The 72,089-nt window shown below is 44.8% G+C and overlaps 1 protein-coding gene across 1 annotated transcript; it reads right to left on the bottom strand.

Moving 5' to 3' along the window:
- Positions 1-49,248: 49,248 nt before the first annotated feature.
- LOC143934524 (uncharacterized) lies at positions 49,249-53,616 on the bottom strand. The gene is made up of 2 exons (XM_077458216.1): positions 52,412-53,616; positions 49,249-51,774 (listed from the first exon to the last, which is right to left on the bottom strand). Exons 1-2 carry the CDS (start codon positions 53,375-53,377, stop codon positions 51,715-51,717), a joined length of 1,026 nt encoding a protein of 341 aa, XP_077314342.1. The 5' UTR covers positions 53,378-53,616; the 3' UTR covers positions 49,249-51,714.
- Positions 53,617-72,089: the final 18,473 nt, after the last annotated feature.

Below are 72,089 nucleotides of genomic sequence, written 5' to 3'. Positions count from 1 at the left end.
TCTGATGTCCCGGCCTTCCAGTTTGATGCCTTCGTCTGATGTCCCGGCTCTCCAGTCTGATGTCCCGGCTCTCCAGTCTGATGTCCCGGCTTTCCAGTCTGATGTCCCGGCTTTCCAGTCTGATGTCCCGGCTTTCCAGTCTGATGTCCCGGCTCTCCAGTCTGATGTCCCGGCTCTCCAGTCTGATGTCCCGGCTCTCCAGTCTGATGTCCCGGCTCTCCAGTCTGATGTCCCGGCTTTCCAGTCTGATGCCTTCCGACCTTCCAGTCTGATGCCTTCCAGTCTGATGTCCCGGCCTTCCAGTCTGATGCCTTCCAGTCTGATGCCTTCCAGTCTGATGTCCCGGCTCTCCAGTCTGATGTCCCGGCTCTCCAGTCTGATGTCCCGGCTTTCCAGTCTGATGTCCCGGCTTTCCAGTCTGATGTCCTGGCCTTCCAGGCTGATGCCTTCCCGTCTGATGTCCCGGCCTTCCAGGCTGATGCCTTCCAGTCTGATGTCTTCCAGTCTGATGTCCCGGCTTTCCAGTCTGATGTCCCGGCCTTCCAGTCTGATGCCTTCATGTCTGATGTCCCGGCCTTCCAGTTTGATGCCTTCGTCTGATGTCCCGGCCTTCCAGTCTGATGTCCCGGCTTTCCAGTCTGATGCCTTCCAGTCTGATGTCCCGCCTCTCCAGTCTGATGTCTCGGCTCTCCAGTCTGATGTCCCGGCTCTCCAGTCTGATGTCCCGGCTTTCCAGTCTGATGCCTTCCAGTCTGATGCCTTCCAGTCTGATTTCCCGGCCTTCCAGTCTGATGCCTTCCAGTCTGATGGCTTTCCAGTCTGATGTCCCGGCTCTCCAGTCTGATGTCCCGGCTCTCCAGTCTGATGTCCCGGCTTTCCAGTCTGATGCCTTCCGACCTTCCAGTCTGATGCTTTCCAGTCTGATGTCCCGGCTTTCCAGTCTGATGCCTTCCAGTCTGATGTCCCGGCCTTCCAGTCTGATGTCCCGGCTTTCTAGTCTGATGCCTTCCAGTCTGATGTCCCGGCCTTCCAGTCTGATGCCTTCCAGTCTGATGTCCCGGCCTTCCAGTCTGATGGCTTTCCAGTCTGATGTCCCGGCCTTCCAGTCTGATGTCCCGGCCTTCCAGTCTGATGCCTTCCAGTCTGATGTCCCGGCCTTTCAGTCTGATGCTTTCCAGTCTGATGTCCCGGCTTTCCAGTCTGATGTCCCAGCCTTCCAGTCTGATGCCTTCCAGTCTGATGTCCCGGCCTTCCAGTTTGATGCCTTCGTCTGATGTCCCGGCCTTCCAGTCTGATGTCCCGGCTCTCCAGTCTGATGTCCCGGCTCTCCAGTCTGATGTCCCGGCTTTCCAGTCTGATGTCCCGGCTTTCCAGTCTGATGTCCCGGCTTTCCAGTCTGATGTCCCGGCTCTCCAGTCTGATGTCCCGGCTCTCCAGTCTGATGTCCCGGCTTTCCAGTCTGATGCCTTCCGACCTTCCAGTCTGATGCTTTCCAGTCTGATGTCCCGGCTTTCCAGTCTGATGCCTTCCAGTCTGATGTCCCGGCCTTCCAGTCTGATGCCTTCCAGTCTGATGCCTTCCAGTCTGATGTCCCGGCCTTCCAGTCTGATGCCTTCCAGTCTGATGCCTTCCAGTCTGATGCCTTCCAGTCTGATGTCCCAGCCTTCCAGTCTGATGCTTTCCAGTCTGATGTCCCGGCTTTCCAGTCTGATGCCTTCATGTCTGATGTCCCGGCCTTCCAGTCTGATGCCTTCATGTCTGATGTCCCGGCCTTCCAGTCTGATGCCTTCCAGTCTGATGTCCCGGCTTTCCAGTCTGATGCCTTCCAGTCTGATGTCCCGGCTCTCCAGTCTGATGTCCCGGCTCTCCAGTCTGATGTCCCGGCTTTCCAGTCTGATGCCTTCCGACCTTCCAGTCTGATGCTTTCCAGTCTGATGTCCCGGCTTTCCAGTCTGATGCCTTCCAGTCTGATGTCCCGGCTTTCCAGTCTGATGCCTTCCAGTCTGATGTCCCGGCTTTCCAGTCTGATGCCTTCCAGTCTGATGTCCCGGCCTTCCAGTCTGATGCCTTCCAGTCTGATGTCCCAGCCTTCCAGTCTGATGTCTTCCAGTCTGATGTCCCGGCTTTCCAGTCTGATGCCTTCCAGTCTGATGCCTTCCAGTCTGATGTCCCGGCTCTCCAGTCTGATGTCCCGGCTCTCCAGTCTGATGTCCCGGCTTTCCAGTCTGATGTCCCGGCTTTCCAGTCTGATGTCCCGGCCTTCCAGGCTGATGCCTTCCCGTCTGATGTCCCGGCCTTCCAGGCTGATGCCTTCCAGTCTGATGTCTTCCAGTCTGATGTCCCGGCTTTCCAGTCTGATGTCCCGGCCTTCCAGTCTGATGCCTTCATGTCTGATGTCCCGGCCTTCCAGTTTAATGCCTTCGTCTGATGTCCCGGCCTTCCAGTCTGATGTCCCGGCTTTCCAGTCTGATGCCTTCCAGTCTGATGTCCCGCCTCTCCAGTCTGATTTCCCGGCTCTCCAGTCTGATGTCCCGGCTCTCCAGTCTGATGTCCCGGCTTTCCAGTCTGATGCCTTCCAGTCTGATGCTTTCCAGTCTGATGTCCCGGCTTTCCAGTCTGATGCCTTCCAGTCTGATGTCCCGGCTTTCCAGTCTGATGCCTTCCAGTCGGATGTCCCGGCTTTCCAGTCTGATGCCTTCCAGTCTGATGTCCCGGCTTTCCAGTCTGATGCCTTCCAGTCTGATGTCCCGGCCTTCCAGTCTGATGCCTTCCAGTCTGATGTCCCGGCCTTCCAGTCTGATGCCTTCCAGTCTGATGCCTTCCAGTCTGATGCCTTCCAGTCTGATGTCCCAGCCTTCCAGTCTGATGCCTTCCAGTCTGATGCCTTCCAGTCTGATGTCCCGGCTTTCCAGTCTGATGCCTTCCAGTCTGATGTCCTGGCTCTCCAGTCTGATGTCCCGGCTCTCCAGTCTGATGTCCCGGCTCTCCAGTCTGATGTCCCGGCTCTCCAGTCTGATGTCCCGGCCTTCCAGTCTGATGTCTTCCAGTCTGATGTCCCGGCTTTCCAGTCTGATGTCCCAGCTTTCCAGTCTGATGTCCCGGCCTTCCAGTCTGATGCCTTCATGTCTGATGTCCCGGCCTTCCAGTCTGATGCCTTCATGTCTGATGTCCCGGCCTTCCAGTTTGATGCCTTCGTCTGATGTCCCGGCCTTCCAGTCTGATGTCCCGGCTTTCCAGTCTGATGCCTTCCAGTCTGATGTCCCGGCTCTCCAGTCTGATGTCCCGGCTCTCCAGTCTGATGTCCCGGCTCTCCAGTCTGATGTCCCGGCTCTCCAGTCTGATGTCCCGGCTTTCCAGTCTGATGCCTTCCAGTCTGATGCTTTCCAGTCTGATGTCCCGGCTTTCCAGTCTGATGCCTTCCAGTCTGATGTCCCGGCTTTCCAGTCTGATGCCTTCCAGTCTGATGTCCCGGCTTTCCAGTCTGATGCCTTCCAGTCTGATGTCCCGGCCTTCCAGTCTGATGCCTTCCAGTCTGATGCCTTCCAGTCTGATGTCCTGGCCTTCCAGTCTGATGCCTTCCAGTCTGATGGCTTTCCAGTCTGATGTCCCGGCCTTCCAGTCTGATGTCCCAGCCTTCCAGTCTGATGCCTTCCAGTCTGATGTCCCAGCCTTCCAGTCTGATGCTTTCCAGTCTGATGTCCCGGCTTTCCAGTCTGATGTTCCGGCCTTCCAGTCTGATGTCTTCCAGTCTGATGTCCCGGCCTTCCAGGCTGATGTCCCGGCCTTCCAGTCTGATGTCCCGGCCTTCCAGTCTGATGCCTTTATGTCTGATGTCCCGGCCTTCCAGTCTGATGCCTTTATGTCTGATGTCCCGGCCTTCCAGTCTGATGCCTTCATGTCTGATGTCCCGGCCTTCCAGTCTGATGCCTTCATGTCTGATGTCCCCGGCCTTCCAGTCTGATGCCTTCCGATCTTCCAGTCTGATGCCTTCCAGTCTGATGTGCCGGCTTTCCAGTCTGATGCCTTCCAGTCTGATGTCCCGGCTCTCCAGTCTGATGTCCCGGCTCTCCAGTCTGATGTCCCGGCTTTCCAGTCTGATGCCTTCCGACCTTCCAGTCTGATGCTTTCCAGTCTGATGCCTTCCAGTCTGATGTCCCGGCTTTCCAGTCTGATGCCTTCCAGTCTGATGTCCCGGCCTTCCAGTCTGATGCCTTCCAGTCTGATGGCTTTCCAGTCTGATGTCCCGGCCTTCCAGTCTGATGGCTTTCCAGTCTGATGTCACGGCCTTCCAGTCTGATGCCTTCCAGTCTGATGTCACGGCCTTCCAGTCTGATGCCTTCCAGTCTAATGTCCCAGCCTTTCAGTCTGATGCTTTCCAGTCTGATGTCTAGGCTTTCCAGTCTGATGTCCCAGCCTTCCAGTCTGATGCCTTCCAGTCTGATGTCCCGGCTTTCCAGTCTGATGTCCCGGCTTTCCAGTCTGATGTCCCGGCCTTCCAGTCTGATGCCTTCCAGTCTGATGTCCCGGCCTTCCAGGTTGATGCCTTCCAGTCTGATGTCCCGGCTTTCCAGTCTGATGTCCCGGCCTTCCAGTCCGATGCCTTACAGTCTGATGTCCCGGCCTTCCAGTCTGATGCCTTCATGTCTGATGTCCCGGCCTTCCAGTCTGATGCCTTTGTCTGATGTTCCGGCTTTCCAGTCCGATGCCTTCCAGTCTGATGTCCCAGCTTTCCAGTCCGATGCCTTCCAGCCTCATGTTCCGGCTTTCCAGTCCGATGCCTTCCAGTCTGATATCCCGGCCTTCCAGTCCGATGCCTTCCAGTCTGATGTGCCTGACGTCCCAGTGCCTGCTTCCCAGCCTGACGTCCCAGTGCCTGCCGTCCAGCCTGCCGTCCAGCTTGAGGTGCCGCTGCCTGTCTTCCAGCCTGACGTGCCGCTGCCTGTCTTCCAGCCTGACGTGCCGCTGCCTGTCTTCCAGCCTGACGTGCCGCTGCCTGTCTTCCAGCCTGACGTGCCGCTGCCTGCCTTCCAGCCTGACGTGCCGCTGCCTGCCTTCCAGCCTGACGTGCCGCTGCCTGCCTTCCAGTCCAATGTGCCAGCTTCACGGTCCGATGTGCTTCTGTCTGCTGTCCAGCCTGAGGTGTTACTGTCCACTGCCCAGCTTGATGTGCCCATGCCTGCTGCCCAGCTGTAAGTGGCTGCTTTCCAACCTGATGTGCCCGTGCCTGCTGCCCAGCTTGATGTGCCCGTGCCTGCTGCCCAGCTTGATGTGCCCGTGCCTGCTGTCCAGCTTGATGTGCCCATGCCTGCTGCCCAGCTTGATGTGCCTGCTTTCCAACCTGATGTGCCCACTGACCAGCTTGATGTGCCCAATGACCAGCTTGATATACCCGTGCCGGCTGCCCAGCTTGATTTGCCTGCTGCCCAGCTTGATTTGCCTGCTGCCCAGCTTGATGTGCCTGCTGCCCCGCTTGATGTGCCCATGCTGGCTGCCCAGCTTAATGTGTCTGTTGCCCAGTTCGATGTGCCTGCTACTCAGCTTGAGGTTCCTGTGCCTGCTATCCAGCTTGACGCAATGGACTTTTCCCAGCAACTGCTAGTTGGAGTGTCTGGAGGTCGCTCCTTCGAGGGGGGGTACTGTCAGGAAAGGTTCCCTCCGCTGGTAATATCTATCATTTGACATGCAGTACTGAGATCCACCAACAGGTGTCTCCTGGCAGTTTGGAGCTGTCAGAAGAGCTTTTCCCTGCTGGAATTATGTAATATTTGGTCCGCAGTACTGGCGTCCACCAGCGGAGGGATCCTGACAGTGTGGAGCAGGTATTACCTTCTGCAGTCAGGCATCACATGATTGATAGCAGCCATTGTATAAATACCCGGCAAGTGCACACACACCTTGCCCTGGTATTGTCCTTGTGCCCTGACCTGATGCCCGTTTACCTGATACCTGATCCTGAACCTTGATTCCTGCATCCTGCCTCCTGAATCTGCTGACCTATTTATGACCCTGGCCTGGCTTGACTACGATTCTGGTACTCCCTTTTGCTACGTATGCTGGTTTGTTTGTTTATCTTCACTGTTTGGTTGTTTGGTTTGTTCACTCATTTGTATTGGTGGTGTATTCACATTTATATACATTTATTTTAATAAACTTACTTTCACCTATTTATGTCTGGTTCACTCCGTCGCAGTCACATAGTTCTGGTCACTTCTAGTTTATGACAAGTTGTTACCAATCCAACAGCGCCTGCAAGAAGAGGCTGGTTTGAAGATGTGTTGGTGACTTCTGATATGAGGTCATTCTTTCAGCCGACCCATCAACAGGTTTCATCCGGATCCAGCATCAGGGAACGCCTAGACCGACAGGTGTCCAACTACATCGGGTTAACGGCCGATGTGGACGCTCTGAGAAGTGATGAACTACTGGGTGGGCAGGCTTGATCTCTGGCCAGAGCTTGCCCAATTTGCAATGGAACTGTTGGCTTGCCCCTCTTCCAGTGTCCTGTCCGAAAGGACGTTCAACACAGCAGGGGGATCGCGATCGATAAGCGCACTCGCCTAGCTCACGACTGTGTTGACTACCTCACATTTATAAAAATGAATGAGGCATGGATCTTGGAGGAATTCAACACATGTGACCAGTAGACCATGTATTTGCATAACTCTATAAACAATTTATTTAATCTAGCACACGGACCTTTTTTTTCTACCTTTGGCTCACTTCCTTGTACAAAAAAAGCACACCGTACTATAAGCCGTACCCTCTCGTTTGAAGAGGTTGAGCGGTGTCATATTTTTGGGTCCCGCAGCGTGTTGCTGGTATCAGTGCTGGTGTCAGTGCTCTCTATCTCGGTGCTGGTGTGGTGTCAGTGCTCTCTATCTCGGTACTGGTGTGGTGTCAGTGCTCTCTATCACAGTGCTGGTGTCAGTGCTCTCTATCACAGTGCTGGTGTCAGTGCTCTCTCTATCTCGGTGCTGGTGTGGTGTCAGTGCTCTCTATCATGGTGCTGGTGTCAGTGCTCTCTATCATGGTGCTGGTGTCAGTGCTCTCTATCTCGGTGCTGGTGTCAGTGCTCAGTCTCTATCTTTTTGATGGTTTCAGTGCTCAGTCTCTATCGCAGTGCTGGTTTCAGACAGTCAGGGAGATAGCAGGGGAGAAGTCAATCAGCAGGTAGTGCCAGCACCATGGCTGAGGATCAGCACTGGACTGGCACCTCCAGACCACCGCAGTGGAGCCCTGCATAGGTGGGGGTAAGAGCCAGGCAGAGGGAGGGGCTCAAGCACAGGTTGGCACACTGGGACACTGGCACAGGACTATGCTGCCCTGACTGTGGAACTGATCATCTCCTGCACCCCCTTCATAGCCTGCCCTGACCTTGCCTCTCCTCCATGGCCTTCATGCGCTCCTGAATTGTCAAAATTTCACAGATAAAAAAAGAATGCTTTGTCGTTGTCGATCCCAGATTCACTTAATACTTTTGTTATGTCAGAGTCTATGTTGTGGGACTATGTGTGCACAGCTAGTAAGTATTTTGTGGCTGAAAATATGATCCGGAGGTTTCTAAGGTTCGCCTGTCATTAAAGTCAATGGGGTCGCCACGAACCTTGCGGTTTGCAAATTTTGGCCGCGTTCGCAAAACGTCCTGTCCGAAGTTTGTCCATCACTAATCTCTAATCCTCAGCCTCATCCGAGTCATCCGCTTACCGCTATCTGCAGCGGGCTGACTAACGAAGCTCCCGGAGTCGTGCCCAGCAAACGGCATGGCACTGGGAAGCCACAGCGGCTCACTGACTTTTACTCCAAGCTCCCAGACAGGGAAGCTCAAGATGGCGCCCGGGCCTACTCACCGCAGAACACCTCACCGCACACGAGGGGCACCAATCCAGGTAAATCACAGCCAAAAAGTGCATCCCACAACAGCCACCGCTCCTATCCCTCCTCCCCATCCACCAGCAGCCCAGCAAAGTCAAAACCCAGGCTGGATGGAGACAGATTGAGCATGGAGGGAAGCCCGGCCACAGATTCTGGGGATGACACAAGGGAGCTGCCAGAACCCATAGATTTCGTTCCCCACTCAGAACCAACCCGTACTAGATACGGTACTGAAAGACATGTTACTGTCATTGCGCAGCACCATCCAGTCTGATTTAGCATCATGTATGCACAGTTTCAACAAGGATCTTAATGCCATAAGCAACAGAGTGGATCACATTGAAACTAAGATGGGGGAATACGCAGAAACTATAAATGATCTTGTCGATGCTAGCGAGGAAAAAGAGGGGAATATGTAGTGGATCAAAGAGTAATTGGCGGACATGGAAGACAGTTCGAGGAGAAACAATAATAAAATAAGGGGGATCCCCGAATCTGTTCAACAATCTGACCTCAATGCATATACGGTAACCCTCTTTAAACAAATACTACCAGATCTGTCCGATCTAGACGTCATGATAGATAGGATCCATCGCCTCCCCAAGCCAGCACATCTATCTGAGCATATCCCAAGAGACGTACTGCTCCGCCTACATTTTTTCCATGTAAAGGATAACCTTATGAACGCCATGCGGAAAAAGGAACAAATACCTCCACAGCATCAGCACCTCCAATTCTTCACCGACTTGTCTCAACACACGCTCCAGAAGAGGAGGACCCTGAACACAATAAACAAAACCCTACGTAACCACAAAATGTTATACAGATGGGGTTACCCTACGAAAATATCTGTTACCAAGGACAATCGTACTTACATCATTACCTCACTGGAAAAGGGCATTGAGTTGCTAAAGGAATGGGACATAATCCCTGAGCAAGAAATGGGGGCGTCTACGGCAAATACTCAGCGGCAAGTTGATCAGGATTGGAAAACAGTCACGGGACGCTAAATCACACACATAATTATAACTGGATGATCAGGTATTGCTATGGGGTCCCTGTATCTCTGCCCTTAGGGATCTTAAGGCCAAACTTATCTCCCAGTTAAATTTAGCAGCTTAAAGCGGGAGTCCGCCGGGACTCCGCATTTTTTTTTATTTTTAAAGTCAGCAGCTACAAATACTGCAGCTGCTGACTTTTAAAATAGTGACACTTACCTGTCCAGTGCGCCCGCGATTTCGGCACCCGAAGCCGATCTCTAGATCGACACTCGAGTGCTGCCGCCGCCATCTTGGGTATGGGAATCAGGAAATGGAGCCTTTCGGCTTCATTTCCCGGTTCCCTACTGCCCATGCGCGAGCCGCGCTGCGCAATGAGGACGGTCCCCGCTGCCTCTGGGATCTGTGTGTTTCCCAGCAGGCAGCGGGGCACTTGCGGAAGGGGGCGGGCACTTGCGGAAAGGGGCGTAATGTACGCCCCTTTCCGCAGAGAGCTAGCCCAGAAGTGGGTGCAGTTACCTGGATTATCCAGGTAACTGCACCCCCCTCCCCCCTGAAAGGTGCCAATTGTGGCGCTGGAGGGGGGAGGAATCCGATGAGCGGAAGGTCCATTTTAGGGTGGACCTCCGCTTTAAGCTGCTTTTAGTTCTCACGAGTTGGCACTCTCTATATAGAGGGTGCGAATGTTCGCACAATTTCTATGTTCTACTGTTTTATTTTCTTTTTCTTTTTCATTCCCTTTATTGTTTGATGCCAAACTGTATTGAAGACGACGAGCCCGAAACACTAGAAGTCTCGCAGTGGAACAGCAATCAAATCGCATTGACTACAAAGAACCACGACAACCTGAGAAGGCTTGGGAACAGATGCAATGGCTGCTTTCTTCTAAGAGTGAGTACCTTGTTACACACACTAGCTGGTGACTCCCCTGTACTCTGTGGTGCCAACCGCAGTTTACAGAGAGATCCCTCATCATATGATAGAATGATATCTGACACCCGCACAATAACTCCTAATTAACAACCCTATGGCTCTGAACATACTATCCATCAATACAAAGGGGCTTAACCACCCCATGAAGCGGACTTCACTATGGAGAGAAGTGACTACCCACAACTAAGATATTATTTGTGCCCAGGAGACCCATTGTTTGGCTTCTAAAACCCCCAAATGCTCTCACAGGAACTTTCTGCACGTATTTACAGCAAGTGCGGATGTTAAAAAGAAAGGGGTATTGATGGTTATCAGAGACTCAGTGGCATTTAAACTACATAAAGCTGTGTGTGACCCGCAGAGCAGATCCCTGATACTATTATGCAATTTGAACTCTACCACCTACAGGATTGTCAGCATGTACTCCCCTAACAACCACCAGGTATAATTCTTCAATAAAATTTTGAGGAAAGTGAAATGCATTCAACAAGGCCTTTTAATAGTATGCAGGGACTTTAACCTCACCCCAGACCCGCCCTTGGACTCCACCACCCAGTCTAATAGATCACACTCAGAGCTACTGCCTTCCATCCTTAAACAGGATCTTTATGATGCGTGGAGATGCTTACACGCCAGTGTAGGGATTTCACCAACTTTTCACCACCACACAGAGTCTACACCAGAATTTTTTTATTTCTAGTGGATCAACAGACCTTACTTTGGACTTCCTCTGTATCAATAAATCCGATAACATGGTCTGACCACGCTGCAGTGGTGCTCTCCATAGGGGACTCGTCATCGGCTGGTGCGAGACCAATATGGAGAATTAACACATATATATTGCAACAAAGAGACTGTAAAAAGTTTTTTCAGGAACGATTGACAGAATTTTTTGCTGAAAATTCAGATTCTGTTAGAGACCCTTTTATACTGTGGAATGCCCATAAGGCATTTATGCAAGGTATATGTTTTCAGATGGGTGCGAGGTTAAAGAGGCAGAGGCAAAGGAGGGTAAATGACTTGGTAACTGCAATCACTGACTTGGAGACTGCCAACAAATTTAACCTGACCGATTCTATCTCCCAGAAACTTACACAACTTAGACATGACCTTCGAATCCGTCTTCTTGAAAACTTTGAAAAACCACAGTTAAAGATTGAAAATGGCATTTTACGCCAATGGGAATAAAGCGGGTAAACTACTGGCCCAATCTATTAAAGGTCATAGATATAAAACTAAAATTCCTTATATCATTCATCCAAACACCAAACAAAAAGAATTCCACGCTAAAAATATTGTGCACACTTTCAGTGCCTATTACAGTTCATTACATCATTTGAAAGATGACCCTACAACCAACCTACCTTGGAAAATATTAATGATTTTCTATCACGACTATCCATACCAAAACTGTCACAGTCGCAACTGATTTCCCTGAACGCCCCATTCACCGAATCTGAAATTCATAAAGTAATTGAATACTTACCATCAAACAAATCTCCAGGACCTGATGGTTTTAGCGGGGAATATTATAAAACATTGAAAATCCATTCTAACACCATATCTAAACAGAATTTTTAATGATGCTGCTGCCTCTGCCTCTTTTCCTCCAGAAATGTTGGAAGCTCTTATCATAACTCCGCCCAAGCCAGGGAAGGAGCCAGATTCCCTGCCAAATTTCAGACAAATATCTCTTTTGAACAATGATCTAAAAATCTATGCAAAATTAATAGCGGCCCGATTGGTGGATATACTCCCCGCGCTAATCCACCCCAATCAAACGGGTTTTACCAAAAATAGACAGACCTTGGATGCCACCCGTAGATTAATAAACATAATTCACTTGGCTGAAGTGCAGAAAAGGCCTTCTCTGCTTCTAACATTGGACGCAGAGAAAGCCTTTGATCGTATCCACTGGCAATATTTGAGAAGAGTGCTTGAGTCCTTTGGATTCGAAGGTAGCATTGTGTCAGCCATTATGGCTTTATACTCCAAACCATCTGCTAGAGTATATACGTCAGGGGTATTGTCATCTCCATTTTCCATATCGAATGGCACAAGGCAGGGGTGTCCATTGTCCCCTTTGATCTTTAATCTATTGATGGAACCTCTAGCCATTCATATTAGATCGCACCCACAAATTACTGGTTACACATTCGGGGATACGAACCACATCGTCAGTCTGTTTGCTGATGATGTGAACTTGATATTTTCAGATGTGGAACCTTCCCTGGCTGCAGCACATAAAGCCCTCTCACTGTTTAACCAAATCTCGTACTATAAAGTAAATGAATGCAAATCTCAAATATTGGGGCTGGGAATTGACGAGCAAACAAAAATTTGATTACAACAACTTTTTCCCTATGTCTGGAGCTCTGAGGGTATTAAATACTTAGGCATAACGCTAACAGAAAAAATTGGACAACTATTTAATGCCAACCATCTACCATTTCTACACAGCCTAGACTTCAAACTGTGTTCTATATCTAAATCAGAACTGACATGGTCAGGTAGACTAGCGGCCTTTAAGATGATGATTCTGCCACAATTTATATACTTATTTAGGACTCTCCCTATAGGAATCCCTGAAAGTTTTTTTTCAAAAGCCCAATCAGTAATCAATAAGTACTTATGGCAAGGGAAAAAAGCCAGATGTGCATTTAAAAAACTAATAAAAACAAAAAGAGCAGGCGGTGTAGGACATATTCTACTGAAAGATTACTACCTAGCTGCTATTTTAACCCAAGCAAAACAATGGTTTCCTATGAACCAAGCATCCAGATGGTTGGAACTAGAGAAAGCCTAATGTACTAATAACAACACATATGACCTGCTAATAATTAGCACATTCAACCCAGTGGAAGTAAATACTTTGTCACCACCTATGAAGGTCACGATTAAAGCTTGGAAAATGCTCCTGGGCTCTCTTGGGTCAAACCAGGATACTAAATCTATTCCACTGACCATAACAAGCTTACAACTTTTAATTCCTGACCTAAACATAAAAAACTGGATAGCAAACAATATATCCACGGTATCTGATATAATGATAGGACCAACCATTAAGACATTTAGAGCAATCCAATTAGAATATGGCCAAGAGACAAGGGACTTATACACTTACAATCAAATCTCCCATCTAATATTATCAATCCCTACAACTCAGGTATCCCTACCAATCAGAATATATCTATATTATACGAATACCAACACCACAATTAAAGGTATATCCCTTTTTTATAATTTCCTGAACCATAAATCTGAATTCCTCAAATCTCCATCTATGAGAACTTGGGAACTCGAATTAGGATCGTCATATTCCATAGAACAATGGCAAGAATCGGTAAAAATAATTACACAGCTACTAAATGTGTAAACCTATGGGAACTTTCTACCAAGATTCTCCTAAGGTGGTATTTAACTCCCATTAGAATAGCTGGTTTTCATTCCCAAACGTCTCCACTATGCTGGAGACAATGTGGAAACAGGGGGTCACTCGGTCATATAGTATGGGCATGTCCAGGACTAAATAATATCTGGCACCAAGTCTTTGACTTAATCAATAAAATTACTAATTCACATATTCACAAAAATCTAGAACTGGCAGTTCTGTCGTTGGGAATAGAAGCAATCCCCAATAAGTATAGAAATATAGTCTTTCATATTTTAGTTAGTACTACACTAGCAATAGTTAAGAGGTGGAAAACTACTGAAACACAGACTTTAACAGAAATAATAAAGAAGGTTGATTTTACATATAAACTATGAGCTGATGTTCGCTGCTTCCCAAGGTAATTATATGTCCAAACGTGAAATTTGGCAACCGTGGTTGGAATGGTACAGCACCATTAAGAATAAATAGAAGAGTTAGATAGAATGTGTGTGTATACATACAATAAAAGGGCCCTGGCCGCTCCGGGCGCTGGGCGCAGTTTGTTCCTAGTGAGGCGCTGGGTGGGCGGAGCAGGACAGGGTTTAGACACTATATGAAACCAATCAGCATGAGGACACAAAATGTATATAATGTGGCTTGGCTTGGGAAATATCCCGGTAATGTAAACTGTAAACTGACATTTGATAGTAACTTTTCATTTTTGAATCCGATTTAGCAAACTGTGTAATATAACAAGACATGTCTCTCTCCAATTTGGCATCTGCTCTATATCCTATACCACAAATATTCTTTATATTTGTATTTTGTATATGTTCACTACACCTTTTTGTATGTTAAACTTAAAAAACTTTTTCTTCAATAAAAATTTATTGAAACTAAAAATTATGACCTCACCACACAGATACAAAATAAAGAAAGCTTGCAGGGAAAATATCATTTTGTTTGGCTTTATAAATTATATTTTTGCTGCAGGAGGTTCTATACATGGTACAGGTGTACTGCTTTACAGGCATACTAAGGGGTCCTCCCTAGGCACTATATTTAAAGTTTTTTTTTTTTGTTACTTCTCATTTATATCAGTAAATCGCTGCTCATTAAAAAATTATGTTTTTTACAAACTTTGTGTTCATTGATACATGCCCTCAAGAGCAGTACCCAGACCCCCATACCCTTTGTATACCCAATTATTTGTATATAAGCCTTCAAAATGGGCACTTTTGAATTTTCCAGTCCGGGTCCCATAGACTTCAATGGGGTTCGTTAATCATTTCCAAACTTGTTCGAATGTTCTGCCGCAAACTGATCCAGGGATCATTCGGCCCATGTCTATATATGGACTTCTATTATGGAGGCTCTCAAAATGTATAGAGTTAGGGCTGCAGATAATACTGAGGTGCCTTGTCCCAGTCTCTGCAGCTTATGCATATTTTAGCAAATATGTGCAAAGTAAACCCTTATTTTTAACCACTTCAGCCCCGGAAAATTCTCCCCCTTTATGACCAGACCATTTTTTTGCGATACGGCACTGCATCAATTTAACTGACAATTTCACAGTCATGCAACGTTGTACCCAAACAAAATGTATGGCCTTTTTTCTCCACAAATAGAGCTTTCTTCTGGTGGTATTTTATCACCTCTGTGTTTTTTATTTTTTGCGCAATAAACAAAAAAGCCCAACGGGGGGTGTGGCTGGAAGAACCTCAATGAATACGGCACCTCATCCCTGTTACTGGATTTATTGTGGAAAGGGGAAGAGAAGGAGGAGGAAAGAGATTATTATGGTGCCAAAAACTACAGGAACACTATATATGTATAAAAAATATTTAACACACCCCCTCATAGAAGCCACTAAATCAGAACAAGCGCCAGCAGCACATACCCCCTCATCGGTGAATGGAAGCAGGTGTAAAATGAATAGAAGATCACTGAGAATAAGGATTGCAACCAACTGAATCTGGCAGAAAGGTTAAGAAAGAAAAGAAAAAATCATACTAATGATCCTTCACAAACAGCAGTGTACTGTCATTAATACAGCACACTAGGGTGCAGCAAAAAACAAGACAAACCTGATTCTATGTTAGCCCCTTCTAATTTTGGGATTTTTCCCTGACAGAACCGGGATCTGTGTTTACACACACAGATCCCAGTTCTCGCTCTGTCATGAGCAATCATGGGTGCCCGGTGGTTATCACACCGGCTCGGGAATCGCATCCCCTCCAGAGACATGCTGCAGGTGTGTGTGGGCACCTCCAGCGGCGTGCACGTGCCTGATACAGCGTCTTAACGAGCCATCGTACAGCTACGATGGCTTGTGCAGGGGAGCCAACCTGAGGTTAATGTGAATCTTTAGGCAGGATCATTTGGTTTGTTGCAGGATGATTGGTAAGTTGAGCTGAGAATTTTTTTTTTATTCCCACAGTAAAGCATGGAGGTATTATCCTATCATGGGGATTTCTCTGCAGCACGGACTGGAGCATCTGTCAGGATAAAAGGAAATATGGATGGGGCAAAATATTGTCAAATTCTTATGGAAAATCTGCTGCCCTCTGTCACAGAGTTGTCAATGGGAAGAAGGTTTACCTTCCAACATGAATATATAAAGAAGAAAATATGTGTGCTACCAAAAAAAGTGATGAAACAAAAGAGTTAAACTGTGTTAATCTGACATCTGCTGCAATCACTGAATGTGTGTTCCTCACATATAGTAACACATATATAAATAAAGAGTGCTGCTCTGATATACCAGTGTGTGCAATGAAAAATACTATATATATATACACACACACACACATCTAAAAAAGGAGAAGAAAAGAACTATTTAAATAAAATCCAGTGATCCTAAATAAATACAATAAATGTCCAGTGCTGAAAAGTCCAAACAACACTATTACGCACTTCACTTGTTAGGAGCATCACCTAATATGGGTTTAAAATACCTGAATGCTCTATATCCAATAAAACATAATTTTTTTAATTTTTATTTTATTATTAATATTTTTATTATAATATTGTATAGCTATATCTATATGTTTGTATTCCTTAGCTGGAGAGAAATCCTTATTTTAAAAAAAAAAATGCATATTTTTAGGGGCAGAATGGATCCATATTTATTTTTTTCGGACAAATCGAGATTGACCCATGTATGGGAGCCATGAGATTAGATTGCTATAGCATGAACCATGGTCCACTGTGTGGGAAATTAACTTGCACCTCCTCACATATCCTCTAGATCAGGGATATGCAATTAGCAGACCTCCAGCTGTTGCAGAACTACAAGTCCCATAAAGCATAGCAAGACTCTGACAGCCACAAGCATGACATCCAGAGGCAGAGGCATGATGGGACTTGTAGTTCTGCAACAGCTGGAGGTCCACTAATTGCATATCCCTGCTCTAAATGGTGTTATTCACCAGCATTCATGACAATACACAACTGTTTCCCCTGAAGTCACGGCCAATATATCCATTTATTTAAGATAGCCACTAAGGATAAGCTCAGGCGTGTTTGCAAGCCGCACATGCAGAGCTCGCCAGGAAGTCGGCACTGCACAGCGATAATCGCAAGCAGTGAGACACTTCCCGATCTCTGCAGCTGCGCATCAGTACAATGTTTCACTGTTTGTGATTAGCACTGTGCAGTGCCGACTTCCTGGCGGGCTCTCCACGTGCGGTTTGTGAACACGCCTGAGCTCATCCTTAGTAGCCGCACATGTCACCTATATACGCCTACGATACGCATGGGATAAATGCCAAACAGTGTCTGAGCAGAGACCATCCTTAAAGGAGTATACATATATCTGATTACCCCTGACATTGGGGCATTTCTAGACCTATAACATACAGTAGGTCTAGGCAGCAGGTACGGGGACACACTTATATTTTCACTAGCTGGTGGAGCACTGGAGAAGGTATAGCAAGTACTTACAGCACTGGGATTTGGGTTATAAACATCAGTAGAATATTGAATGTAGAATATCACAGGTGAAGGCTATACCTAATGGTGGAATTCACACCCATAAAAGAGACACAGCCAGTGGAATATTTAACTCATTGAACATTGTCAAAACACTATTACCTAATAGTGTAGTTTGGGCCTTTCAGCACTGGATATTTATTGTATTTATTTAGGATCACTGAATTTTATTGGACTTGTTTATGAGTATTAGTATTTTATTTAAATAGTAATTTCTTCTCACTTTTAGAATGCATATATGGTATTTTTTAATTGCACACACTGGTATATCACAGCAGTGCAGTACTCTTTATTTATATACCTACCAACATGACAATGACCCAAAGCACAGAAAAAAAAAAGACCGCACAGTGGTTGAAGATAAAAGTGAATGTCCCTAAATGGCCTTGTCAGATACCCATACCTAAATCCCATTGAAAATCTGTGGAATGACTTGAAGACTGCAGTCCACAAACGGTCATCAATAAATTTAACTGAACTTGAGCAGTTCTGCAAAGAAGAGTGGGCAAATACTGTATTAACAACAGACTAAATGCTGTAATTAAAGCAAAAGGTTATTCAACAAAATGCTGACACAAGGGGGTGATCCTTTTTACAATCCTTTTTCCAACTCACTGATTCTGTTTTTTATTTTATTTTTCTGCCATGTTGGTGTTATATCTTTCACTTGGATGTTATACATAGCACTGATTAAATACAGCTGGATAAAACAAAAACTGTCTTGGTCTTCATGTCGGGCTTCAAAGCAGTAAAATGTGATTGTTTCTATTTGAAATTATTTCTATTTCAAATAAAATTTCATTTTCAATTGTAATTTTTCTGTCATAACTTTTTGGAAAATTAAGAAATTTAAAAATAATTGTTTTTTTTTTCACATCTTTTTTCTTTGTTACATACTGTCAACAGTGCAGTACAGCATCATTATATAACTGGTTTGGCGGGGATCAGGAACACTGACTGGTGGCAGTATTTAAAAAAAAATAATAATAACTGTAATAATATGCCTAGACCATTGTGACTCCATTTTGTTATACTTTGCCATTGTAGTTTACAAAATCTTGTCAAGCTTGCCATTTTAGCTTAAATCTGCAACTATGAAAGAATGCTTAGAAAAATGCTTGCACAAGCACTGTACTCCATGTACTGTATATCATTGTGGGTTGGTTTGTCCATTACTGTTCCCTGTTCTGTAGGCCATGGGGCATCCTGCATGACTTATGACTCATAACCAGATGATCTGTTGACTCCTGTAACCTCATTATAAATGTATTTTAGGGGTCACTGACTTGTAACCATATATTTTATACCAATACATAATTTAATAACCACTCCCCCCTCCCATCTTTCTATTGGTAAGTTGAACCTTATACATTATAAGCTGTATATACACCTAATAAAAGTAGACATTTTACAAATGCACAACCTGCTTCTCATTTCATTTGGTGTCTCCAGATATCTGAGGGCCCTGTTGGTGTACCTACAAGAAGGGTGGCCATCCAGAATACCTATTATTTCCTTTAAAATGGAGGCTTGTGTCTAGCTAAGACAATTATGCATGATGGGTAGACCTTTGTCTATTTTGACTAATTCTTCCTTACCCTGGCTCTGATAAAGTCTTAGCCTTTTAAATTAAAAGAGAAAGGAAGGATGGACCATGCCTTAATAGACACTCATGAGAGTGTAACATTGTAGGATCTGTGGGAGACCAGAGTCTTTATTTAAGACTCCATATATTAGAAACTGCAATGCAGTCTCCTTTTGGGAAGGATATTTAGGTAATCAACAGTGCCCACTAAAGCTTTGCTTCTCTTTCTGTTGCATAGAAGTAATAAGATAATTTGTTGCATGGATACACTGACTGAAAGGTAGAACAGTCAAAGTGGTCTACAGTATTTTGCATTATGTGTCAAAGGCAAGGAAAAGATATCCCGCAACCAAATCCATTATCTTGAAATAATAAATGCCTCAGTGTAGGAAGTTTGTGCAAATTATTATTGCTACACTGGTGACATAACTTGTGATTGCTGATTGATATTGGTAGATTACTTGCATATTATTTTGTTGTAGCAGCTTGGGGTTTCTATCATGTTATGTCCAGGTTGGCTTTAAGCATTTTGGGAATGCTGTGGAAAAGTGTACACGCCCATTGGAATCTTGGTACTCGTGGGAATAAAGGTGATCAATTAGATAGGTAGGAATTTTTGTAAGAAATAGGGACAAAGTAAATTAGAAATCTCCCTTGCTTATATCCAAATATCGTGATTGTGGTAAGTATTGTATCCTGGGGGACAGGTAGCAGGTATAAAGCTCCCTGGGATGAGCAGTTTCTCAGGCACAGATACCCAAATCCGATAAGTGACAAACAGTGCTGTGTTTATTTGTGGTATATACAAGTCCATATACAGGTGCTGTACAGTGCTCCAGAAAACAAAATAAAGGGCAAAGTAACAAAACGCAAAACCTAGCCGTGTCACGGCTCTAGCTATACAGTCTGCAGGCCCTCACTACCAGGCTGAACAAGCCTACTGCTTGCCAGTCTCTACAAAGAACTGCGTAACAGGTTTTACCAACCTTATGCCGCGTACACACGGGCGGACTGTATGGCCTACTTAGTCCGCCGAAACACATTTCAGCGGACAGTCCGCTCGTGTGTGGGTTTCAGCTGACTTTTTCAGCGTGCAGTCCGGCGTACTAAGTATTTTGGATTTTTCTAAATACTGTCCGTCGTACTCGCATTTCGGCGGACAATCCGCCCGTGTGTATGCCAGTCCGCCGTACTTTTGAAATGAGCGGACTTTTCCCGCCCGGAGAAAAGTACGCTCATTTCGAGCGGGTATCCAGGTAGGCGGGGCCCACGAAGGAGACGTCGCTGGCCCCGCCGCCTTGTATGGACTTAAAGGGGAACCCCAACGCCGAAAAAAATCGGTGTGGGGGTCCCCCCAAGTCCACAACAGACCCTTGTCCGAGCACGCTACCCGGCCGGCCAGGAAAGGGGGGCGAGCGAGCGCCCCCCCCTCCTGAGCCGTACCAGGCCGCGTGCCCTCAACATGGGGGGGGGTGCCTTGGGGAAGGGGGGCCGCGCGGCCCCACCACCCCAAAGCACCTTGTCCCCATGTTGATGAGGACAAGGGCCTCTTCCTGACAACCCTGGCCGTTGGTTGTCGGGGTCTGCGGGCGGGGGGCTTATCGGAATCCGGGAGCCCATTTAATAAGGGGGCCCCCGGATACCGGCCCCCCACCCTATGTGAATGAGTATGAGGTACAATGTACCCCTACCCATTCATCTGTAAAATAAAAGTACAAAAAAAAACACAACACACGAGATAAAATACTTTATTGCACAGCTCCGGGGGTCTTCCGTCTTCGGGGGTCTTCTCGCCGGACTCCTCCGCTATCTTCTTGTAGCTCTTTTGCTAGCGGAGGAGTCTGGCTTTCTACCTCGCTGCCGGCCTCTTCTCCCGACTTCGGGGGTCTTGTCCCCCTCTTCGGTTCTTCTGCAGGGCCACCGCGCCTTCTTATAGCTCTTTTACAGGTGGTGGTCCGGTCTTCTGTCGCCGCCGCCGCCGCCGCCTTCCGTTCTTCTTCTTCTTCTTCTTCTCCAGGAGATGTTGCCTCGACGATCTCTCCGGCCGGAATGCCAGGGACGCACTGCGCGGCCACTTATATAGGGACAAGGGGCGGTGTCACATGGCTTTATGTCACATGGGTTGGTGTCACATGGTGACCCCGCCCCCTTACGATGTCATAGTCCCCATGTGACATCAACCCATGTGACCAACCCATGTGACATAAAGCCATGTGACACCGCCCCTTGTCCATATATAAGTGGCCGCGCAGTGCGTCCCTGGCATTCCGGGCGGAGAGATCATCGAGGCAACATCTCCTGGAGAAGAAGAAGAAGAAGAAGAAGAAGAAGAACAGAAGGCGGCGGCGGCGGCGGCGACAGAAGACCGGGTCACCGCCTGTAAAAGAGCTATAAGAAGGCGCGGTGGCCCAGCAGAAGAGCCGAAGAGGGGGACAAGACCCCCGAAGTCGGGAGAAGAGGCCGGCGGCGAGGAAGAAAGCCGGACTTCTCCGCTAGCAAAAGAGCTACAAGAAGATAGCGGAGGAGTCCGGCGAGAAGACCCCCGAAGACGGAAGACCCCCAGAGCTGTGCAATAAAGTATTTTATCTCGTGTGTTGTGTTTTTTTTGTACTTTTATTTTACAGGTGAATGGGTAGGGGTACATTGTACCCCATACTCATTCACATAGGGTGGGGGGCTGGTATCCGGGGGCCCCCTTATTAAAGGGGGCTCCCGGATTCCGATAAGCCCCCCGCCTGCAGACCCCGACAACCAACGGCCAGGGTTGTCGGGAAGAGGCCCTTGTCCTCATCAACATGGGGATAAGGTGCTTTGGGGTGGGGGGCCGTGCGGCCCCCCCTTCCCCAAGGCACCCCCCATGTTGAGGGCACGCGGCCTGGTACGGCTCAGGAGGGGGGGCGCTCGCTCGCCCCCCTTTCCTGGCCGGCCGGGTAGCGTGCTCGGACAAGGGTCTGTTGTAGACTTGGGGGGGACCCCCACGCCGATTTTTTTCGGCGTTGGGGTTCCCCTTTGAGTCCATACCAGGCGGCAGGGTCAGCGATGTCTCCTTCGCGGGCCCTGCCTACCTGGAGACGCGCTCAAAATGAGCGGACTTTCCTCCGTGTGTGTGGGCGAGTCCGTTCATTTCAAAAGTAGGGCGGATAGTATGGCGGACTTAGTACGCCATATTAGTCCGCTCAAAAAGTGGTGTGTGTGGTCAAGTCCGTTCATTCGAAAGTATGACGGACTGTCCGTCGGATTGTATGACGGACTAAGTAGGCCATACAGTCCGCCCGTGTGTACGCGGCTTTACTCTCTTCACAAACGAACTTTGTGTGAATGTCCCAGGCAGAGAGCAAAGGCTGTCTGCTCAGGTGAGATTAAATTAGCCTGGGGAGGAGGACCAAGATCCGAACTGGATCATGGATCACAGATTTCTGAACGTGTATGAGAGGAGCCTGGGAGAGGTATAAACCCCGAACAGGACTTTTCCTGGCTCTCTCTGGGACGCTCTGTTACATATCCTCCCACCCTGTTTCAACCCCAGGGTTGGAACACCTGTGGCCCAACAGGAGTGAACACGGGACAGGGCATCTACATTCCCCATCTCAACACCTGGCCTGTGTTTTACTGTGAAGGAGTAATCCTGTAGAGCCAAAAACCACTGGTTCACCAGTCTATTAGTCCCCTTCTTTTGGGCCATCCATTTCAGGGGAGCATGGTCAGTTACCAACTCAAACTGGCGCCCTAACAAATAGTATCTGAGCGCATCCACGGCCCACTTTATGGCTAAACATTCCTTTTCAATGACTGCATACTTTTTCTCATTGTCATTGAGCTTCCTGCTTAGGTATACGACAGGGTGTTCTTCCCCATTGTGTACCTGCGATAGTACTGCCCCGATACCAACATCAGACGCATCCGTCTGAACCAAAAAATCTTTGGAGAAATCGGGGAGTACAGAACTGGCTGTGCACAAAGAGCCTTCTTCAGGACTTGGAAAGACTCTTCTGCTATTGGGGACCACTTCACCATTACAGAGTCTTTACCTTTCGTCAGGTCTGTCAGAGGGGCAGCTATAGTTGCAAAATTTGGAATAAATCTTCTATAATACCCCGCAATGCCAAGAAAGGCCCTGACCTGCTTCTTGTTTGCAGGACGTGGCCACTCCTGGATGGCTTCTATTTTAATCACTTGAGGTTTTATTACACCACGGCCAATAGTGTAACCCAAATACTTGGCTTCCTCTAGACCAATGGCACATTTTTGGGGATTTGCCGTAAAACCGTCTTTGAAGAGGGAATCAAGGACAGCCTGGACACGAGGCAAGTGAGACTCCCAGTCAGCGCTATATACCACTATGTCATCTAAATAGGCTGCTGCATATCGTTGGTGGGGTCTTAGGGTCCTGTCCATGGCCCTCTGAAATGTCGCAGGGGCATTTTGCAACCCAAAAGGCATTTTTTTATATTGAAATGAACCCTCCGGGGTCACAAATGCAGTCTTCTCTTTGGCACTACCAGTCAGGGGTATTTGCCAATACCCTTTTGTCAAGTCCAAAGTGGTAATATAGCGAGCTTTGCCAAGTTGGTCTATAAGTTCGTCTACTTTGGGCATTGGGTATGTGTCAAACTTTGTCACTGCATTAAGCTTCCTGAAGTCATTACAGAACCTCCAAGTGCCATCCGGTTTTGGGACTAACACAATAGGGCTAGACCAGTCACTATTGGATTCCTCAATAACATCCAGTTCCAACATTCTTTTAACTTCATTGCTGATGTCTTTTCTCCTCGCTTCAGAGATTCTGTATGGTTTGAGCTTGACACGTACCCCAGGTTCAGTAACAATATCATGCTGAACTGCTGAAGTCATGCCAGGTAACTCTGAAAATTTCTCTTTATTCCTTATCAGGAACTTTCTAGCTTCCTGTTTTTGGGAACATGACAAGGTATCAGGAATTGTGACCTCAGGGATCAGAGGGGACTCAGTGCCCTTAGGCATTACCGGGAGGGATCTTGCAGTTAATGCCAGTCTATCCTTCCAGGGCTTTAACAGGTTTACATGGTAAACCTGCTCGGGCTTCCTTTTTCCTGATTGAGACACCTTGTAGTTGACTTCCCCAACTCTTTCAATTACTTCAAAGGGACCCTGCCACTTAGCCAGGAACTTGCTCTCAACAGTAGGAACCAATACCAGGACCCTGTCACCAGGTGAGAAAACCCAGGGTTGGGCCCCCTTGTTGTATATTTTCCGTTGGGCTGCCAGGGCCTGTAGTAAGTGTTCTTTTACCATCGGCATGATTGCTGCAATGCTCTCCTGCATTTGAGCGATGTGCTCAATGACACTTTTATGGGGTGTCTGCTCCCCCTCCCAAGTTTCTTTGGCTATGTCTAAAAGTCCCCGAGGGTGTCTCCCATAAAGCAACTCAAATGGAGAGTACCCCGTAGAGGACTGGGGAACCTCCCTGATGGCAAACATCAAGTATGGTATCAGGAAGTCCCAGTTTTTCCCATCCTTGTCAACAACCTTTTTTAACATGCTCTTTAACGTCTTATTGAAGCGTTCCACCAAGCCATCCGTTTGAGGATGGTACACTGAGGTTCGCAACTGTGTCATCTTAAACAACTTGCACAGCTCCCTAGTTACTCGTGACATAAATGGGGTGCCCTGGTCTGTAAGGACTTCTTTAGGGATGCCCACCCGACTGAATACCATAAACAGCTCCTTGGCAATGTTTTTAGCAGAAGCGGTGCGTAAGGGAACCGCTTCAGGGTAACGGGTAGCATAATCCATGATTACTAGGATATGCTGATGACCCCGGGCAGACTTGGGGAGTGGACCCACAAGGTCCATGGCAATCCTCTCAAAGGGCACTTCAATAATAGGTAATGGCACTAAAGGACTTCGGAAGTGGGGTAGTGGGGCTGACATCTGACACACAGGACAGGATTGACAATAATTCTTAATGTCTTTCTGTACCCCGGGCCAGTAAAACCTACGCAACACCCTTTCAGTCATTTTTTCAACCCCTAAATGGCCTCCTAGCAAGTGCCCATGGGCAAGTTCCAACACCACCCGTCTGTATGGCTTAGGGACCACCAACTGTTCAACCACTTCATCATTCATTTTACATATACGATACAGTAAATCCTCACTGCTGCTGAAATAAGGAAAACAGGGCCTGTCCTCTGGTTCGACAGGTACCTCATTAATCACTATTACATTTTCCCAGGCCCTGGCAAGGGTCTGGTCTTTTCTTTGCTCAGTACCAAAATTTTCTTTGTGCACATTAAGGTCAGCAAACTCGAACGTAGGCTCGGATTCAGCAGACGGTTGTCCAGCTCTACTGGTGGTGGGGACTTCCTCAGACCCCTCCAGTTCTCCTGCTATAACCGATAGAGGAAAGCACGGAGAGTCATGAGAGGAATCCCCTGTACCCACTTTGTCAGTAGTGGCCAGGAGTTCTGGCTCTGCAACTGAGTCAGGCACTGCGACCGGGTCGGGACGATACCACAGTTCTCAAAACTTCGGGAAGTCCCTGCCAATGATGGCTCTGTGCACCAAGTTGGGGACAAGTCCAACCTGATGGGTCACCGTACCTAAGCCAGTTTTAAACCGAACAGTGGTTATAGGGTACTCCCTGGTATCCCCATGAATACAGGTCACAGCAATTTTTTTAGCATGACAATTCACAGGTTCAATCATTTCAGCTGTAACCAAAGTCGCTAGACTTCCAGAGTCCAACAAGGCTGTAATAGGCTTATCATTAACAGTCATTTGGCACATTGGTTTTGCCATATTTGGCACTGCAGAGCATGAAACAGCTGCAAACATAGACTGTCTCCTAATGGAAAAATCGCACTGCATCGGTTCATCTGTCAATGGACAATTTGCTGCGACATGTCCCAGTTCTTGGCAACGAAAACACCTGACGTTTCCCCAGTTTGGTTTGCTTCCCTTGTTTGGGACGCCAAACTTCAGTCCTGGCAACAAAATTCCTCCCCCCTATTTCCTTGCCATCTTTACCACCCACTTCCCTTGGAACAGTCTTACCGGTTGCCTGGGGAGACCGTGGCTTTGGGTAGAAAGTCTGCGCAGTTGTAGGGGTGGTGACCAGGTTTTCTGCAGTAAAGTACCTTTCAACGAGTTCCACGAGGTTGTCCGCCGATTTGGGGTCTCCTTGACTCACCCACCTCTGCAGGGGAATTGGTAGTGACCTCAGGAACCGGTCCATGACCACACGCTCCACTATTTGTGGCCCAGACAGGGACTCCGGCTGTAGCCATTTCCTCACCAGGTGAATTAGGTCCAACATCTGCGATCTTGGGGGCTTCTCCCCTTGAAAGAACCAGCTGTGGACCCGCTGTGCTCGAACTGCCAAAGTGACACCAAGTCGTGCCAGGATTTCCCGTTTGACCTTTTCATAGTCTCCCACCTCTGCTGATTCCAAATCATAGTAGGCCTTCTGCGATTCTCCAGAAAGCAGGGGAGCAACCAGTCCTGCCCACTGGGTTTTAGGCCAACCTTCCCTCTCAGCAGTCTGCTCAAACGTTAGCAGAAAGGCCTCTGGATCATCATCTGTAGTCATCTTAGAAAGAAAGCGACCCACATGGATGGCTGAGGGCTTATCTCCAACATCAATTTTAGCAGGTGACCACTGTGCTAGTGTCTCCACAACCTCCGTCAAGGTTTTCCTATCCGCTTTGGCATCAGTGGCTAGCTGTTTAAACAGCCTCTGCGATTGCTCCAGTGCGATAGCATTAGCTTGCTGTAGTGCAGCCTTAATTGCAGCATTTGTTTGCTCCTGTACAGCACTAATCTGTTGGAACAGCACCTTGGTTTGATCCTGTGCGATAGCATTAGCTTGCTGTAGTGCAGCATTTGTTTCCTGCTGTGCAGCGTTTGCTCGCTGTTGTGCAGCGTTGAGTACAGCGTTTGTTTTCTGCTGTGCAGCGTTTGCTTGTTGTTGTGTAGCGTTGGATATCATCAATTGCTTTAGGATTTCCTCCATGTTTTAGTCACTCTAGGTACTGGCCTTTTAAGTAGTAACTTACTACAGCTGCCCGCATTCTCCACCATATGTAACCTGGGGGACAGGTAGCAGGTATAAAGCTCCCTGGGATGAGCAGTTTCTCAGGCACAGATACCCAAATCCGATAAGTGACAAACAATGCTGTGTTTATTTGTGGTATATACAAGTCCATATACAGTTGCTGTACAGTGCTCCAGAAAACAAAATAAAGGGCAAATTAACAAAACACAAAACCTAGCCGTGTCACGGCTCTAGCTATACAGTCTGCAGGCCCTCACTACCAGGCTGAACAAGCCTACTGCTTGTCAGTCTCTACAAAGAACTGCGTAACAGGTTTTACCAACCTTACTCTCTTCACAAACGAACTTTGTGTAAATGTCCCAGGCAGAGAGCAAAGGCTGTCTGCTCAGGTGAGATTAAATTAGCCTGGGGAGGAGGACCAAGATCCGAACTGGATCATGGATCACAGATTTCTGAACATGTATGAGAGGAGCCTGGGAGAGGTATAAACCCCGAACAGGACTTTTCCTGGCTCTCTCTGGGACGCTCTGCTACAGTATGTTTGTTTATATAAATCTGCTAAGTTTTCTTTAAAGAATGAAAGAAGGTATGGAGAAAATTTCAAATGTGATTTTGTCATTGCTTAAGGTGTTAAAAAGACTAAAGAAATTAAGAAATGTTGTTGCTGTGGTGCATATGGGAGAAAGGGGTTTTGGCTATGTGATTTAAATTTATTTAATTGTATTTATATTTTTGCTGAGTGTCAATATCTTAAGAGAACAAAATAGACATACAGTATATAAAGAGAATAAATATCAAACCAGTCAGTACAGTAACACTACAGTAGTATGTGAGGTAGGTTTCCCCTTTACTTTAATTTACTAATATTTGTTTATAGAATTGTAATTGTTTGAAGTACATGTTAAATACATGTTTTGATGACTCTTTGAAGGTAAAAAATAATAGTATTTTGAAGTTTGCAAAAGAATGTGTGCTGGGGGTTTGTGTAAGGAAAAGGAATGTTCTGAGAACCTACTGTGGTAAGGCAAAAAGTAAATGAGTTTAAAGGTGTTTTTAATGAAAACATTCTACATTGTAGAGGGTAAAGCAAGTTAAGTTAAATTAAATTAGGAAAAAAGAGAGGGATTGCAGTGGAAAAGTTAATAGAACGTACCACTCCTAGGACCAGGTAGAGCTCACATCCGTTATTGAAAGGTGAATTAGTATGATACCTATATGTCTGCCAAACAGTTCAGAGACAAGATACAGAGCTTTTAGAGGTTTAAAGGGACATTGGAAAACATAATGGAGAAGCGTACCAATCCTGGCAAAGTGTCCATGTTTGCTGTAGCATTGTGGGAACAATCATTTTCATGTATTTATTGATTATGAAGAATATTTGAACCAAAGGATGGTCAGGAATTACATGAGATTGTCAAGGACTGTCTAGATTGAATAGATGATAGCTGGTTTAATATGAGGAAGCTAATTTTTTTGCAGCCTGTCTCAAATCTACGCAGTATATATTGAGACATTTTGAGATATGTGTAAGCCCATGTATTAATAAAGAGAGAAAATAAAAAAGCGGAACTTGCCATTCAGCATACTATTGTTACTTATTTTAAATGATTAGCCAAATACAGACCAAGTGTTTTAACACATATAACATTGTCATCTTTGTTCTGTTAATTCAATAATAAAGGTTGGAACAGAAAGGTAAGAGTTAAGAGGTTAACCTGAATATAGCAATACAACATTGCAATTAAATGAATGAGTAGTATTGTATAGCAGAGCTTTGGAGTGTGTATGTGTGCAGGGCAAACACAAGTGGTATCACTGGTAGCATTTTTTTAAGCTTGTGAACTACTGGTGAATTACTGGTTATTAGGTACGTGAAGTTTGTTGTTAGTATAGGGAATTCTCTTCCACCTTAATTTTATGTGCATGTGAATTTTTGTCTTGAAATTCCAATTTAGAGTATAGGTTGTTTTTTGTTCTGAATGCAAATAGATTGTTAGGTAGTTGATATATATCCTATGATCTGGCCAAGACGGAGAGTGTTGCTAAAGTGGGCAGGTGAGAGGGACAGTGTAGGGTACTCATCTGTGTGTGGTGCTTTGCGAGGATTGAATCACAGATTTGGTCAAGGACAAGTTACTATTTGAGTGATTCCTCCTATCCAAAGTATTGTTTAGCACAATACACAGCAGTACATATCCGCTTGCATAGATCTGCCATGTTGCTTCAAGTAAAAAAAAAGGGGATCGAACTGCCGACAATTCCTTTGCCACCGCTTTTGCGTATTACATATTCAGCGAGGCCACGAGATTTGTTGAATGTTAAAGAAGGATTTATTTCAGAAAAGTTATCTATTAAAAATACATGTTTATTGTTAAAATGTTGCAACTTCAACTATTGTCAGTCTATTCATGAAATGTGTTGGGCACATATTAAGCCCAATACACAATTAATTGGGAACATTAAAAGGGGAATGTGACTTATCACTGATAAATTACATGTAGGCACTGGTACCAAATGTTTTTTTGGAGGAATCTGATCAGATACAATTTTTTTTTATTCCAGGCGCTACGCCAGAGGAATTGTGGTTAGTAAAGAAAAAGCAAAGTAACTGTGTTGTGTAATCCTATGCACTAGGGAAAATATATACTTCAGGTGAGATAGGGATTTAGAAATATGGAAAAAAGGTGTTCAAGGGGAAAATATGGAGAACAGTTCTAAATGAAGAATGAATGGAATGGCCAAATGAATATGGAATGAGAAAGTGATTGTATTGTGTTTAATAAATGCTCAGAGTATTATCTTAGGTATTTGTTTAAAATGTACACAAAGAGTTGTCTCACATTGTGTTTTCTTGTTTTGGGAGTAGAGGTCATTAGGCCCATGTTCCTGATAATGAAAGAACAGCAGAAGAGAAATCACCTAAGAGTTGGTTCCCAAAAAGACTCCTACCACATCCCAAAGAAAATTGTGGAAAAGAATGCCCCTGGGGGGGATTTTGTGGGTGGGAGTATAAGTAAGGGATAGATAACAGTATATATAAGAGTAAACAATTTTATTCCAAAATAATAATGATAACAAGTACTGTAAATATTCCAAAAATCATTTAATAGAACATTGATGCATATAACGTTGCTAAGTTCTTGGAAGTGATGTCATCACAAAAAATCCCAACATGTTTCGGAAAAGCAGGGGGAATAAGGGTAAACATATTAATTTCCTTTCCCAGGGGTCAGATAGAAGCAAACTGTTATATGTCTAATAAACAAGAGAAAAAGGCGGCATTACATTGTGATATCGTACTACGTACAATATTGTAATTATATATTATATATTGAAATTAATATATTTACCCTTATTCCCCCTGCTTTTCTGAAACATGTTGGGATTTTCACACTAGGACTCCCTCTGTGAAGTTCACTTGTTGATCCAAGAACTTAGCTACGTTATATGCATCAATGTTCTATTAAATGATTTTAGGAATATTTACAGTATTTGTTATCATTATTATTTTGTAATAAAATTGTTTACTTTTATATATACTGTTGTTATCTATCCCTTACTTATACTCCCACCTGCAAAATCTCCCCCAAGGGCATTCTTTGTCCACATGTTCGTGATAATATACATTTCCCTAAAAGTAAAAAAAAAAAAAAAAGTGAAACTATAAATGTTTGAAGAGTTACTGAAATAAAGTAAGCAGGACAAAAACAAATTGATGCATGTATTGAGTCTATGAAATAGTAAAATATGGAGGGTAAAGTTTATTTGAATAACAGTCAGAGTGACTATTCTGGATATATTTACCTTTTGAATTGAGTGTCAATCGTGAAGTTTTAATGATGTAATGTTTATCAATCAATGTTTTGTTTGTTACTGATGATCAGATATATTTGCAAAGTTGGGAGGCTGACTTCTGAGTCAGAATATGTGTTTGGGTAAAATTCTGTTCGGAGATCCTCGGGTCCACTTGGGTCCTGGGGATAGAAGGAACTAAAGGTGTTTAAAGTGGTTGTAAACCCTTACAAACCACTTTGACCTACAGGTAAGCCTAGATTAAGGCTTACCTGTAGGTCCAAGCAATATCTCCTAAACCTATATGGTTTAGGAGATATTTGCTCAAAAACGGGCACCGCTGTCTACGGCGCATGCGCTGTAGACAGCGGCGCACAGGCGCACTGAGCGTGGCATTTCCAAAAATGGAGCTGCCGCACGTGTCGACTCCCGTGCGCATGCGCGGGAGTGACGTCATCGCGGCTTCGCTGAATGACAGCGGCGGAGCTGCGAGACGCCACCAGCAAGATGGATGCGGCGGACTACAGGGGGACAGCGGCGACTTCGCTGGCTCCTGTGTCAGGTAAGTGACAAATAATGGGCTACTATGCGATGCATAGTAGTCCATTATGCTTTGCCTTTGCAGGGAATGAAAGAGGAAGTAAACCCTGATGGGTTTACTTCCTCTTTAAGCTTTGTTGAAATCTTGCTGTAATATTGGATTCGAAGGGAAAAAAATGCATGCTTTACTTATGTTTGAGTCAATGAAGGATATTAATACCTCAAATGGTTAAGGCTTGAATTGATCAGGTAGATTCTGTGATTATTAATATTGGATGAGGAGTATCTGCTCCAGCCAGCCAGCATTCACCCCTAGCCCCATGCACATGAAGAAATGCCCACCCCATTCATACCCTATACCCCATTCACAACCTAGCCTATACCTTATCTGAATGAAGAGATGACTACAGGTTTTACATGGAAATCTTTGTTGTTGATCTTTTTTGTTGAAATGCCATGGGAGGTGCTGAGATGATTAAAAGCGGACTCCTGCTGGAAAATGTTCCTGGGAATGACACCTTGACGGTTAGCCAAATGACGCATACCCAAGGTCTATGAAAATTCCAGTGAGCATCACAAGAGAAAGATCCAGATGTGCCAGCCTGAACATCCAAGTCTAACCCAATGCATCAGTTCCAGTCTGTCTGTGGATATTGAGTTCTATCCTCACAAAGAGGCAGGATTTTTGGGGTAGAGGATCTATGTAAAAAATTAATGAGCACAGAATCGAACCAAACATTTTGGAAAAAGTTTAGGAGAATGAGAATTATAATGTGGACATTTCCTTTTCCTACCTTTTATGAATTTAATGGACATTCAGAAGCCATACAAGAAAAACATACTTTTTTTTGTGCTTTTCTTTGGGAATATTTTTTTTATTTGGCCTAAAGGCTGTATTACCCCTCCTACTTGCTTTTATGGACTGTCATGCCCCTTCCCCATTTGTATTTCATGGACAATTGCTATGCAGCTGAGATTATGTGTTCATTTTTCTCTTATTTTACATGCTTAGGATAATGGTAAATTTGTGGGAAAATAGTCCAGGTGAATGTCGGGGGTATATTGGGGGCAACAGGGTTTGTGATTGTCACATTTGCGACAAAAGAGAGGATTGTAATAATATGCCCAGACGATTGTGACTCCATTTTGTTATGCTTTGCCATTATAGTTTACAAAATCTTGTCAAGCTTGTAATTTTAGCTTAAATCTGCAACTATGAAAGAATGCTTAGAAAAATGCTTGCACAAGCACTGTACTCTATGTATATCATTGTGGGTTGGTTTGTCCTTTCCTGTTCCCTGTTCTGTAGGCCATGGGACAGGAGGCATGACGTATGATTCATGACCAGATGATCTGTTGACTCCTGTAACCTCATGATAAATGTATTTTAGGGATCACTGACTTGTAACCATATATTTTATACCAATACATAATTTACTAACCACTCCCCCGGCCCCCTCTTTCTATTGGTAAGTTGAACCCTATATAAGCTAAATATGCACCTAATAAAGGTAGACATTTTATGAATGCCCAACCTGCTTCTCATATCATTTGGTGTCTCCAGATATCTGAGGGCCCTGTAGGTGTACCTACAAGAATGGTGGTCACCCAGAATACCTACTATTTCCTTTCAATAACAATAATATTTTTCTTTTTTTTCCTTTTTGTTACATTTTTTTTCTTTTCTTTTTATTTTTATTTTTTTTAATACACTGACCAGAGCAATACAGTTTTACCACAGTAACACTGTACTACTCTGGTGCAGTGATCAGGATTCTTTTTTTTTTTTTTTTTTTACACATTATGATTGCTTGATTGCTATGATTGCTTATACCAATGAATTTGAACAATTTATATATATATATATATATATATATATATATATATATATATATATATATTAATAACATGGTACAGACGGGTTGTGATTGACCCTGTCTGTACATGGGATCACTGTTACAATCACAGCTAGCAACACAATAATACATAATGGATGGCATGAAAGGAAGCCATCCATCGTTTACAACTGTCGTTTGATCTGCTATGATTGGTCACAGTGATCACAGGGTACTAGCAGCAGGCCAGTACCTGTACCAGTACCAGGTACCAGTACCTGTACCAGGCCAGATGAGCTGTCATTGGCGGTGCGTTCTTTCATGTTGAAAGTCTATCACAAAATCATGGCCAGGCAGGAAGTGGTTATGGTCTTCACTGTTATTGTATTGGCAAAAGTATTCCTTCTCTAATTTGTAGATATGCTAGCTAGCTATCTTTTCCCTAATAATACCCATTATCAATTGGTAACAATAATACTTATTTTACGCAGACCCAGATGATGTTTGCAAAATCTAAAAAAATTGAGGAGTAAATAAATAAATACATAGACTATTACATTTTCCTTATCTCCCTAACATCAAGTACTTTTTGGTAAAATAAACAGTTTTGTTACTTAAAGAAAAATGTGGTAATATCTGTGTTTGTCAAGTTAATATGGGCTAAAATAGTTATTTTTAAATGTAGGATTGTTTTTGAAGGGCTCTGGGTTATGTCATTCCAAGTATGTTTTCCTTCGGTAAGATTCAAGGTAATACAGCATGTACCATTCTGGTAACCATGGATACATTTGTTTACTCTGTTCACTGAATAGTTGAACAGCTTGCTTTGTCTCTTGCCTTGTATATTTTTATTAAAATAAAAGGCTTGTACTAAAAATGTCAGGGACTTGATTGAAAAAAACAGAAACATGACTGTTTTATTATTATTAGTATTATTATTATTAGTTTGCCAGTGGCCTGCATATTATATAGTGTGTAAATTCTCCAGGGGTAAAAAAGAGAAAATGGACATATGCTACCACAACCAATACTGATAATTAGGCTGTGAAAAAAACGAAGACATAAAAGGCACAGCTGATGAGAATTTTCAGCATCCCTCCATTGAACATATGTCTAAAGCAAAGTGCAGTCATCACAATAGAAGAGAGACCTATTCACATTTGAATAGATTATGGAAGTCCTTGTTCTGAATTACTTACAATTAAATCATCTAAAATTTGCAATGAGAGAGATTTGCACAGTTTCTATTATATTTTGTGGCAAAAAATTTGACCAAAAAGGTAACACCAACATTATGTAATTATTTTTTATTTGTAGGGGTCATGGTGTTAAAGTCTCCATATCTTTTTTCGACATCCATATGCCTATAGAAAATGGTACATATAGAAAACTAAAGGAAAGGCTTGTGCTGCTATTTGGGTATTGCCAAGAAACATATTATTGAGGCAAGTTTAATTTTTTAAAACATTTTGAGAGGAGCACAATATGTTTTTTATCCTTGTATACCACAGTTTAATTACTACTAGCACAACTAAGTTTAGAAGTAATCAAACCATTGTTCCCCCTTCCCCCTTTGGGTGGAAGTTAACTGCCAATAATTTGCCTTGGCCAAAGGGTGTTCAGAGGCTGGTTTGAATACATACATTAGATTAGCAATCATAAATCACTGCAGACTAGTTCATCATTAGGGATAATGAGAGTAAAATCTCAGCAATCTATTGGCTCAATTTTTGTCAATATTTATACTGTATTTTTGTGACACCCGTGTATTCTATAACAATTGCAATGATAGAGCAGTGACCTGTTACAATTACCTCAAAATGCAAGGGGTGGTTATAGAGTAGATTATGTTCAATTTACGCTGACAGGATTTAAATCAGTTCATATCCCACATGAAATGAAGCTAATTTACCATTTTAAACTTTGTACTGGCCTGGAGGGAAAAAAATAAATACATGGAAAAATTTAAAATATATCCTATATACTGCACATTACAATTGCTATATGAGACACTGGTCTCAAAGTTGAATTACAGGCAAACAAGAAAAGTAACAGGTAATAGTCTCAATGTTTTTACAAAAATATAATAATGAATACAAGTTTTTAAATGTTTAACATTTTCTTCCATAATTCCTTTCTGCAACTGCAGCTAGTAGAAATGCATGCTGTAGGAGGTTGTAGAGGGAGAAGCAGTGGATTATAAAGAGGGTATTTTGTTCAGATGCCCAGTGAGTTTTCAACACATGGGATGCTTATGCAAATAAAATTATTCATTTAACTATGCCGGGAGTCTGACATTGCATGGTTTGTTTTATTTAGTATTGAGTTCAACTTTAATATTTAAAGAATAACTCCACTTTTGTTGTGAAAAAAAAAATCCCCTCTGGGTGATTAATACACATTTGAAGGAAATGTAACAAATTAAGGCCTTGTACACACAATACGAAAATCAGAAGGGACCATTCGTAAGATGAGTTGTCTGCGAATTTTTGGATAGTTAGTACAATGCTTTCAACAGCCAATTTGACTTTTTTGTCAGACAAAAGCTGGATGTGCAGGCTATAAAATTTTTGTTGGATGTGAACTCAACATTTGATTTTCAGATGGTCAATACACAGAAATCGTCACACAAAAGTCAAAAGTACAAACATGCATGCTCAAGGAATGATTGGGAAGAGTTTGGTCTTGTAAACTACTGTTCGTAATCTAGAATTAACATTTGTGATGCGGCAACTGATGAAATGTCGAAATGCAGCACACATTCTCATCCTCTTTAATGGGATAATATTGAAGCTGCTTTGCTAGTGATACTGATGTAGTTATGCCAAACATATATTAAAAGGCATTAGTTTTGTACGATCTGAAAATTGTGAATCAACACTCATCAAACTTCTACTAACATGAAATTAGCAGAAGGGGCCCAAAGGGTGGCGCTTGAGAAATTAGCTTCCTCTTTATGCTCTCATAGTACATCACTATGTTTGTGTTTATCAAATGACAATTTGTGGATAGTTAGTATGCTAGACAAAATCCTGCACATGCGATTTAAAAAAAAAATCAGACGATTGATAGTACAATAATCAAACCGTGTATATGAGGCCTTACTTTAAAGCAGAGTCCTGTTTTTGCTCTAAAAAAAACAGTTTGTTCTTTTACATCTTTTAGGCTCGGTTCACACTTTTGCAAATTGAATGCGGGTTTCTCCACACCCAATTTGCATGACAGGAGATTGTGACCAGCTCTCAATGGAGCAGGTTCACACATCTCAGGGGCGTCTGCGGAGAGGACTATACAAGGGTCCTGTGCGTCTTTGGCTCAGTTTCAGGTCTGAATTCAGGCAAAAATATGGGCCTGAAAAGGAGAACCGAACCCCTGCTCTTAGCCACATCCGTAGTAGGTGTGAGCCCAGCCTTAGATTCTGATTCTGAATGGGTGTGATTTGATGCATTTGCAGTAGTCTAATGAAGAAAGCTCCAAGGTCTCCATACTTTTACAAGTGAATAACCCTTTAGAAACCTCTCACCAAAAAATAAATTTTTCTGCAGAGGATGCCTAAAATCTGACTTATATCTTAATGTAGGCTTGTGGGAAAATCATAAGAAGAAAATTATATTTCTAGCGGCGTCTTGTACACCAGCTATGTATAGAATGCCTTCAGATTGCCATATTGCATTGAATTTCACAACAAATTACAGGACTGCAGAATGAACTATATATTATAGTATATTATATTTTTTTTAAAGTTACCCTTTAACTCAGTGCATGGAAGATATAACATATATAACATGTAAATGATGTTATGATCACTTTTAACATACAAAAAAAAGAAAGCCAAACCACTTCAAAATCATTTCAATATTGAAATGGTTTTAAAGGCATTCTATGCATGAAGGTAAAAAACTTTCTATGTGCAGCAGCCCCCCAATACTCACCTGAGCCCCCTCTCGATCCAGAAATGTGCATTAGAGATGAGCTTCTCCCGGGTCTCTTTCCCCTTATTGGCTGAGACAGCAGCAGGAACCATTGGCTCCTGCTACTGTCACTCACACTCAGTGAGCCAATGAGGAGAGAATGGGGATAGGGGTGGGGGTGGGGCCGAGCTGCATCTCTGTGTGTTATAGAGTAAGAATGGACCTTGAGTTCACACAGGTAGTAAATAGAATTTAAATCTAAGTTTGTCATTTTCTTTTTCTGCGAAAACCATCCCAATGCCCTTATCTCTTACATACCTAGTCCATAGCAGCCTTCAATCTCCTCAGAATTTAAAAAAATGTATTCTGAGCCCTGACTTCCTGTAGCAACATGTGACCATTCAGGAAACTTCATATCCCATCACACAGAGTCTTACTGCATCACAGAATAGGGGGTGTTTACCTCTTTGGTCTACACCTCCTTCATTACCATACCACCTCTTTATTATTTCCACCCACTTTCCTACTTTTTCCTTTAAGGTAACCATACACTGTACAATCTGATTGTACAATATCCTTTAGACCTACAATCAATGTGTAGTGCAAGGGCCTGGTTGATTTAATACAAATTAAATGGATTGTTCATTTTGGTCCTGCTATTCAATAATTTTGGTAAAGCTAAAGGAAATTGAACAGAGAATGTACAATTATGTCACGCGCGATCAGACTATCCAGCGGACTTGGACCGGTGGACCAGAGTCCGCCAGACAATCTGCCCGTGTGTGGGTTCCGGCAGACTTTTTCTTTCCAAAAGTCCGCCAGATGTAGAAAGAAGTTTTGACTCAAAATTGTCCGCTGGACTCGGCAGTCCGGCGGACAATCCGGCCATCTGTGTGCTAGTCTGCCAGACTTTTGAAATGAACGGACTTGCCCACACACGGAGGAAAGCCGTTCATTTTGAACGCGGCTCCAGGTAGACGGGACTAGCGAAGGAAGTCAATGTCGCCGCCTTTGGTGGCGAGATTGACACCTCGCTGGCCGCATCACCTGGTATGGACTTAAAGGGGAAGCCCTATGCCAAATGGTGTGCAAAAAAATGGTGTGGGGGTCCCCCCCAAAGTCCATATCAGACCCTTATCCGAGCACACAGAGTGGCCAGTCAGGAAAGGGGATGAGGACGAGCGAGCGCCCCCCTCATGAGCCATACAAGACCACGTGCCCTCAACATGGGGGGTGCTTTGGAGAAGGGGGGCCGCAGACCCAAAGCACCTTGTCCCCATGTTGATGAGGACAAGGGCCTCTTCCCGACAACCCTGGCCGTTGGTTGTCAGGGTCTGTGGGTGGGGGGCTTATCGGAATCCGGGAGCCCCCTTTAATAAGGGGGCTCCCAGATACTGGCCCCCCATCCTATGTGAATGAGTATTACCATGCAACCCTACCCATTCACAGGGGAAAAAAGTGTAAAGAAAAAAACACAACACGTTTTCATGTTTTTAAAATAATTTATTGCACAGCTCCGGGGGTCTTCTTCTGTCTTGGGAGGTCTTCTCACCGGACTCCTCCGCTATCTTCTTCTCTTTTACTAGCAGAGGAGTCCGGCTTTCTTCTTCGTCGCCGCCGCTGTCCGGGGGTCTTCTTTCAACTTGGGGGGTCTTGTCCCCCTCTTCGGTTCTTCTTGCCAGGCCCCCGCTTTCTTCTTCTAGCTCTTTTACTAGCCGTGGCCCAGTCTTCTGTCGCCGCCTTCTCTTCTTCTTCCTTGAGATGTTGACTCGACACTCTCTCTGGCCGCAATGACAGGGAAGAGTTGTGAGGTGGCTTATATAGGGACAATGGGCGGGATCACCGGGTGATGTCACATGATGACCCCGCCCCGTATGATGTAACAGTCCCAGCATCCTCCGCAATTTTGTTGTTTTTTTGTAATTACAATTTTTGATGCAATACTTTGCAGCAGGGCTCATTCCTACTCTCCAACTAGAGTTTCTGTGAGGTGTTGCAGTGTTGTGACACCAGTGCCTAAGGCCCAATTTTTCGTTTCAATAGATTTTTATTGTTATGAAAACAACGGATTATAAAACATAGAGATAAAGAAATACAGCAGGGCAAGTCGCCCCCATGAAGTTGTATACATCAAGCTGGTAAAGGACAAGTGGTGCAATATAAAAGACAAAAGGATACCAAAACCAGACTGAGGCTAATAGCATGTGGTTTAATTTTTTTTCTTAGCTAATCTGGGAGACACCGAAGAGGTCTTCCGGGCTTTTGCCAGGGTGAGCTTGGCACCCAGTAAGATAAAGTAGATGAGGTGTTGTGTAATCCTGGACGCTCCCGTGATTGGGAAGTTGAGGAGCGCCGTGAGGGGAGATGGTAGAATAGGCTGTGAGGCGATTATGCTGATCCAGGAGAAAATTTTACGCCAAAAGTGACGGATCCTGGGACAGGACCACCATACATGAAACATGTCACCCCTAAGGTTGCAGCCCCTAAAACAAAGAGGAGATGCTGTTGGGAAGATGCTAGCCAATTTTTTGGGTACTAAGTACCATCTGGTGAAAACTTTTATGCTCGCTTCTATGAGACCGGTATTCAAGATGCCCTTGTAGGCGCAGGAAAAATTCCTTTGCCAAGTCTCCAGGTTCCAATTTTGAGCTAAATCACCTTCCCAGGCCAGCATGTATGAGGTTTTTGACTGTTTGGATGATAGTGCCCTGTAAATCAGTGAGATCCCACCCCTCTGCTCAATGCCCTGTCCACACCATTGTTCATATGGGGTAATTTGCGGGCCTTCCGGGAGGGATCTGCATTTTTTGTGAAGGAACGCGGAAATCTGCGTGAATCTAAAGAATTCAGACCTGGGCATATCCAGTTTACTCACACAGAATGCTTTCGTTAGAGGGACCAAAGGTCTGAGAAAGTGCCCTATTCTGTAGAACCCTTTGTCCAGCCACCACTGGAATGCTCTGATGTCTAGACCTGGGTAGAATTCTGGATTGCGAAATAAGTGTTTCAAGGGTTCTAAGGGGGAGCTTAGGTGTGTGTTACTTTTTAGGGAGTCCCACAAAGTAAACGATTGAGACAGCGTCGGTGACATAATTGGGGGTCTGGATTTTCTGGGGCTCCATAGGAGGAAGTCCAGAGTATGAAGGGGGACTGCCAGCCTTTCAATGTGTACCCAGTCAGGGTGTTCCCAGCGCGAGTAGATCCTGGAGAGCTGTGAAAGTTGTGCCACTTGGAAGTACCAGAGCAATTTTGGCAGACCCAGTCCCCCCTCTGTCCTGGACCTATATAAGACAGACTTGGCGAATCTATGGCCGCCTTTCCCCCAAGTGAATTTGATAACCCTGGCTTGGAAGTGCTCAAGGTGTAGTTTATTGACTGGGATCGGAAGGGCTCTAAAGTAATAGAGTATACGCGGAAGTAGGGTCATCTTGATCACATTGATCCTTCCTAACCAGGACATGGGAAGCCCTGACCACCTTGAGAGGTCCCCCTCCAGTTTTTTGTATAGTGGTGGGTAATTAGCTTGGTAGAGGAGATCCACCCTTGGAGTCAGTTTTATCCCCAAGTATGTGATGAACGAGTCATTCCAGGAGAACCGGAAATTCTCACAGAGCCTGGAGAGGAGCGAGCCCGGAATATTATTGTTAAGTGCTTGAGACTTGTTATAATTAACCTTGAGCCCAAACACCAAGCCAAAGTCATCTAGGAGGCGACAAATGTTAGGGAGAGATGTGAGGGGAGAGGAGACAAAAAGTAAAATGTCATCTGCAAATAATGCGCATTTGTGGGTTTGTGAGCCGCATGGTATGCCCTGGATATTAGGATCGTTCCTAATGGAAATTGCCAAAGATTCAATTGCTATGGTGAAAATAAGTGGGGATAGGGGACATCCTTGTCTTGTTCCCCTCAATATGGGGAAAGATTCAGAGTAGAATCCCTGCAGACGCACCTGGGCTGAGGGGGTTGAGTAGAGAGCCCGCAGAACATTAAGAAAGGGTTCTCTGAATCCCCAACGCTGTAAAGTTGAAAAAATAAATGGCCAGTGAATGGAATCGAAAGCCTTTTGCAGGTCCAGAGAAAGAAGGCAGCCTTGTCTTGGATCCCCCTTATCCCAGTTAGAATTGAGAATGGAAATCAAGTCGATGGCTCTACGTGTCTGGTCTGGGCCTTGTCTCCCTGGTATAAAGCCCACCTGATCTTTATGGATGTATAGACTAATGAAAGAGGCCAGGCGATCTGCAAGGATTTTAGTCAGAATCTTTAGATCATTATTGATGAGGGAAATCGGTCTGTAGTTGGATACTGAGCTAGGGTCCTTATCTGGTTTTGGGATAACCGTTACATAGGCCATATTAAAAGAGGTGTCTAAGGAACCCCCTCTCCTGAGCTCATTGTAGAATCGAGCCAGGTAGGGGGCTAGAGTGGTGGAGAAGGATTTGTAATAGGGTATAGAGAAGCCACCCGGGCCAGGAGCAGAGCTGGACTTTAATCGTTTGATCACTGCAGACTTCTTCCTGTGAAATGGGGGCGTCCAAAATCTGGCGGTGTGTAGTCTTCAAGACTGGGTTCTGTACCGTGTTTAGGAACTGATCGACCTCCGCTTGCGTCGGGCAGTCCTTATTACTATAGAACGATTGGTAGAAGGAATGGAATTGTTCCATTATGCGTTGGGGGTTTTGGGATAGGGTGCTGCCGTTTATTTTGATTTTGGGAAGTGCAGTGGGTTTGCTTTTTGGGGAAAGTCTGTGTGCTAAAAACGTGCCTATCCTATCGCCTTGGCAGTAAAATCGGGACTGATTCCAGCGGACCCATTTTTCAGCTCTAGTAGTGAGTGCTAAGTTTAGAGCAGTACGGGCTGCATCTAGGGCCGAGATGGGAACCTCAGAGGGGTGAGCCTTTTTCTTTTTGGATAAAGCTGCGAATTCCCGTTCTAATCTGGCAACTTCGGATTTTTGTGCTTTGTTAATTTGGGATGCAATTTGGATAAGGTGCCCTCTGAGTACAGCCTTATGAGCAGCCCAAAGGCATGAGGGTCCAACCTCTGGAGTGTCGTTGACTTGAAACTAAGTTTTAAGTTTGAGGTCAATTTCTGCCTTTCTACTAGGATCACTCAATATAGATTCATTAAGGCGCCATCACCTATTGGGTTTAACAACCCCAGGGTGTTGGAAGGTCAAGACCACCATAGAGTGGTCTGACCAGACCACATCTTTAATGAATGCTCTGTTCGTCAATGGAATGGTCGGGGATGTAACTAAGATGTGATCTATTCTCGAGAAATACTAAGGCCCAATTTTTGAGTCCCTGTTTAACAGGTCAATGCAATTCCAATTTTTTTTTTTTCTTTTTTTTCTTTTTCTTTTTTTTTTTTTTTGCATTGCAATAAATTTTTATTGAGGTTTAACAAGAAGACATGTATATACCTACACATATATAGATGCAACAGGTCGGGTTACAGTATATAATAAGAACATAGGACATCGTACATGTAACATAAAGAAAGATACAGAAAGGATAGTACCGCATGACATTACTCAACCAGTTCAGTAGTCAGGGGGCTATATGTACCGCCAGTGTGTCCAGTAATTTCCCCATTATGAGGAGGAGGCTTCCCCTCTAGCACCCCTAGTGGGTACTCACTGTGCCTAGAGAGGGAAAACCTCCACCTTCCCCTGGTTCGACAAGCACTGTCCCACAATGCCAAGCAGCACCATCAGGCCCATAGGGCTCCAATACAGATGTCACTTATCAATGAATATTGCATGTGTATCCACTATCAAGGTGTTGTATTATAAGAAAAACAATAAATTTGTTGCAGCTTGTTGTTGCTCGTCACGTAAACTGCATCAGCAATTGAGCAATACGCCGTGTAGGCAATTGAGGAAGAGTGATGGATGTTCAACATAAAAGAACATTAACCACTTCAGCCCCGGACCAATAAACACCTTAAGGACCAGAGGTCTTTTTCCAATTTCGCACTGCGCTGCTTTAACTGGTAATTGCGCGGTCATGCAATATTGCACCCAAACGAAATTTGCGTCCTTTTCTTCGCACAAATAGAGCTTTCTTTTGATGGTATTTGATTGCCTCTGCGATTTTTTTTTTTTTGCGATATAAATGGAAAAAGAGCGAAAATTTTGAAAAAAAAAGATATTTTCTTCTTTTTGTTATAAGAAAAATCGAATAAACTAAATTTTAGTCATACATTGAGGGCAAAATTTATTCAGCCACATGTCTTTAGTAAAAAAAATGTCAATAAGCGTATATTTTTTGGTTTGCGCAAAAGTTATAGCGTCTACAAACTAGAGTACATTTTCTGGAATTTACACAGCTTTTAATTTATGACTGCCGATCTCATTTCTTGAGGTGCTAAAATGGCAGGGCAGTACAAATCCCCCCCAAATGACCCCATTTTGGAAAGTAGACACCCCAAGGAAATTGCTGATGGGTATGTTGAGCCCATTGAATATTTATTTTTTTTGTCCTAAGGGATTGAATAATGACAAAAAAAAAAAAAAAAAAAATTTTTACAAAAAGTTGTCACTAAATGATATATTGCTCACACATGCCATAGTTATATGTGGAATTGCACCCCAAAATATATTCCGCTACTTCTCCCGAGTATGGGGATACCACATGTGTGGGACTTTTTGGGAGTCTAGTCGCGCACGGCACCCCGAAAACCAATCACCACCTTCAGGATTTCTAAGGGTGCAAATTTTTGATTTAACTCCTCACTACCTATCACAGTTTCGAAGGCCATAAAATGCCAAAATAGCACAAAACCCCCCAAAATGACCCCATTTTGGAAAGTAGACACCCCAAGCTATTTACTGAGAGGCATGTTGAGTCCATGGAATATTTTATATTTTGCCACAAGTTGCGGGAATATTACAAACTTTTTTTTTTTGCACAAAGTTGTCACTAAATGATATATTGCTCACACATGCTATGGGCATATGTGAAATGACACCCCAAAATACATTCTGCTGCTTCTCCTGAGTACGGGGATACCACATGTGTGGGACTTTTTGGGAGTCTAGTCGCGCACGGCACCCCGAAAACCAATCACCACCTTCAGGATTTCTAAGGGTGCAAATTTTTGATTTAACTCCTCACTACCTATCACAGTTTCGAAGGCCATAAAATGCCAAAATAGCACAAAACCCCCCCAAATGACCCCATTTTGGAAAGTAGACACCCCAAGCTATTTACTGAGAGGCATGTTGAGTCCATGGAATATTTTATATTTTGCCATAAGTTGCGGGAAGATTACAAACTTTTTTTTTTTTTGCACAAAGTTGTCACTAAATGATATATTGCTCACACATGCTATGGGTAGAAGTCAAATTACACCCCAAAATAAATTCTGCTGCTTCTCCCGAGTACGGGGATACCACATGTGGGGGACTTTTTGGGAGCCTAGCCACGTACGGGACCCCGAAAACCAAGCACTGCCTTCCGGATTTAAATATAAAATGCTACCAAAAAACCTGTTAGCGATGGCAGGGATCAGGCCTGACTCTGCGATCGCTGCAGTTATGTGTTTAGTGTTTTGTAAATGACAGTGATCGATCGATACTGCACTTGGGTGGGCTGGGCAGAGGGGCAAAACGCAGGTGCTAGCAGGTATCTGGGCTGATCCCGCTAACAATGCGTTTTTTTGGAACCCTAAACTGCTGGGGACGCTAGTATAGATCTGATCAGATCAGATATTGATCTGTTCAGATTCTATAGCACTATGGGAGGTGTATGCTTTGGGGGTTCAAATTTTTATTAGGTAGTATATGGGGGTCCCTGGCGCTATATAAAAACCTGACGGGGAACCTAAATAACTAACTGGCTAACCAGCGTCACCAGTGACACTTATACTGTGATCGCTGGTGAAAGGGGGTGAAAGGGTTAACTAGCAGCAATCAGGGGGTTAAAACCATTATTGGGTAGTATATCGGGGTACCTAGCGCTATAAAAACCTGGCGGTGAACCTAAAAAAATAACTAGCTACCTAGCGACACATGCAGCGATCAGAAAAATGATCGCTTAGTGACACTGGCAAAAGGGGGTGAAAGGGTTAACTAGCGGCAATCAGGGGGTTAAAACCATTATTGGGTAGTATATCGGGGTACCTAGCGCTATAAAAACCTGGCGGTGAACCTAAAAAAATAACTAGCTACCTAGCGACACTAGCGACACTGATGCAGCGATCAGAAAAATGATCGCTTAGTGACACTGGCAAAAGGGGGTGAAAGGGTTAACTAGCGGCAATCAGGGGGTTAAAACCATGATTGGGTAGTATATCGGGGTACCTAGCGCTATAAAAACCTGGCGGTGAACCTAAAAAAATAACTAGCTACCTAGCGACACATGCAGCGATCAGAAAAATGATTGCTTAGTGACACTGGCAAAAGGGGGTGAAAGGGTTAACTAGCGGCAATCAGGGGGTTAAAAACATTATTGGGTAGTATATCGGGGTACCTAGCGATATGAAAACCTGGCGGTGAACCTAAAAAAATAACTAGCTACCTAGCGACACATGCAGCGATCAGAAAAATGATCGCTTAGTGACACTGGCAAAAGGGGGTGAAAGGGTTAACTCTAGGGGCAATCAGGGGGTTAAATCTTTATTGGGGGGTGATAGGGGGCTACCCTGGACCTAACACTAACTGTCCTGACAGTTTTTACTGTCACAACTGACACTGAATGCATTGATCAGTAAAGAAATGATCAATGCAATCAGTGACACTGTGACTGGGGGGGGAGGGGGGGCGGGGGGGGATCGGGGGGCGATCGGGGGGGGGTCGGGGGGGGGTTTGTGTGCCTGTGTGTACCTACATGTCAGTGTAGTGTTGGTGCACACTTACTATTAGTCTTCTCCTCGTAGTCCGGTCAAAAAGACCGCCCCGAGGAGAATGACATCACTTCCTCCTTCCTGTGTAAACAATACACAGTGGGAGGAAGCTTCTCATTGGCCAGGAGCGATCCAGAGGGGGTGGCCGAAAACCAACGGCCATCCCCTCATCACGGAGCGCTCCTGGAGCGAACCGGACCGTCGTATCCAACGGGAGGGGGTCCGATCGGACCCCCCACCCGCTGGAAGGCAATCACGTACATCTACGTGATTGTGCCTGCCTGTGCCATTGTGCTGACGTACATTGGCAATACGGCGGTCCTGAAGTGGTTAAAGAGTAAAAGTTAAAACTTAGATAAAGTTAACAAAGAAAAGATAGTACAAAGAAAATAATAAAATGATAAAATACAAATAAAAAGAGAATAAAGAGAAGCCAGAAGTTCGGAGTCATAGCACAGGTTGCTTCATATCTTTCCACAGGTCTTGAGCATTATGAAGTACTAATCATATCAGTTTAGCATTTTTAAACCAGTCAGTCCACGGTTTCCAGTTTGCTCTAGCTACGATAAGTTTGCCCTGGGTTGATGCAAACATGGTTTCATACATGGCATGTGTGTCAGTAGTTATGATGATTTCTTTTAACGTTGGTGCGTTATGATCTCTCCAGTGGCGCGTTAGAGCCAGTTTGGTACTCAGCATAATGTGGGATACAATCGTTCTGGTGGGTTTGGGAATCAGATCTATGTTTAGGGATAAAATGGCTAGTTCCGGATCAGCGGGGATGTGGGTCTTCGCTATTTGTGAGCACATGTGAAACACTGTGTTCCAAAGTGTTTGTATTTTGGGACATTCCCAGAGGATATGGTACAGGGTGCCGGGGTGGTTGCACTGCCTCCAACAGAGTGGAGAGACACTGGGGGCAAATTTGGATATCCTATATGGAGTAAGATACCAACGACGCAATATTTTTTGTGTCAATTCCCATAGATTGATACATTTGGTGGAAGCATAAGTTGTTCGCAGTGCTGTTTGCCATTGGTCTTCTGTAAATGTTTTGCCTAAGGCCGCGTACACACGGGCGGACTGTTCGCCCAACTTTGTTCGTCAAACAGTTTCGGCAAACAGTCCGCTCAAAATTAGCATGGACGGACATGGCCACACACGGCACTTTTTGAGCGGACTGTTTCAGCAAACTGTTTGCCAAACAGTTCGCTCAACTTTTGAAATGAACGGACTCGCCCACGTAAGGCGGAGGCAAATCCGCCCATTTCGAGCGCGTGTACAGGTAGGCGGGGCCCGCGAAGGAGACGTCGCGGGCTCCGCCGCCTGGAATGGACTTAAAGGGGAACCCCAACGCCGAAAAAAATCGGCGTGGGGTCCCCCCAAAGTCCACAACAGACCCTTGTCCGAGCACGCTACCCGGCCGGCCAGGAAAGGGGGGCGAGCGAGCGCGCCCCCCCTCCTGAGCCGTACCAGGCCGCGTGCCCTCAACATGGGGGGTGCCTTGGGGAAGGGGGGGCCGCGCGGCCCCCCCACCCCAAAGCACCTTGTCCCCATGTTGATGAGGACAAGGGCCTCTTCCGGACAACCCTGGCCGTTGGTTGTCGGGGTCTGCGGGCGGGGGGCTTATCGGAATCCGGGAGCCCCCTTTAAGAAGGGGGCCCCCGGATACCGGCCCCCCACCCTATGTGAATGAGTATGGGGTACAATGTACCCCTACCCATTCACCTGTAAAATAAAAGTACCCAAAAAAAAAAAACACAACACACGAGAAAAAATATTTTATTGCACAGCTCCGGGGGTCTTCCGTCTTCGGGGGTCTTCTCGCCGGACTCCTCCGCTATCTTCGTGTAGCTCTTTTGCTAGCGGAGGAGTCCGGCTTTCTTCCTCCCCGCCGCCGGCCTCTTCTCCCGACTTCGGGGGTCTTGTCCCCCTCTTCGGTTCTTCTGCCGGGCCACCGCGCCTTCTTGTAGCTCTTTTGCAGGCGGTGGCCCGGTCTTCTGTCGCCGCTGCCTTCCGTTCTGTCGCTCGCCCCCCTTTCCTGGCCGGCCGGGTAGCGTGCTCGGACAATGGTCTGTTGTGGACTTTGGGGGAACCCCCACGCCGATTTTTTTCGGCGTTGGGGTTCCCCTTTAAGCCCATTCCAGGCGGCGGAGCCCGCGACGTCTCCGTCGCGGGCCCCGCCTACCTTCACACGTGCTCGAAATGAGCGGACTTTCCTCCGAGCGGGAACAGTTTGCTCATTTCGAAAGTAGCCTACACACGGGCAGACTGTTCGCTCAAACACAGTTTCAGCGGACAGTTTTTCGGAATTTTCGAAAGACTTTGTCCGTCAAACTGTCCGCTGAAACTGTCCGCTGAAAGCCCACACACGAGCGGACTGTCCGCCCAAACACTGTTCAGCGGACAAGGTTGGGCGAACAGTCCGCCCGTGTGTACGCGGCCTAAGTCTTTTTCCCATGCGTTAATATTAGGTGTCTTGCGGAATGTCAATTTATCATTAAGGGTATTGTAGAATAGGGAGATCCCCCTCAGATTGGTAGAGGGTTTGGTGAGATATGAGATAATCTTCCAGGGGAGTTGTATGTCTGAAAGAGTATTCGATTGGAGAAGGTGTTTGATTTGGATATATCTGTATTTATCAGAGTCTGCTAGTCCATATTCAATTTGTAATGTGCGGAACGTCTTTATTGCTGGCCCTATCCTAAGGTCCTCAATATATGTGATACCCTTTTCCCGCCAATGAGATAGTTGCAAATTGGGGATAAGTCCGGTAAGACTGCTAGTAGGGATTTTTAAGATAGAAGTAGGGGTGCTAAAGGTTTGTGTAAGGAGTAGCTTCCAAGCACGTAGGGAAGCTACGATGGAGGGTGACATAGACGGGATGCGGGAAGTGTTGGCTGTGTGTGTCAGTAAGTAATTATATAGACTGGTATTGGGGATTTGGCTTTCTTCAAGTTCCCGCCATCTTGTTAAGGGCGAATCCGGGAACCACATCCTCAGTTGTGCTAGGATGGAGGCTATATAGTAGTCATGAATCTGAACATTTCCCACCCCCCCCCCCGGCAGTTCTCGATGTTAACGAGCTTTTAAAGGCCCACCTAGCTTTCTTCCCTTTCCATAGAAAGTTGTTTACGATAGCTTGTACCTTGGTAAAGTAATGATTGGGGATAGGGATAGGAAGGGACCTAAATAAATAGAGCAGTTGTGGTAATATTATCATCTTTATTGCTGCTAACCTACCGGACCAGATGAGTTCCGTTTTATCAAGGGCTTGTAACTTAGACGGTAGGGATTTAAGAAAGGGAATGTAGTTGTTAGTGTATAGTTCGCCAGTGGTGGGGGTCAAGGTGATTCCTAAGTATCCTATACCTTTCTCACTCCATTTATAGGGAAACCGTGTACTGAGTCTCGACTGCATGTCCCCGTTGTTAGGTGCTCGTCTTCTCAGTAATATCAGTTACCCCTGGTTGCCTAGGCTAGGATGGAGGAGCGGAGGTCCCGATCACCGGTGGACAGACACCACACATACACGATTGTACGTGAATAATGACTGCGAAATTTATTAACTCACACATAGCCTTTTATGCAGTACAAGAAAAAGACCCTGCCCCGTAGAAGTCATTACACATAAACATACGTCAGCATTATACTTCCTCAAACAATAGTCCTTGTTAAGAAATATAGACCAAAAGTTAGTAAATTTGTCCTAGCTCGTTACGCTTGCACATCAGTGTCTGCTGACTGACCCCAAATATGTCAAGAGTTCAGCAAAACCATTCTCAACCAGCATTACCTCACCATGCGGTTGGTGTCACAAGTTGAAACAGACAATTGATGCTTGTATAGAAACTTGAGACAGACCTTCTGGTCAGACTTGAGTAATATCTTCTTTTTGTCACGCTACTAATTATCACGTTATCAGTAGTTTGTTACGTACACATAGCCCAGGCTTTGTTACTCATAAAATAAAGTAAAGCATAAATAAAAAGGTACCCCATACCTTATAATCCTCCCTTTGGCCATTCTGTACTATACAGAATGGTCAAAACCTAATCAAGGTTCATGTTCCTGATTCTCATACCAAATATTTGAACTATTGGGAATGGCGGTTAACTTTAGGGTCTCCTGATTTGATACAGTCCCCTTAGCAGAACAAAGACATCCTACAATTCTATAGCAAGCGTATAAAAATAAAATAAAAAACAATATGATCACAATAGTCATGGCTGTGTTTTTTAACCAAGAGGTTATATTTCCAAGACTAAAATTGGCTAGAGGGTCCCATGTTATTGCAATATTCCTAGCCTCGTCTTGGAGTTTATTTACTTCTTTTCTGTGTTGTGCAATTATATTATAGTAATCAGGTATTTCAATGCTAGTATTATGAATCCAGGTACAGCACTCATAGTCTTCCGTAATTTCACAAAGCCCTGTGAGTGCTGCACTCATACTTTCTATGGCCAGTTCATGTAGTTCTAGCTGTTTCCTTATTGCCCTAGTTTCTATGTTTAATTTAGTGATATCGTCGGAATTCTTTTCCAAGATCTCATCAATAATTCCAGTATAATTATTCAGTCTCTTCATTAAATCTATTCCCCATCCTGTCCAGGATGGGAACCAGGCCCATGCCATATCTTTTTCTAGGAATATCTTTCTCTTATTACGATGTTTAAGGGGATATCTGGGATGAACACTGGCTTCAAGAAGGTGACTCCCTTCTTTATCCCCCAACACACCCATAATGGGGGCTAGTGCTGCGAGATAACACCATCCCTGGGGTTTTGTGGGGATCCAAGGGTGACAAAGCTTCCCACAACAGATATAAGTATTATTCCCCAAGGCTATGGGGCGCTTGAGGAACACTTTATACAATTTGTCGGAATAGCCAGAAAATGTAAGAGTTGATAAGAGTTGAGCCATAGGGGAAGTGGTGCTGGTATTTAAGAATTGGTATAATGTGGTGTTTAAGGTGGTGTCTTGAGTTCTATAAAAGGTCTCGTTTAATGCTGTCATTGAAATATTAAGCTTTGATTGCTTACAAATTTCGGCTCCCTTGGTAGTATTTCCCAACCTAAAACACCAATCTGGATAATGGCTTCTACCTATGATCTGAAAAGTGAGGGTTTTGTTAGAAGCTTTTCTTGTAACATCGGTAAGAACTATTGGGGGTGTGCCTTTAAGGAGAAGGGTGAAATTTAAAGGTATGGCCATCAAAGGAATCCTAGCAGTACTAGGGTGAAGCTTACTACATATCCAGCATTTATCAAAACCTGATTTTTGGGCATAACTGTATTTAAATTTTAATAACAACATTTTATCAGTGAACTCTTGGGGAGGTTCACTTCTTTTGTGTCTAACAGCGGGTGTGTTATTTGTCTTGGGGGAGGGAGTCCCACAAATCCCTTTTAATGGTCCCAAATCTTCTGGGTGGTATATACAATTAGCTATCAACCAGGTTGGTAAAAACACTACTAGGGCAGTACAGCATAAGAGGCATAAGGCCTTTCCTGATATTAAAGGTAAAAACATTTCTACAAGTAGTTCTTATGCTTGTCCGTCTTCCTCGCTATTTTGTTGAGTTTCAAGGGTTAATTGTCCAATGCCTTCCTGAATCTCTTGGAGTTCCGGTGGCTGTTCGGGTGGGTCGGGTTCTTCTTCAACAAGCGGGGGGTCCGGAGTTGCGGGAAGAGGTGGGCACTTTTTCAGCCTGCTGGCGTGGATCCAGGTGTTTCCTTGGTCAGTCAGGACCGCAGTTCTGGACACCTTTTCAACCTTCCAAGGTCCAGAGTAGATTGGTCCGATCCTCTTCTTGTGTGCCAGTTGCTTGACTAGCACTTGATCTCCTGGGATGAAGGGGTGTGTTGGCTCTGTGGGGACAGGAGAGAAGGTGACAGAAACTTGTTCGTTCATTTCATGAAGCATACTTACCAGGTTTTTCACGTACATTTCCTGTTGGGAATAAATGTCAATATCAGTGTCTTGGTCTAATGGGGGTAATTCTATGTTTGCGGGGATTCCCATGAGGACCTCAAAGGGTGATAATTTTGTTCTTGCATGTGGTGTGGTCCTAATTTGGAACAATACCGCAGGCAGATGGTCAAGCCATCCTTTCAACGTGCCTCCTGTGGCCTTTTTTAGTTTATCTTTGATATTCCTATTCATTCTTTCCACTACTCCTGCACTTTGTGGGTGATAGGGGATGTGCAATTTCCATTGCAACCCCAAAAGTTTGGCTACAGTCTGGGTCACAGAGGAACTGAATGCGGGTCCTCTGTCTGACCAAATGGATGTAGGTATGCCGAACCTACAAATCCAGTGATTGAGCAAACACTTTGCTGCTATGTTGGCCGTCTCACCTGTACAGGGGATCGCCTCAACCCATCCTGACCATTTATCCACGATAACGCAGAGGCATTTCAGATTGCCTTTCTGCTTGGGCATGTGAGTGAAATCTATTTGCAAATCCGTCAGGGGGCCCAAGGGTGGGGGTAGGTGACCATGCAAACCATGTCTCTTCCCCTGGACATTGTTTTGGGCACAGGTTAGACAACTCCTAGTCAGGAGCTTGACCTGTTTGTTCAGATTATTTGTACAAAAGGATTTCATATATATATTGATCAAAGGGGCAGCCCCTATATGTCCTGGACCATGGAGATATGAGAGTATAAGTACACAGTTTGTTTCGGGTATGCCCAGGATCTTCCCCTCTTTTGACCAAAGACCTTCAGGGTCTTTGGTCAATCCTTCCTTTGTCCAAAAATGGACATCATCTTCTGTGGCCATTGATTGCATCTGTGCTATGACAGTTTTAAAGTTAGGTGCTGCGAAGTGTTCCTTGAAAAACATTGTTGTGGGGGCAGGTGGGTTAGGGGAAAAGGCAGCAGCTCTTTTAGCTTCTCTGTCAGCAAGAGCATTCCCTTTTGAAACACGACTGCTGTCAGAGGAGTGTGCCTTTACTTTAATTATGGCTACCTTTTTTGGAAGAAGAATGGCTTGGAGGAGAGCACTAATCTGTGTGGAGTTGGCAATTATTTTGTTGTCTGCTGTTTTAAAACCTCTATTGGCCCATATCACAGCAAAATCATGCACCACTCCAAAAGCATATCTACTGTCTGTGTAGACGTTCCCCTCTTTACCGGTGAATAGAATGCAGGCCCTAGTGAGGGCTTCTAACTCTTCTACCTGGGCTGAAGAAGGAGGTAATGATTTTGCCTCCAGTACGATGTCTGGTAGTTGAACAACTGCATAACCGGTTAAAAAGGTGGAGTCAGAGGGACGTGAGCAGCTACCGTCAACGAAAACATCCTCTGCACCTGAGATAGGGGTGTCAGTGAGATCCGGTCTGGGACTGGTAATAGCAGCAACCTTTTCCGAACAGTCATGTATAATGTCTGGGTCATGTGGTAAACGCAACATGGAATGCAAAAGGCGCACAGCGGGGTTGCTGGCAGGCACATATTTGAGTGTGAGGTTATCAGTGTTCATCAGTGTTATCTCATAACCACTAAGTCTTTGCGAGGTCATATGTTGGGTATTCATGTTCTGAATAAGATGCGTGACTGAATGAGTGGTATAGAGAGTCAATGGGTGACCTAGCACTAATTTGTTTGCATCTTGTACAGCCATTGCACAGGCAGCAAGATTTTGGAGACAGGATGGCATTCCCTGTACTTGGATGGGGAGTTTTTTTGATAGATATGAGACAGGGCGATACCCTGATCCATGTTGTTGTGTTAGCACGGCGGCAAAAGAGCTTCCTGAAACTACACAGTAAAGTTGAAAAGGTTTACCGTAGTTCACCAACCCTAGGGCGGGGGCACTTGACAGGCTGTATAGTAAAGCTTTAAAAGCTTTCAGTCTGTCTTCTGTCCAATCTATCAATTTGGGGGCGTTTGACCCAGTAGCCTCTCGTAGGATGCTATCTTAATGAGAACAGTCGGGGATCCACTGGCGACAATATACAATTGCGCCTAGGAAAGAAAGAAGTGCTGCTTTGTCTTTTGGAGGACTGAGAGCCTGCAGGGCTGCGGCGCGTTTGGGTGACACCAGCCTTGTTCCTTCTCTAAGGATACAACCTAAGTATTCAACCTGGGATTGGCACCATTGCACCTTCTTCCTGGAGGCGAGGTGTCCAGCTCGGGCTAGGTGTCCCAACAGTGATGTTGAATCGACCGCACAATCTTCAGCAGTTCGACTGCACAGGAGCAAGTCGTCCACATACTGTATCAGTACCGACCCTCGCTCAGATGTCCAAGACTTGACAGTCTCATTGAGCACCATTGAGAAGGCGGCTGGGCTGTCTACATACCCTTGCGGTAAACGCGTCCAGGTTAGTTGGCCCCCGGCCCAGGAGAAGGCGTAGATTGGTTGCGCCTCCTCAGCAATAGGAACGCTAAAGAAAGCATTCGCTAGATCAATTACCGTATAACAGAGGGAGCCTGCCGGTATGCGTGAGAAAATAAATGTGATATCTGACACTAAGGGCGGGAGTGGAACCACTTGTTTGTTTACTGCTCTGAGGTCTTGGACTAATCTCCACTCGCCACTGGCCTTCTTTACAGGGTAAATGGGTGTGTTCCAGGGGCTAATAATTGGTTTTAGGATACCTTTAGATATGTAATCATTGATCTGGGGGGAAATGCCTTGGGTTTTTTCGGGGGGCAAGGGGTATTGTTTGTGATATTGTGTCTCTGCATCAGGGCGCATCTGTGGGGAGTAAGGTGTACAGTTGATGAAACCCACGCTCCCCTTATTTTCTGCCCAGATGGCATGTGTTTCAAGGGGGGCGGGTAAGATCATGAAGAAGCCTCTGTGTGTATGTCGTTTCGGGGCATGCAAGTCACAAAGTGGGGAGCTGGCTGTGAGGGAACCTTTCTTGTCAAATTTTATCGTAATGTTAAGTTTGGACAGTAGATCCCTGCCCATGAGAGACACGGGACAGGAGGGCAAGATTGCAAAACTCTGGGTGCATAGTTCTCGTCCTTCTGGAGTGGCTACAGATAACGGTGGTGTGATGGGGTGGGTGACAGATGTCCCATTTATACCAATAGAGTTTCCCTCAGTACATTGTGGTGTGTCAAAAATAACATCATTCACTGAACTGAATGTGGCCCCGGAATCCAGTAGAAAACACACTAGGTGATTGTCTACTCGCAATACAACTTGAGGAAGGCTTTTCCATGAGGGGTTGTAACACACTAGGCTGAGGGAAGGGACATACTCTAGGCATCCCTATTGGGGTGATTGTTGTTGGCGAGATGGCCATTGCATGGGAATTCGAGGGGGAGGTCTGTTAGAGGTTGGGGTGTAGGGTGGCTGTGCAAGCGCATGGTTTTGAGATGGTGTTTGGGGAGGTGGCGGATATTGGGGGTACCTTGTAGTGTGAGGGGGGGGCGATTAGCAGCATTGTACCCCCTTCCCCTGCCCCTTGGATAGCTCGCCCTCTGTCTATATGGGCACTGTGATTTCCAATGTCCCTGTTCCCCACAATTAAAACATCCTTGGTCAGGTGGGTAGGGCTGCATGGTCATGAGGTGCGGTGGTGAGGATGAGGTTTCAGGTGTGGTTAGGGTTTGTGTTTGTGTCAAGGAGGGGAAAATTCCCCCTTTTTGTTCAAAGACTCCTGAAGTCTCTCTGGACCTAGCGTCCTTCATGAATTCATCTGGTGCTTGCTCTGCCCATTTGGGGTTTGTGAATTTGAGCAAGTGCGTCACTTTGGGATCGCCTCCCGACATGATGGTAGTAGTAAATAATTGTGGTGTGGCCCCATCTACAGCTTTCCATAGGGAGTATACTCTGGTACAGTAATCATAGAATTTCTCTTTAGGTCCCTGCTTGGCTAGGATCAGTTCTTGGAGTGCAGATGATCCTTTGTATAATTTGGACCAATGACCTCCCATGCCTTTCCAAAAGGATATCCAATCCTTATCGGTCTGGATATGGGTTGTCCATAGGTTGTCTACAGGGGCTACTTCTGGGCTGTCTGGGTCTACAATGCTAAGAATACTTTTTATGTCATCTTTGTCAAGCCCTGTGCCTGCACTATATTTTGCCAGAAAGGTACCTGCATCTCGTGGATACTTCTTGGGATTGGGACATAGTTCTTTTATTTTGGAGAGTGTACCCAAAGGTAATGGTATATGCACCTCGGTGTTCCCCATGGTCATCAAAGGTGCTTTGAGTGAAGCCCCTACTGCTTCTCTCTCAGTTTCCTCTTCTATGGATAATGTCCCTGTTTTACTAATTGGACCTGACTCCTCAGTTTTGGGAATAGGTGTCTCTTTTGTATGGCTTCTTGTAGTGGTGGGGGGCAGCGCTATAATCCTATCCTGCGCTTCTTTCAACATTTCCTCCTTCTTCCCTAATTGCTTTCTTAACTTTTCTAGTTCCTTTTGTAAGTCCTCCATCCTATGTTCCTCTCTCTCTCTTCCCTCCTGGAATTCCTTCTCCCTTTCTTCCAAGTCTTTCTGATACCTTTCTAACTCTATTTTCCTATCCACTTGTACTTTTTCTGCCTCATTGAGGACTATTTCTTTTTGTTTTAGGTCTTCCATAAGTGTTTCTAACTCAGTTCTCCTTTTCCCTATTCTCTCTTCTTCCTCCGTTTTCCTCTCTTCAAACTTTTTTATTTTTGCCTCTAATTCCTGCATTTCGGGACTACCCACTTCTTCTTGTCCTGTAACTTCTTCCTGTCTCCCCTCTTCCTCTCTGCCCCTACTTATTTGTTCCCATTGGGCCACTTGTTGTGGTGTTGCTGTGGTGTGTGCTATGGCGGCTAGGACTACAGGATCCAGTGAAGGATATAATTGAAGGTATGGACCTGGCGTCCCATCCTCGTTTTTTACCATAACATAAGGTGGGGGTGGACATTGAGGCGGGGGAGGGGGAGGTGAAGGGGGTGCAGGGGCTTCAGCCATAGCACTGGGTCCTATATTTGGAGTAAGCTTTGTAGTTTTATTAATATGCTTCTTTTTATATTTGTGTAGACATTTATCCCATGCATGGTAACAATCTTTTATATATTGAATATTTTCCCACTTCCCTGGAGGGTACGAATTTTTGTGGATTTGGCATATTTTACTTACTTCCTGCCAGTCTTCCTCAGTACAAGGACCATATGGCCCTGGGTCATGTATCCCCAATTGCTGACACCTTTCTCGGACTTGTGTCCAAAATGGTTCTACTTGTGGATCTGGTAAATGGTTTTTAATAAAATCATAAGGGGATGGGATTGCTATGTCCTGGTTCTGGACTCCTACAGAATTCCCCATCTGATAGTTTTTTTTTTACAGTATAAAATAAAAGCAATTTCTGCGACAAATATTTTCCTTATACTCTATAATAATTCTTATACTCTATATACTTACACGTGTACCTAGAGAAAAACAGGCATATTCTTTATTATACTTTAAGGCATAAAACAACCATATTGCAATACATTTATCAGTTTATAGTGCACTTTTTCAAAATTTTCTAGATGGGCGTCCACTCCACCAATCCCTTTGTCACGGGCGTAATCTGCTACCTCCCGTGTCTAAAATACTACCACCAATAGTTTTAAGTCAGACCAACCTAGTCGGACTCCCCTAAACCTATAAATTCCTTGCGAGCCCTTTTAACCTCCCGAGGGACCAACCTAGTCCGTCGCGAAGGCACAGTTATTTCTTTTAAATTAAACTAAGTTCATGGCGACCATCTGGACAGAGTAAGTATTCACACCATTCACCTTTTAGGCAAAAAGGAGTAAAGTGACTTACCTGCCGCAAGATGACACCCCACTTCTGGTACCAAAACTGTTAGGTGCTTGTATTCTCAGTAATATCAGTTACCCCTGGTTGCCTAGGCTAGGATGGAGGAGCGGAGGTCCCGATCACCGGTGGACAGACACCACACATACACGATTGTACGTGAATAATGACTGCTAAATTTATTAACTCACACATAGCCTTTTATGCAGTACAAGAAAAAGACCCTGCCCCGTAGAAGTCATTACACATAAACATACGTCAGCATTATACTTCCTCAAACAATAGTCCTTGTTAAGAAATATAGACCAAAAGTTAGTAAATTTGTCCTAGCTCGTTACGCTTGCACATCAGTGTCTGCTGACTGACCCCAAATATGTCAAGAGTTCAGCAAAACCATTCTCAACCAGCATTACCTCACCATGCGGTTGGTGTCACAAGTTGAAACAGACAATTGATGCTTGTATAGAAACTTGAGACAGACCTTCTGGTCAGACTTGAGTAATATCTTCTTTTTGTCACGCTACTAATTATCACGTTATCAGTAGTTTGTTACGTACACATAGCCCAGGCTTTGTTACTCATAAAATAAAGTAAAGCATAAATAAAAAGGTACCCCATACCTTATACCCGTCCACACCCAGCCCCAAAATATAAGATTTACTCTCATTAACTTTATAATAAGACAACGTATTAAATATTCTCAGAGTGTCATGAACCGAAGCCAAGGAATTTTCGGGGTCTGTGAGCATCAGTATAATGTCATCTGCAAACAGGCTAATCGTATGTTCAGATTTCTGGGCCTTAAACCCAGTGATATTGGGGTGGGACCTTATACAGGCTGCTAGGGGTTCTAAGATTAGATTAAAAATTAGTGGGGAGAGTGGACACCCCTGACATGTCCCATTAGTTATTAGGAAGGGATTAGATAGTACACCCGAAGTGTATACCTTGGCTGAAGGGTTCGAGTATAAAGCCATTATAGCCGATAGGATCATGCCGGAGAATCCAAATTTGTTTAGGACTGCACTCATATACCCCCAGTGAACCCTATCGAAGGCCTTCTCTGCATCCAACGCGAGGAGCAGAGAAGGCCCCTGTCCAGCACCAGCCAGATGAATGATGTTCGTCAATCTCCTCGTAGCATCCGAGGTCTGACGACCCTTTGTAAACCCAGCTTGATCAGGGTGTATCAAGCAGGGTAAGATATCTATTAACCGGTTTGCTATTAATTTAGCATAAATTTTCACGTCCGTGTTTAATAAAGATATGGGACGGAAATTAGCTGGTGTGTCAGGCGTTTTCCCTGGCTTCGGCAAAGTCACTATAACAGCACTCAACATTTCATGTGGGAAGGAGGAGGAGGCAGCAGCACCATTAAACACTTCAGTCAGATGAGGTAGTAAATGTAGTTTAAACGTCTTGTAGTAGTCCCCAGAGAATCCGTCGGGACCGGGGGATTTTGATCCTGGGAGTGAGTCTATTGTTTTGAGAGTTTCTTCTAGTGTAACGGGTGTATTGAGTCGTTCTAAATGATGCGGAGAAAGGGTGGGCAAAGATAACTGTTGTAGGAAATCTTTGATCAGAGTGGGTCGGGGCTGGATAGTGTCAATATCGTCTTTTAAGTTGTAAAGGGAACTATAGTAGTTGCTAAATGCATTGGCAATGTCCTGAGGATGATGCATTTTTCGTTTGCTTTCGGAATGAATAATGTAGGGGATTTTTGATTTTAATCTATGTCCTTTGAGTTGGTGTGCAAGTAGTTTCCCTGCCCTGTTACCCTGTGTATAGTATGTCATTTTTAGTCTTTTTGCCTGTTTTTCAAAAGATTCCAGTAGAAGGAGTCTCAGATCATGTCTCAGTCTATTGAGCTGTTCAGTCAGTGCTTGGGATGTGTTCTGTTTATTTTTAGATTCTAGGTCACGGATCTTATCTGTAACTTCACGTATCCTCTGCTGCCGCTGCCTCCTCGCCCCAGCCCCAAGTTTTATAAAAATTCCCCGGTATATGCCTTATGGGCATTCCAAAGTACAAATTTGTTAGGCATCGAGGGCCCATTGAGGGAGAAAAATTCTTTCAAGTGGTCCTCGATTTGTGTCTTGTATTCTGGTAATTGCATAAGGTAAGAGTTCGCCCACCTTAGAGGGATATATTCAAAAGTAGAAGAGTCCTTTAACGATAGCGTAATTGACGCGTGGTCTGACCACGTAATAGTGTTGATAGATGCAGACACTGCTTTAGATAGGGTGTGTTGATCGACCAAGAATAAGTCTATCCTCGAATATGTATGGTGAGGGGCAGAAAAAAAAGTAAAGTCCCTTTCAGTGACATGTAAGTATCTCCAAACATCATATATATCTTCTCTGTGCAATGTATTGCCCAGAGGAGTGGTCAGGCGTTTAGGGTTGGACGTTGTGTCGATGGACGGATCGGGTACGACATTGAAGTCACCACACAGTACTAGAGAGCCTCTTCTGTACTTTCGGGCCTTTTTCAAAATTTTGTGGAAGAAGCGAATTTGCCGGGAATTAGGGGCGTAGACGTTCACAATGGTATAAGACGCTTGATTAATATCGCATATCAAAATCAAATAGCGACCTTGAGTGTCTGCAATTTCCTTATGTAGAGTGAAAGTAACAGAATCCTTGACCGCTATCATAACGCCTTTCGTTTTAGAAGTGGCATTCGCAAAAAAGGTGTGTGGGAAGTTCTTATGTTTGCAGACTGGTGCCGCATGTTGACAAAAGTGGGTTTCCTGGGCACAAAGGACGTCTGACCCGTTTGATAAAGCTTCTTTCCACATAGATTTCCTCTTCATGGGGTGGTTAAGCCCCTTGGTGTTGATAGACAGGAAATTAATGGCCATGGAGAGGGATGGTGGTGGAGATCATTTTAGGTGCTGTATACATGGAGTGAATGCTGAAACCCCCCTTTGAAAATTTCAGTGGAGGTGAGATGGCTAATCCGCAATATGGGTACTCACAGTTGAGCTGGGGTTGGATCCGTTGTATGGGCTGGTTCTTAAGCTGCTCGTGGTAGCTGCTATCCGTGCGCTAAACAGACGCTCTTGAAGTGAACTGCCGATCAAGAGAATACTGGCAAGACTCCGAAAGAAAAAATAAAGGTTGAATAAGGAAAAGAAAAAAAACAAAGAAAGTCCAATTCTTACGAACACTACTGAGAAACAGAAAACAAGTAAGCATAGTGAATCCCAGCATAGGTCTAAGACACCCCTCAGAAGGATAGGGGTGAATCGTATGCAACCAAGTGCTGCTCAGGTGATTCGGGGTAAAAGTTCAGGCCTAGCGGTTGTCCCGCTTCCCCGTTAGGGAAAAATGATGACCCCGTCAGCGTGTTAGTCAAGTATGTGAACTGGCATTTTGTGGTGTCACTGTCTTCCAGTCCGGGCTGGGCAGCCGGCGATTGGAGGCATCCGCATTATTATCTCTGGCATCAGGAAGGATCTTCCATTCCTTTAGCAAGACGATACCTTTATCCAAGGAGTCTACGTTCCTGGTAAGTGATCGTGATTTTGGTGGGATAACCCCAGCGATAGGGTATTTGGTGGTTTCTTAAAACTTTTGTAATCGTATTCAGATTTCTCCGCTTTTGCAATGTATGCTGTGACAGATCAGCATAGAACTGCAGATGTTGGTATTGGGGTGGAAGTTGCTCCTGTTTGCGAACGCATTGCATCAGTTGCTCTTTTGTATGGTAGAAGTGCATACGGAGGATCACATCTCTAGGAATTTTTTCTGGGAGGTAGGTCGGTTTTGGCAACCGGTGTATCCTATCAATAGTCAGTTCAATGGCGGGGAGATTAGGCAGAAGGGAGGCAAATAGGTCGGTGGCATAGGAGCGTAGGTCTGAGGGTTGGATGGACTCGGGGATACCTCTAATCTTGAGGTTGTTCCTCCTAGACCTGTCTTCGATGTCTGCCAACTTGTTCCTCATCCATGTCGATTCCCCCTCCTGCGTCTCGTGTGCGTCCACCAAGTCATTTATGGTGGAGGCAAATTCCCCCATCTTGCCTTCTAGGTGATCCACTCTGTCTTCCACTATTTTTACTGCTCCACTGAGTCTGTTCATACAGCCCATCATGTCTGCCTGAAGTGTGCTCCTCAGTGAGACTAACATGTCCTTCAGTACTGTATCCAGCACTGGCTGATTTGTAGTAGGATAGTTTGTAATAGAGTCATGGAGTTTCCTGGTGTCATCCTCAGAGTCTGCCACCGGGCTCAGCGTTAGGGCTGTATCCAGTGCCATCCAGCTTTAGTTTTGCTTTAGCTGGGCTCCCTGAGGGAGAGGATGCTGATGGGGAAGCCTGGTCACCATAAGAATCCAGTATTTTAGGGGATGAAGTGCTGGTGAGCTGTTTCAGCCTGTGTTTGGTGATCAGTGAGGGTGGAGGGTCAGCGCCATTTTACCTACCGTCATGTCGCGGCTGGAGAAAGAAGTCCGTTAGCCGTTGTGGCTTTGACGAGCCTTTTCGTTTGCCCATCATGCTCTACGGGTGTGCCCCTCATGAAACGCCAGGTGTATGAGGGAAAAACGGGTTCCTGATAGCCGCTTGTCGCCATTGTATCCACGGGGAAGCAGGAGCTCTGGAATCAGACATCCATTCGGTTCCGCTGCAGGCCACGCCCCGTAATTCCAATTTTTGATGCAATACTTTGCAGCAGGGCTCATTCCTGCACTCAAATTAAGTATCGGTGAGGGGTTGCAGTGTCGTGGCACCAGTACCACTGCCTAAGGCCCAATGTTTTAGGCCCTGTTTAATTCTTGATATAATGTTTCACAGCAGGGCCCGTTCCAACGCCCACCTAGAGTAACTGTGAGGACTTACAGTGTTGTGGCACCAGCACCACCACCACCACTAAAGGCCCAATTTTTCTACCACTGTTCAAAAATGGCATGTAATTACAATTCTTGATATAATAGTTCACAGCAGGGCGTTCTAGCGCCCACCAAGAGTCACTTTGAGGGCTTATAGTGTTTTGGCAACATCAACACCTTAGGCCCAAATTTCTGCAGAGGATATAGGGCAGGCCCCTACTTTCAAAAATCCAACTTACAAACGTCTCCTACTTGCAGAAAGGAGACAACAGGAAGTGAGATTAAAAAAGACGGACGGCAAAAAAATTATACAGGGGTGATAACCCTTCCCTATGTTTTCCAAAAAGCTTAAAAATAGATTTTTTGACTGGAGCTACACTTTAAAAATGTACCAGTTCAAAATTACAAACAGATTCTACTTAACACAACAAACATACACAGTCCCTGTCTTGTTTGCGCCGCCTGTATACTTTTACTATTCTGGGTATATGGGGCCTGGGGGTCCCACTCCTTTCCTTTTTTTAATTTGGATACAGGGTTGCCCTTAATATCCGTACAAGACCCAAAGGGGCTGGTAATGGGCAGGGGGGGGGCTACCCATGCCCTTTTTCTCAATGATTTTCATCCATATTGCCGGTACCAGACATTACATTACATTAAAACCGCAAGCAGTTTTAAATGACCTTTTTTCCGTTAGAAATGTAATTTTGTGCAGGGACTGTTCTAAACACGGGAAACACATGCCACTTCACAGGCATACTATAGACACCCCCCAGGCACGATATTTAAAGGAATATTTCACTTTTTCTTTTCACTTTAAGGGTCATTAAAATCAGTGCTCCCGAAAAACGTCCATTTAAAAAAACCATTTTGCATTGATATATGTCACTTGGGGCAGGAGCCGGGTCCCCAAACCCTTTTTAGGACAATAACTTTCATATTAGCCTTAAAAAATTGCTCTTTTGATTTCCAGCGTTCGAGTCCCATAGACTTTAATGGGGGTCTAAAGTTTGCGCAAATTTTCGGTCCGTTCACAGGTTCTGGTGCGAATCGAACCAGGGGGGTGTTCGGCTCATCCCTATTAAAGAGGATTTGATCATTCCTCCTTGCTTTATTCAATATCTACTCTTTCAGATGGAAGCTGTGCAGGCAGCATATAATATCCCTGGGGGAGCCGTGTCTAAGGGGGGAAGATTTAGTGCCCTATGAGCCCTCACAAAGTCAATGTCTGTATGTTTTGGGAGTTCAAGCAGTTCATTAAATACCGCCTGAAGAGCCTGTTTGATTTGATTATCCCTCTCACCATAATATTCTGTCTCCTTCCCCTATTGTCCAGAGCTTCCAAGTGTCTGTTAGTAAGGATTAAGTGGGCATGTGAGGAGACTGCTGTCAGAGAAATTCTAAGCTGCTCCCTATAAGCATATAATTTATTTGCGATTAAAAGCACAAACAGCTCTCTTATATAATGCCAGGAAAGTGTACTCATTTATCTCTCCATATAACACAAACAGATGCTGGTATCACCTTGAGCTCAGTATAATCCTGAACAGAACAGCCAGGCTGCTTTTACTTATACTAAACACATGGATAACAAAAGAGGGTGGCGGCTTCAGAATCAGCCAATCAAACACTTGTATTCATTCAAAATAACCAATAAAACACACAAATATATTCAAATAGAAATGCAGTAGTGACATGTGCAAATGGTTGCATGCAAAACCATGCGGAAAGCACATGGTTCTGAACATGATCATGTGCATATTCCCAATGATGTGAGCCATAATCTATCATGGCTCAGTGGGCCATAATTTTGTATGGTTATGCTATGGTTCCAAGTACACAGATCTGCTTACTTAGGAGTTTAAATGCAATCTCTATGGAGTGGCCAGTCCCCTGGTGAGGCATAAACAAACATCCTTAAAAGAGCAAACAGATTTGCCGTGTCCACAAAGTTTCCACATCCAATGGTCTTCCACCAGTGTCTGTATGTGCGAATACTCTCGCATGAGCATATTACAGCAAAACAGACACTGGGGGGCATCTGACGACATACATTAATAAAAATTTCCACAACACTCTGCTTGTCAATCTTTCCACAGCCCTGTCATGTTTGGCTTCTGCCCTCTCTGTATGTGAGAGGTGATCAGATAGGGCTAAAAGATCTACCTTGAGATCTGTTATAGCTGAAGAAAAAGTGTTCTTAATGTCAGCTGCTATTTTATGCATCTCTGATAACTGCAGTGGATGATCTGTACACTCCAGGTCCATTACCGTCTCCTCAGAGGCTGAAAGGGAGTCCTTGCTCTGCTCTGCCTCATGTCCCTGCAGCCCCATCTTAGCTGTGTCCTATGCAATTGGAATTGGAACAATTCTGGTATACTGCGGGATCCAGGAGTGGAATGCGAGCATCTCCGTCGAGCTCCAAGCCACGCACCCGTAACGTTGCATTTGATGGGACACAGTGAGGCTGTATTTGATGGGATAGGGAGGCTGTGTTTGATGGGACACAGGCTGCATTTGATGGGTCAGTGAGGCTGCGTTTGATAGGACAGTGAGGCTGCATTTGATGGGACACAGGCTGCATTTGATGGGACAGTGAGGCTGCATTTGATGGGACAGTGAGGCTGCATTTGATGGGACAGTGAAGCTGTATTTGATGGGACACAGGCTGCAACTGATGGGACAGTGAGGCTGCATTTGATGGGACACAGCGAGGCTGTATTTGGAACACAGGCTGCATTTGATGGGACAGCGAGGCTGCATTTAATGGGACACAATGAGGCTGTATTTGATAGGACACAACGAGGTTGCATTTGATGGGACACATTGAGGCTGCATTTGATGGGACAGTGAGGCTGCATTTGATGAGACAGTAAGGATGCATTTGATGGGACAGTGAGGCTGCATTTGATGGGACATAGTAAAGCTGCATTTGATGGGGCACAGTGAGGCTACCTTTGATGGGACAGTAAGGCTGCATTTGATGGGACAGTGAGGCTGAATTTGATGGGACAGTGAGGCTGCATTTGATGGGACACAGTGAAGCTGCATTTGATGGGACACAGTGAGGCTGCATTTGATGGGACAATGAGGCTACATTCGATGGGACACAGGGAGGCTGCATTTGATGGGACAATGAGGCTACATTCGATGGAACACAGTGAGGCTGCATTTGATGGGACAGTGAGGATGCATTTGATGGGACAATAAGGCTGTATTTGATGGGACACAGTGAGGCTGAATTTGATGGGACACAGTGAGGCTGAATAAGATGGGCACAGTGGCTGCATAAGATGGGCACAGTAGCTGTATTTGATTGGGCACAGTGGCAGTATTTGATTGCACACTGGCTGCATTTGATGACACAATGACAGCAATTGATGGGCACTGTGGCTGTGTTTGATGGGCACAGTGGCTGCGTTTGATGGGCACACTGGCTGCATTTGATGGTCACACTGGCTGCATTTGATGGTCACACTGGCTGCGTTTGATGGCCAAAGTGGCTGCAATTGATGTTTTTTTTCAAAACTTTTCACTTTGTTTGCACCCCCCAAAAAAAAATTTGAGCACCAGCTATCACTGGTAGAATATCCATGGAGTTAGATGACTCCCTGTCTTCAGATGGTCTGGTAGAACAGTCACCACAAGGTCTCACACAAGGTCTCAAGCAAAACAACTCCCTGTCTTCTGATGGTCCTGTAGAACAATCGTCACAAGGTCTCGCACAAGGCCTCAGCAAGTTATGGTGGAGATGTCTCCTATTGGCATTAGGCCTTTCCAAGGGTTGAAGAGTATTCCGGTCAGAAACTTAATTATAAAGAGCTCTATAGTAGTCTTTAAAAGAATGCGCTATGTCTTTAGGGTAACACAACTTTGTGCCTGTTTTAGGGTTAATTAGATAGGCTATTTTTTTTGTATGCCTTCTTTGATTTGTTGGGCCAGTATTTTACCTGCCTTATTCCCAAAAGAATAATGGGAAGCTTTTAATCGTTTAAGGCATTTATCGTGGTCATATACTAGTTGTTATTTGAGTTCCATTCTACATTTCTGTAATTTCTCTATTAAGGACTGGGTTATGGATTGTTTGTTTTGTGTTTTCGGTTGGTTAATTATAGTTAGGATGGATTGAGGCACCTGCATCCTCTGTTTATTTTCCATTGACATGATTTGCAACAGTAGACCTCTAATATAGGCCTTGTGACTGCACCAAGTATTAGAGGCCGATGATTCATCTGTGACATTAACCACTTACCAACCAGCCCATAGCCGAATGACAGCTACAGGGCGGTTGGATAACTCTGGGTGGGAGCACAGTAAAGTCCTCCTAGAATCCCGCTCGCCCCCTGGGGCGTGCACCTGAGAACATCCATGACCATAATTCACGGTAAAATGACGGATTGATCACTTCTAAACAAACCGGCGCAATATCATGCCATGCCTCTCTCCCCTCTGTGTACTGATCTGTACAGTAAAGGGGAGAGATCGGATGGCAGCAGCGCTGTGGGCTGGATCTGTAGTTCCCACAGCACTGCTCTGTGACAATTGCAGTCACATCCATGGATCCATCTATCCATGCTCAGCAATCCCTCCATACCCTGCCAATACTCTGCAATACTCTGCCCTAACCTGCCAATACTCTGCAGTACTCTGCCTTACCCTGCCAATACTCTGCCATACCCTGCCAAAACTCGGCAATACCCAGCCATACTCTGCAATACCCTGTAATATCCAGCCATACTCTGCAATACTCTGCAATACCCAGCCGTACTCTGCAATACACTGCCATACCCTGCAAAATTCTGCCATACCCTGCAATACTCTGCCATACCCAGCCATACTCTGCAATACCCAGCTATACTCTGCAATACCTTGCAATACCCAGCCATACTCTGCAATACGCTGCAATACCCTGCCATATTCTGCAATACCCAGCCATACCATGCAATATCCAGTTATACCCTGCCATACCCAGCCATACCCTGCCATACCCAGCCATAAGCTGCCATACCCAGCCATACTCTGCCATACCCAGCCATACTCTGCAATACTCTGTGGTACCCAGCCATACTCTGAAATACTCGGTGATACCCAGCCATACTCTGCAATACCCAGCCATACTCTGCAATACTCAGTGATACCCAGGAATATTCTGCAATACTCTGTAATACCCAGCCATACTCGGCGATACCCAGCCATACCCAGCCATACCCAGCCTACATGCTCGGCCATGCTCGGCCATGCTCTGCTGTACTCAGCCTCTGTTTGTGGCCAGGCTGTGGAAGTCTCACACGTGGTATCGCCGTACCCAGGAGAAGTAGGATAATCTATTTTGGCATGTTATTTTTGTATGTACATACTATGTGTTGGAAATATTGTATAAATGAACAACTTTGTGTAAAAAAAATGCATTTTAACCACTTCCATATGATGTCCTTGGTTTTGTATGGGGATATCTGAATGATGTCTGCAGCTACAGGCATCATTCAGATATCAGCTTTTTCAGCCAGTGATCCCTACACCATAAGAATGATCATAGCAGCTGTTCCGCTGCTTGATCGTTCTTACGGGAGGTGAGGGGGCATGACCCCCCTCCTGCCGCCCTCCGGTGCTTCTACAGACTCACCAATACGATCTAATCCAGGATTGTTTTTTTTTATTTTTATTTCAGGCTTCCCAGTCTAGAGGTGAGAAGTGGGGTCTTATTGACCCAATATCTGACTGTAAAGAGGACCTGTCATGTCATATTCCTATTACAAGGAATGTTTACATTCCTTGTAATAGGAATAAAAGTGATAAAAAAAAATATTTTTTGGGGAAAAAGTGTCAAATTAAAATAAAGTAAAATTAACAATAAAAAAAAAATGAAATTGCCCGGGGTGTGCTCGGATGCAGAAGCAAACACATACATAAGTCCCGTCCACATATGAAAACGGTGTTCAAACCACACATGTGAGGTATTGCTGGCACATTAGATCGAGAGCAATAATTTTTGCCCTAGATCTGTAACTTAAAACATGTAACCAGTAAAACTTATGGGTATTTTTTAAGTAGCGAAGTTTGATGCCATTCCACAAGTGTGTGCAATTTTGAAGGGTGACATGTTAGGTATCTATTTACACGGCATAACTTCATCTTTCACATTACATTGGGCTTAAAAAAATATATAATGTTTTGGGGTTCTATGTAATTTTCTAGCAAATAAATCATAATTTTTACATGTAGGAGAGAAATGTCAGAATTGTCCTGGGAGCTCCAGAATGTCTGCAGGTGCTCCCTGCATGTTGGGCCTCTGTATGTGGATACGCTGTGTAAAAGTCTCACACATGCAGTATCCCCATACTCGGGAGTAATAGCAGAAAGTGTTTTGGGGTGTAATATGTGGTATGCATATGCTGTGTGAGAAATAACCTGCTAATATGACAATTTTGTGAAAAAAAAAAAAAGAAAAAGAAAATCTTGATTTTACAAAGAATTGTAGGGAAAAAAATGACAACTTCAAAAACCTCACCATGCATCTTTCTAAATACCTTGGAATATCTTCTTTTCAAAAAGGGTCATTTGTGGGGTATTTGTACTTTTCTGGCATGTTAGTGTCTCAAGAAATGAGATAGGCCATCGGTACTTCAGGTGTGATCAATTTTCAAATTTTGGCACCATAGCTTGTGGACTCTATAACTTTCACAAAGACCAAATAATATACATCAATTTGTACTTATTTTTACCAAAGATATGTAGCAGTATAAATTGTGGGCAAAATGTATGAAGAAAAATTACTAATTAGCTAAATTTTATAACAGAAACAAAGAAAAATTCATTTTTTTTACAGAATTTTCAGTCTTTTTTCTTTTATATCGCAAAAAATAAAAAACCCAGCGGTGATCAAATACCACAAAATGAAATCTCTATTTGTGTAGAAAAAAGAACAAAAATTTCATATAGGTACAGTGTTGCATGACTGAATAATTTTCATTCAAAATGTGAGAGCACCGAAAGCTGAAAATTGGTCTGGTTAGGAAAGGGGTTCAAGTGCCCAGTCGTCAAGTGGTTAAAGTGGAAAAATCCTCTAATTGTTTCTGGGCTTTCTCTCAGTGAGTAATATGATTAAAGATGTGTGTATTATTTCACCAAAGAATTGCTCCTCAAATTCAATTTTTATGGGAGCGTGGTCCGACCAGGTGATAATGGCCATAGTTGTTACTTTGACCTTATAGAGGGATGACAGATCTGTGAGTATTAGATCTATTCTAGAATAAGATCTATCTGGGCTGAAATAGAATGTGAAATCTTTTTTGTCTGGGTGGTGACATCCCCAGACATCATATAAAGATTGACTATGTATGGTGGATAGGGATGAGCTTCAAGTTCGAGTCAAACTCATGTTATACTCGAACATTGCCTGTTCGCCTGTTCAGCGAACAGTGAACAATTTGGGCTGTTCGCAGCAAATTCGAAAAGCCGGAACAAAAACCCTATACATGTCTATGGGAGAAATCTAAAGTGCTCATTTGAAAGGGTAATATGCAAGTTACTGTCCTAAAAAGTGTTTGGGGACCTGGGTCCTGCCCCAGGGGACATGGATCAATGCAAAAAAAAGTTTTAAAAACGGCCGTTTTTTTCAGGAGCAGTGATTTTAATAATGATTAAAGTGAAAAAATAAAAGTGTAATATTCCTTTAAATTTCGTAGCTGGGGGGTATCTATAGTATGCCTGTGAAGGGGCGCATTTTTCTGGTGCTTAGAACTGTCGCTGCACAAAGTGTCATTTGTGCAGGAAAAAAAGTCTTTTAAAATCACTTGCGGTTAAATTGTCGGGTCCCCGTAATACAGAGAACACTCAATGAGTGTTCTCTGTATTAGCCTACAATTCATTCATTCATTGATAAAAAAATAAATTAAAAAAAAAAGCGTGGGGGTTCCCCTAAATTCAATTACCAGGCCCTTCAGGTCTGACGTGGATATTAAGGGGAACCCCGTGTCAAATTAAAAAAAAAATTGACCTGGGGTCCCCCTAAATATCCATACCAGACCCTTTAGCCGAGCACGCAGCCTGGCAGGCCGCAGGAAAAGAGGGGGGGACGAGAGAGCGCCCCCCCTCCCTCCTGAACCGTACCAGGCCACATACCCTCAACATTGGGAGGATGCTTTGGGGGTCTGTGACCCCTCAAAGCACCTTGTCCCCATGTTGATGAGGACAAGGGCCTCATCCTCACAACCCTGGCCGGTGGTTGTGAGGGTCTGCGGGGGGGGGGGGTTTATCAGAATCTGGAAGCCCCCTTTAACAAGGGGACCACCAGATCCCGGCCCCCCCTGTTTGAAATGGTAAGGGGGTACAAAAATACCCCTACTATTTCACAAAGAAAGTATAAAAATGGTTAAATAAGACAAACACACTTTTGAAAAATTCCTTTATTAAAAATAAAAAAATAAAAAAAAGATTCCAGCGGTGCTAATCCACTCTTGCTATCCAGCGGCGAATCTCCGGGGTCCAGCGATGGATAATCATATCCAGCGAAGGGGGATCTCTCAGTCCAGCGCTGTCCATACATCCGTCTTCTGTCTCCACTGCGGAGACTGCGGAGATCCCAGCGCTGACGTTTCTTATATTAGGAGGGCGGGGCCACCCGTCACCTGACCCCGCCCCCTCTGACGCTGGTGAAGGGAGCCAGGGGTTCCCCAGTGACGTATTGGGCGACCCCGCCCCCTCTGATGTAACGGAAACCTACGTTACATCAGAGGGGGCGGGGTCACTCACACATCACTGGGGAACCCCTGGCTTCCCTCTCCAGCGTCAGAGGGGCGGGGTTAGGTGACGGGTGGCCCCGCCCTCCTAATATAAGAAACGTCAGCGCTGGGATCTCCGCAGTGTCTCCGCACTGGAGACAGAAGACGGATGTATGGACAGCACTGGACTGAGAGATCCCCCGTCGCTGGATATGATCGTCCATCGCTGGACCCCGGAGATCCGTCGCTGGATAGCAAGAGTGGATTAGCACCGCTGGAATCTTTTTTTAATTTTTTTTATTTTTAATAAAGGAATTTTTCAAAAGTGTGTTTGTCTTATTTAACCATTTTTACACTTTCTTTGTGAAATGGTAGGGGTACTTTTGTACCCCCTTACCATTTCAAACAGGGGGGGGCGGGATCTGGGGGTCTTCTTGTTAAAGGGGGCTTCCAGATTCTGATAAGCCCCCCGCCCGCAGACCCTCACAACCACCGGCCAGGGTTGTGAGGATGAGGCCCTTGTCCTCATCAACATGGGGACAAGGTGCTTTGAGGGGTCACAGACCCCCAAAGCATCCTCCCAATGTTGAGGGTATGTGGCCTGATATGGTTCAGGAGGGAGGGGGGGCCGCTCTCTCGTCCCCCCCCTCTTTTCCTGCGGCCTGCCAGGTTGCATGCTCGGATAAAGGGTCTGGTATGGATTTTTAGGGGGACCCCCACGTCATTTTTTTTTTTTATTTGATGCGAGGTTCCCCTTAATATCCATATCAGACCTGAAGGGTCTGGTATGGATATTAAGGGGGGACCCCCACGTCAATTGTTTTTAAAAATTTGACACGGGGTTCCCCTTAATATCCATGTCAGACCTGAAGGGCCTGGTAATTGAATTTAGGGGAACCCCCATGCTTTTTTTTTTTTTTTTTTTTTTTATCAATGAATGAATGAATTGTCGGCTAATACAGAGAACACTCATTGAGTGTCCTCTGTATTACGGGGAGCCGACAATTTAGCCGCAAGTGATTTTAAAAGACTTTTTTTCCTGCACAAATGACACTTTGTGCAGGGACAGTTCTA

This window comes from Lithobates pipiens, unplaced genomic scaffold (assembly GCF_037356315.1).
Source record: "Lithobates pipiens isolate NorthernLeopardFrog02 unplaced genomic scaffold, aLitPip1_a1.2 Scaffold_10, whole genome shotgun sequence".
NCBI classification, from domain to species: domain Eukaryota; kingdom Metazoa; phylum Chordata; class Amphibia; order Anura; family Ranidae; genus Lithobates; species Lithobates pipiens.
The sequence above is the reverse complement of the archived record's forward strand: the minus strand, read 5'-3'. Positions and strand labels throughout refer to the sequence as shown.

Coding starts and splice junctions, on each gene's coding strand:
- LOC143934524 (XM_077458216.1), bottom strand. CDS start 53,377: ATGCCATCCTGTCTCCAAAATCTTGCTGCCTGTGCAATGGCTGTACAA. Junction 51,775..52,411: donor GGTCAAAAGAGGGGAAGATC/CTGGGCATACCC, acceptor TTAGGACCACAC/CACATGCAAGAACAAAATTA.